This window comes from Alosa pseudoharengus, unplaced genomic scaffold (genome assembly GCF_046254945.1).
Source record: "Alosa pseudoharengus isolate Yale_2024_CS ecotype anadromous, Long Island Sound unplaced genomic scaffold, YU_APseudo_1.1 YU_APseudo_1.1_scf_1, whole genome shotgun sequence".
Classification (NCBI taxonomy): Eukaryota; Metazoa; Chordata; class Actinopteri; order Clupeiformes; family Clupeidae; genus Alosa; species Alosa pseudoharengus.
Window position 1 is genome coordinate 803,097 of NW_027468564.1, and position 72,089 is coordinate 875,185.

The 72,089-nt window shown below is 40.5% G+C and overlaps 1 protein-coding gene across 1 annotated transcript; it reads left to right on the forward strand.

Moving 5' to 3' along the window:
- The first annotated feature begins 5,936 nt into the window (after window positions 1-5,936).
- Window positions 5,937-58,394, forward strand: LOC143119711 (NACHT, LRR and PYD domains-containing protein 12-like). Its single transcript, XM_076281326.1, has 17 exons — window positions 5,937-6,127; window positions 15,556-15,824; window positions 16,900-17,013; window positions 19,045-19,158; window positions 21,176-21,289; window positions 23,316-23,429; window positions 25,293-25,321; window positions 25,995-27,774; window positions 30,642-30,815; window positions 32,290-32,460; window positions 34,856-35,026; window positions 38,379-38,549; window positions 39,011-39,181; window positions 51,013-51,183; window positions 52,069-52,236; window positions 55,358-55,401; window positions 56,775-58,394. Exons 2-17 carry the CDS (start codon window positions 15,565-15,567, stop codon window positions 57,302-57,304), a joined length of 4,296 nt encoding a protein of 1,431 aa, XP_076137441.1. The 5' UTR covers window positions 5,937-6,127; window positions 15,556-15,564; the 3' UTR covers window positions 57,305-58,394.
- The last annotated feature ends 13,695 nt before the right edge of the window (window positions 58,395-72,089 follow it).

Here is a 72,089-nt window from a genome sequence, read left to right on the forward strand (position 1 = left end):
CAGCAGCCCGTAAGAGATACAGCAGTGGTGTAATACAGTACACGTGTGGCCTGAAGCAGCGTGCGGACACGCTTAGCAGGCTCACACTGGCCTAGCTAGCTGCGGACAGCAGCGACGGGGTACACAACAGATACACAAAGAAGGCGGCCACCAGTGCGCGAACGCAGGCGCCGACGTACACCAGTGGACAACTGGAAAAAAGACACACAGCAGCCCGCACCTCGTGCAAGACTGCACCTAGCAGACACAAACAGCTAAACTTACCTTTTGCAAGTAGCCTAGCACACAACAACAAAGCTAACAAGAAGCACACAGTAACATTAGCGCCTAAGCGGCCGAGCACATACGCGCTGATCAGGCCCACACAGGTTCCGGCTGCCAGAGCAGTAAACAGAAATAATAACGGTGGCCCACGCCAGTGCGCGAACGCACCCAGCAGGCTCACACCAAGCCCAACTAGCCGCGAACAGCGAGATAAGGTACACAGTAGTTAACAAAAACAACCCGGAAACCTGGCACACACCAAAGGAAAAATAACACTGAAAAGGCGGCCCGCAGCAGTGCGCGAACGCAGGCAAGCAGGCTCACACTAGCCCCTCCGCCGTGCGGTATGGGGTGAACTCAGGAAAGGCGTCAACAAGTTAACAAAGTTAAACAAAGTTAAACGAAGTTTCCTGAAAAAAACACAGGTTACTGCACATGCAGACTAACAAACACAGTCAAGCAAGAAAGCAGTGAAAGTACGTACTCACGTATCACAGGTCTCAGATGAGGCGATCAAGGTGAGAGACTGAACCGGGAGCAATCTCCGCTATTTACAAGCTCGAGTCGTTCTGCTTCCGGAGGTCATGGACATGACTTTGTTGACATATGGTCTCGGTGATAGGCAGAACGAAGGTGATCATTCCTTTTTTAGACCGTAGTGACGGTCAGAGTGAGGTCGAAACAGATCTGCGCTGAGAACGTTGTAGGCGGATATTAGACCTACCTGCTGTTGGTCTAGACATATGTATGCCTTAAACTCGTATCCTGTCATTTAGAAACAATGCTGTGGGCTAGTCTAGTCATCAACAAAAAATGAACGGATTGCAAAAAAAAAAGAATGGATTTGGCGTGACATTTCTTGAGTGTGCGTGAGAGCGTGAGATTGGTGCTGAAAGCGTGAGTGTCACGCCAGATGCGTGAGAGTTGGCAACCCTGCTTTGCAGACCTACTGGCTTGGGCAACTGCTGTAGCAAGATAACACGGTAGGTAGCCATATCATCATGCCATGATCAGCCATGTTAACTTGCTACAATCATAATAACATATTGTAACAATCTGCAAGGTTGCCTCAAAATGGTCTTTAATGGTTACGCACCAAAAACACGAACGTCATTAAACAGGCAACACAAGGGAGGTCAATTAAACAAGCACGATACACAAACAGGGTAGTCACAATACACAGGGTAAACACATGAGGTACAACATAAAGAAAGACTATACCAGCTAACACATACATGACAAGGTAAACGCCATTACTCATCCTAACCCAACATCAACATTACACACACACACGCGCACAGCATTATGGGAGTACAGTGATAACAGCTAGGCTCAGATCATTACAATATATCAGTTGACTTCTTTTAATTGTATAAGTCAAGTAAATTTTACTGGAATTTGTATACATAGTATAAGTATTAGTGATCCCGTGAGGGAAATTTGGTCTTTGCATTAATCCGTGAATTAGTGAAACACACTCAGCACATAGTGAACACACACTAATCCCGACTCAGTGAGCTGCCTGCTACAGCGGCGCTCGGGGAGCAGTGAGGGGTTAGGTGCCTTGCTCAAGGGCACTTCAGTCGTGGATGTGGGCATGGGAGAGCAGTGCTCAAGCACTTCCCCCGCCTACTAGTCAGGGATCAAACCGGCAACCCTTCGGTTATAAGCCCGAAGCCCTAACCAGTAGGCCACGGCTGTCCCAAATTTGTCAGCTGGTTTGTGGTGCAAGTACGTAGTTGAATGGTTATCATGTAAGCCAGTGGTCCCCAAACTTTTTCTTCCGAGGGCCAGCTCACTATGCCTGGCTCTAAGAGAGGGCCAGAGACTCGAAGTATATCAGTAACCATAAATAGCTTAGTGCGGTGAACAACAACAGTCTACCTTAGTTGAATATTCCATTACATTTAATCATAGGCTACTGCAATTTAATACCATTGTTAGCTGTGTTTATATTGCCATCATGCCATGTAAAATGTAGCTCAAATGAGATAATACGAATAAAAAGACTTTAGCATTCCCAAAAGTATTAGCAGCGAGTCCCAAAAGTATATTTTATTACTCTGTATCTTTGCATACACAGCTAGGGTTGCCACATTTGATTTGTGAAAAATCAAATGTGGCAACCCTAGCTGTGTCATTTCCGACCCAACCCCCCCCCCCCCCCCCGCCCCCCCACAAAAAAAAAGGTATGATTTTGATTAATGTTAAATGTCTTTAATTATAGGCTACTAAGCCTATTACTGGTTTTAAATAATAATTTATTAACAAATGCTGCAAATGTTATACTGTTAACTATAAATGGTGCATTCATTGTCAACGGTTCTTATAATGCCAAAAAGGGATAAAGTTCCTGTGCATAGCCTTCCAGGTGCTGGTGAGGTGCAGTCGTCAATAGATTAAAAGGAAAGTGAAGGATCACAGCACACCGGTTCTTATAATGCCCCTTCACCAGCTCTTTTAAGATATAAGGCTAATCCATAAAACATTAACAATACTATGCATAATATTAAGTTGTTACCCACTCCGAAAAGTTACCCATTTTCACCCTGTCGGTGTTGTGTAGGCCTAATGTGTATCTCTTTTTCTTCGCCGCTGGCCCTGACTTTGATTGTAGGCCTATATCCTCCTCCGTCTCGCACCCCATTTTATCAAACCAAATTGAACCGAAATTTCTTTTTTTTTTTACTAGGCTATCCTCTCCAATCTGTTGCCTACCCGCACACACTCACTCTCTTGGACATGCTTGCTGCGCGCAGCCGGTAGTTGTTAGGTGATGCTGATGGTTAAGGTAAACTTTCGTTTCGCAGGTCTGCATTACAACCAATCAGATAAGCGCATGCCTGCCTCCGACAGCTGGATACAATCAAGATAACTTAAGAAAAATAGTAGGATTGCAGGAGCGGAACGTAGGTTTTATTGAAAGTGAAACTAGGGAATACTTAAAAAAAAATAGAAGTGCCTTTGCACCAAAAAAAACGGGACATTTGGTGTCCCGGGAAAGATTATCAATTTTTACACATTAAAAAAAGAGAACAATCCCAGGAAAACCAGAACGTGTGGTAAACCTATACACAGCTCAAGTTGTGAACAAGCAATATCCTACAAATAATTTAATAATCAAACTATGAGAGTTTTATGAAGTGCTGGCAAAAACATCTGAAATGACCACCATTCTAACTTTCACTCACCTGATGAGAACTTTGTGAATTGTGAATTTGGATGAACATTTGAACGAGTGAATAAAAAATGGAAATAATTATCCCAGGAAGTCCCAGAAATATGACTTGAATAGAAGTTAGTTAGTTATTAACAATTAATTGATAAACTTTTAGAATACTTTGAGCACTGATGCAGTCAGCATAGGCCTCTTACATTGTTTGCATGTAGGCCTACATTTCATTCCATTTTCGATTGGTTAACGCGAAACAGCACCAAAACAAACCACCAGTGGACAAAAAGAGTATTACACGTGTACTGTAAAGACTCGCCATACACAAATCCGGCGAAACACGGAAGTAAAGCAGCGCCGCCATTACTGCGTTGCCTTGCTGCTAAGGAAGTAGCAAAATAATGTGTTGGTCCCGTAGGCGGCTGTAGCAGACGTTAGCTGTAGATGCGAAATCTTCTTCTTTTTCTTAATTTTTATTTAGTACGTATGCTGTTCAGTGATGCCGGGAAAAGCGTGTTGTGTGGTCGGCTGTTTTAACAACAGTAGGAATATACAGACCTAGAATTAAACCGTTTGTGAAATTCACAAACCTTTGTTGCACATTGAGTGCCCATGTTTACAGGCTTACGGATTACACAGAGTTCCTTGTCGAGTGGAGGACCAAGATGAGCATTAAAAGTGGATGAAATACATACGATTAATAAAATTATCCTGAATACCTGTAAAAACATGTATTTTACTGCTACAAGTGGTCGTGGCTAATAGTTATTTGCAACTTCTGAAGCTTGTGAACATATTAGCAACACAGCTACTAATGATAGCATTCGGTTTATTGTTGTCATTAATTAATACACGTCTTAATACATTATGTTGTCAATAAATTACCTTAATCGGTAAGTTTTGGCCACTGCCTGACATCATCTACCCAATGTTCCCTTTCACCTAACATTTTTTCATGAGCAGGATCTCCTATTTGATATTCTCTGACAGGAGATTCATTGAAAAGCCATTAGCAAGTGTCACACCGTCACACTCCGCAGGCACGCAGTAATGGCGGCAGGCAAGATGGCAGCGCCCATAAAGTTTGCGGCGGATTGGTATATAGAGAATGAATGGGGGAAATTACGGAGGTTATAGTTTGACGATGTCGTACTCCCGTGCGGACCAGATGCTATATACCACAGACATGTTTTGGGGGGCCACCCAAAATGAGGTGGCGGGCCGTAGTTTGAGGACCACTGATGTAAGCAGTTTCATTTAGGAGATAGGATGATACCCACATGAAGTTATTCTTTGGTATTCATGTTCCAGTGCATGTAGCGTACTACAGACAATGTTGACATTTCAATATGTCATGCTTTTTTGTATTTGTTTGTCTCCAGTTTCCATCAAAAATTGACAAATCTGCAAGCGACCACATCTGTCGAAGAAACGTCATCACTCGTGAAAACGTCACCAACGCAGCCAGTTAACATGGGTGCCAGTTGCCATGTAACACCGGTTCCATAGTGAGAGCAGTGCGGTCAGAGACATTTTGGGTGCTGTGGCATATTAAATATTGTAGTGTTTTATGTAAGGAATGACGGCGTAGGCAGAGTATAACGGACGATACTTTACTCATGGCATCAGTAGAACATGGCAGCATGTCCGGAAGCATAACTACATCATTTGTAAACATCCTGTATACCTACTTCCTGTAGTTTTAATAGACCTCTGAAGTTCGCCTACAAAAAAGCTGCCATCTTTGACATCCGGTATCTGGCGATTTTTCCTATGGGAAAATAACATGGGGATTTTGAATAATCGCACCTGTTAAAGTCTCGTGGGGATGAAAAAGTCTGAAATGCAGACGTTTTCCTGAACACACTTTTGTCCTCTGCCTTCGAGTGGATACTGTGATCTCCGGTAAGTGAAGGCGGCACACTTAGATTTTTGCTACTCCAGAGCTAATTTGCAATGCAATTTGCCATAGGTAGTTAGCTTCAATTAACAACCGGATCTCCTTATATGGGCAAAGATGGCCGTTTTGGATCTTTTTTGTAGGCGAACTTCAGAGGTCTATTAAGCAGTGAACACAACAAATATATTATAAATAGTTTTTTCTGTGTGAGAAATACAATGTGTGGCGGGAGTGAGTGACAAAAGACCTAAATGAGTGACTATCATGCTCAATGCATGACACTTGAGAGCCCTGTAGAAGGTAACAAAGACGTGGCTGGAGGAGATTGCAGAGTTATCTGGTCCGGAGGTGGGTAAACTATGGCCCACGGGCCGAATCCAGATATATAGCAGTTCTGCTTTGTGCACCAAAATGGCCATCAGTGGCTGACTTTTGCTATACAAAAAAGACTTTTGCACGTTAAGTAAAGTAAAGTCTGAAAAACAAACGTTTGCATCACATTAATAAACAAATAATTAAATAATACGTCTTTCTTTCTTCATTTTTTCATTTTGGATTCTCAATTGAATTTCAAATAAACAAATTCTACATGAACGGATCCCCTTATCTGCGCTTCTGTCATCCTGACCACAGACGCCTACTAGGCTACTAACTGACAACTCAAATCGAAAGTGAAAGGTTGTAGCCCTACAGTTATCAACACTTTGTTGAGACGTGTAGCGGACAGACAGGCTTTGTTGGATGTAGACGTCTTGGAAACTTGATATTTCACTAGTGGAACCTATTTTGTGGTGAGTAGATCTATAGGTACAGTTTGTTTGTGCTGCTTCATAACATATTGCCTTATGTTAGGATACTAAGATAAAATACGACTACCGCACCAATATGGCTACGTTTTTTGCCTACCGGAAATGAAATAAATTAATGGTGAAAATGAAAGGGAACGGTGCGATCAAGTGCACAATGTCGGGATATCTTATCAGAGGTCTTTGTTTTTACAATCAGCTCATTCACGACGTAAATAGAGTCTGGGAAATCTCGACAGGGAAACGTTTGAGAGAGAGGATGAAGGGTTGATTAGGTTACTTTGTTTTTAAGTCCAGGCGTTCCCCATTTTTACATAGCCTTGCCTGTTTTAGACAAGGCTGCATTGACTGGATTGGATTGTGCCCTAAATTAGGCCAATATTGTATATTGTATTATCATATTGATGGAGTAGTCAATTTTATTGGCATATGGTAGAGTCTGTGAGAGCATCTGCAAATGTTCTTTCTTTTAAAAATGTCCTCGTGCAAATGTCTGTGGTTTTCATGTGGAGCTGAAAGATGTAGCCTACGTGACTATGTGCTTGTGCACATGTTTGTGGTTTTCCTGTGTAGGCTACCAGATGTAGTCTGTGACAAATGAGATGTAGCCTACATGGCAAATGATCATTTTGGGTGCTGTCATGCATGTCCTCCTATAGAGATTTGTGGACTCGTGGTGCCGAATTCTACAGAATTTCAACTATATTGCATAATTCACATTGATGGTATAGATGATGATGTTTTTGGGCATAGGCTAGCAAGAGTTTGTGAAGACGTCTGCAAAATCCTGTCTTTCTTATTCGACTCAGAGAAAAACTATGTGCTTGTGTAAATGTCTGGTTTTCCTGTGGAGCTGAAAGATGTAGCCATGTGACTATGTGCTCGTGCAAATGTCTGGGGTTTTCCTGTGGACGTGAAAGATGAAGCCTACTGTACGTGACAAATGAGATGTAGTCTATATGACGGAAGAACTTTGCGGAAAGAGAATTGTTAAGAACCTTGCAGCTGATGATTTGCCTAGCAACGTGTGATGCAATTGAAATGATTAGCTGTGTCTCTTTGAAGAGTAACAGCTCCATGCGTATGTCTCTAGACTCTACCCAGATAGCAAACTTACTCTGCAGCGAATCCGAAACGGGTCTGGAATGATGTCCACTTGCACACTGCGATGTATCTGATCAGACTCCGTGGCAGACTCCAACCATATCCACGTATAAAGCAGCAGGCTCGTCCTTTATCCAGCCCATATCCCTGACTTATTTATAGGGCCAAACTAGCTAGACTAGGTTACTACTACTAATCTATTTGGATAACATCTACATTGCACTTCAGAAAAACAGGTTTTTAATGTAAAATATTTTACCAAGCAGTATGACCAATATGATCGGATACTAGACTAACACATCCAGTTCAAGACATGATTAAGTCAAAATATCTCATGTAAAGCACCCTGTGATTTTGCAGCCAAATGCTTTCATTGTATATAGCCTGACGTCATACTTAACTCTAGTCAGAATTTGTGTCAGATAGGCTACTGCTCCATTGGGACATCTCCTCAATTGGATAGACCTAACCAATCAGAGCAACAAAATAGCTCACATTGAGCTGTAGGAAGAACACTCTCCACAAATGCCTTAACATTGTTTTCTGGTCTTTTTTTGAAGTCATTGCGCTGTCAATATCTTGTACAACACCAGATGTACACAATTTAAATGTGCAGTGTTGACAGTGTGAATATGAACTTTTTTTTACAACTATTACTCCACTTTCTACAGCTTTTATATACATAGTAAACATATATGGTCCAAGAATCCTCACCTTATATGGCAAACATCAACTCCATCCCAGGAGGAAGTACACAGACACATAATGCAAGTAAGCTTTGTGACACCTCCAAGTGGGCAGGTTAATGGTAATTTAGAAAGTAATCAATCTTGCACCCAGAAGGGAGGTACATGTATGTGTACCCTCTAAAATGCACCCAGAAGGGACTAGGGAGGTATGTGCACCCTTTAAAATGCCCCCAGAAGGGACTAGGGAGGTATGTGCACCCTTTAACGTATAAGTATAAGTATATATACTCTTTTGATCCCCTGAGGGAAATTTGGTCTCTGCATTTATCCCAATCCGTGAATTAGTGAAACACACACAGCACACAGTGTACACACAGTGAGGTGAAGCACACACTAATCCCGGCGCAGTGAGCTGCCTGCATCAACAGCGGCGCTCGGGGGAGCAGTGAGCGGTTAGGTGCCTTGCTCAAGGGCACTTCAGCCGTGCCTACTGGTCGGGGTCCGAACCGACAACCCTCCAGTTCCAAGCCCGAAGTGCTAACCAGTAGGCCACGGCTGTCCAGAAGGGACTAGGGAGGTATGTGCACCCTTTAAAATGCCCCCAGAAGGGACTAGGGAGGTATGTGCACCCTTTAAAATGTCCTTACTATTTCAAGAATGGTCTTCTCCTTAATGGAAATCCTGACAATACTCTGAAAATCATTTATCCATAATCTCTACAAGCAATTCACTATCATCACTCAACATGAGCATTGAAATACCACCTTTCGTTGGTGAAATGGTTCCATGCTTAAGAACCTATGTGGTTCCATATAGCACCCTTCAGAATATTCAGTTGTAGTCAGTTGCAATCCATGCAGGTTCATTTTTTGTGATGACAGCATCTTGTAAAACAAACTCCTTATTATTGAGTTATATAATTTGACTAATATTTTGGAATCGTGTGCTTTTGCATGTTGCCTCATTGTCTGGCTAAATGTAGGCTCTAGTTGTGTCCATCTAATAAAGTGGCAGGGAGGGTGAGCTGCTTGTCTCTATCGAGGACAGTTTTTCCATATCCCGTGCTCTGATGAGTGTGAATAATAATGGCAACACAAATAATTTTGTCACAAAATTATGTTGAGGTATTCTTGCCTACTATAAGTGGACATATTGAAAATATTATGATTTTTAGGTGCACTGTAAAACAACATTTGCCCTTGGTGTTATCTTAACCCTTAAAACTCAGCCGGTACAACAAATTATTTTTTCAAATATACACAGGAGAGATGTTAACTTCCTTGTGCTATAGGTAGCTGATTTCACACAGCGGCCCATCAGCCTAATCAGATTAAACCCATGTGGTTATATTACAGTAGGCCCCATGATGGGTTAAACATGGGTTACCCATGTGGTTATATTACTGTAGGCCCCATGATGGGTTAAACCTGCGTTACCCATGTGGGCCCTACATGACACCGGTGAAGTGCCCATCATCAGCACATAACCCATGTAGGGCCACCATGGAAACTGAGGACAAAATGAGCTGCTCCAGTAGTAACACTTTATTTGTCCCAGAAGGGCAGTTGGGGCCCACTTCTCAGCCCACAAACAGCCTTTACGGGCCCCAGATGGTTCGGCAAAACTTACCTGTCTCAAACTACAAGATCTTTTACGATTTTAAAATTGGGTGGCATCACACACATAAAGATAATCTCAACCGATGATCTTCTCTTTGATCGGAAACACGCACACACTACAAGATTTGAAAACAATGGAGGATCACACACACACAGGATTTTAATAAAGATAACCATCCCAGAGGTTTCAGAGGTTGAATGTGACTATAGCTCTGTTCGAAACTGTAAATCTGCTGCCTTTTAAATGCGTACTAAGCATCGTTACACGGTTTCTACGCTAAAACATTTTTTGTTACATACGTCCTGCTTCTTGCCGTTTTAAAAAAAGTAGGCCTTAAGTAGACGCTGGTTATAAATGTTCAACAATGGAGGTAGTATGTGTCGTGATAGGTAATAAGCTTTCCTTATCACAAAGGACATTTATATTTGGTAAACATTAGCACTTAACGTTACCTCACCTGTCACAGCTAATCCAGCTGTCCTGTCCAGCTCTTTTCCTTTGCTACCCGATTATGGTCTTGCTAGCTATATTATAGAGACATTCATATTGCCAGGAGTAGGTGTAATAAACAAGCCTTCTGATTTAATCCAGCAATAGGGGAATACTAAGCAGTTTTGGGGGTTTATTAGACAGCCACACACAAAACACTACCCAATCATATAAATTGTGCATAAATCGGGCCCAAAATCAGGCGGATTATCCTGTAGTGTTAGATAAGCATTAGGTTACCCGTGTGGGCCCTACATGAAGGCCATCAGCAGGCCCATCTGGGCTGACCCAAGTAGGGCCACCATGGAACCCGAGGACATAATTAGCTGGGCCCAGCTAGGTAGCCCAGATGGGGCCCATTTGTCAGCCCAAAACCAACCCACACGGGCCCCAGACGGGTGTGTTAGATTTGTGCTCTATAAATGAACTTACTGTTATGTTGTGTAGTGCATAAAAATAATACACTGGCACTGCTATAGGTGGACTTTGCTGCAAACTTCAGTGGAGTCACGTCTCAATAGGCCTTCATCTCCTCACGTGTACATTTATCATGCCTAGTGCATTCTGGGAAATGTGGTTCACTGAACCTGCACATAACAAAAAAACGTACCTGACTAGCCTTGCCTGGAACCGACGTGTTTATGAACACACTTCTGTCTTTAAGGAAACAACCTCAACACTGAAGCATGGGCTTTAGTGCTGTGTGTTATCTAAGCTGTAAAACAGCTTCTTGCAGGAACACAAAGTTCACTCTGAAACAGGTATCAGCCAGAACAGGTAGAATATATCTTCGGTGGTTAAAACAATCTCAAGGTGGGTGCCTTTAATTATTTTGTTGTGAAATGGAATTGGATATGGTTTAAGGGTGAAAATGAAAATAAAAGGTTTGTTAATCTTAATTTATGCATAGAAACATGCTCTAAACAAAAGCATATAAAGAATATTGTAAAGGTAGAGGTATGTACACAAAATCAGTGATGTGTCTGGTGTAGCTCAGCCCTTAGACTTAGACAACTTTATGAATGGTAGCCAGGGACAGAAAATAATGTTTTGCAGCTGTTTTGACTCAAGGGTTGAATATTGTCCTTGTGCTGATTTTCTGCCTATCCAATGTCATGTGACCCCGTACAACATGTTCCTAAGAGGGAAGCTTCACCGGGCACGTAACTGCAATTAGCTTCAAATGTAATCAATGGAACTAGATGTGATAGCGGTGCTTAAACATTTTTTTTCCCTTTTTTTTTCTAATGTTTACGCACCACTGTCACATCTAGTCTTTATGAAAGTTAAAACAAAACATGCCTTCAGGCACTGGCGTACATAAAACCATAGACAGTAAAAGATATGGACAGAGTCATCACATAGACGTCAGTCGAGGCGGGTGAAACAAATTTCAACCGTTTCCTGTTGGTCGACGAGGCTTTCTGCGCAGGCTCAGGGGACGTAGATGTAACATAGGCACGTAGTCTGACTTGTGTAACTCTTGTGATAGCTGCACCGAGAGATTGGGTATGTAGTAAACTCACGTATGTAACTGGTCTCCAGGTCATTAACCCTTTAGGTGAGAACAACATTTTAATTTTGTAGTGTCAAAACTTAGAATATGCACCTCCCACTAAATACATCCTAGAAGGGTAATAGTTAGGGATATAAAAAAAATATTCATTATAATTGATTGCTAGGAGACTACTCATCTATATCTTAAAATGAAGTTTGAAAATCTGAGGTGACTGATATTAGTAGGCTAACAGCATTTGTGCAAAAAAGTTTGACCTAATGTGGGCGGGGTAGGTTGGCACACTGATTTTGGGGTTGGTTGCACATACATTCACTATGGCTATTTTGTGACAAATCTATAAACTTTGTATTTTACACATAAAAACATCATCAATCTTTATTTTAGCATTGTTATTGTAATTACTGAACATAGTTTTACATTTGGAAGCATTTCAGACATTTTTAAACATTTGAAGTAAAAAAAAAAATCGGTAGGGACCAAATTGGTCTTGACGGTGGGCCCTACTGAAGAAAAACACACAGGAAAGACATCAGCAAAGCCCTACAGGCAGTGATATAGATGAGCACTTCAAACAAAAGCAAAAGGGGTACTGCAAAGGACTATAACATAGGTGTTCCAACCAACCCCGACTACATGTGCCAACCAACCCCGTGCATGGGGCAGGTTGGCACACGTGCACAACACCACTTTAATCATATATAATTCAAAACAAGGGATAATTTGTTGACATTGAATGTATACATTTTGTAGTTGAGATCCCAAGCTTTCAGTTAATCACAATTTGACAATTTCAACGCATTGTAAGACGGAGAAATATAGCCGAATGTGAAAAGTGTTCCAACCAGCCCCGATCTCCCCTACACTGTTTCTCCAAAGGAGGCCCCAAACACACCAATCTCAATAAATCTGCTTAATTACGGCGAAAATCACATAAACACTAAACTACATTTCTAACTCTGTTGCAGAGAGAGCATGGTGCCTCATGTAGTCTCTCATATCAGCATATTCTGCCAGTGAGATCTGTGCTCATGATAAGAGTCAGGGAGGAGATAAGGTGCCTGTAGACAACAGCATCATCCAACTGTAAATCAGTTACTAAGCTGCACTGGAACACTGGGCTCCATTTGAAAGCCATCAATAACAGGGTCTGGTGATTCCTACTCATGTATTTAGTTCACAAACCATACAGGTCTATCTAAATATTGGAGTATGTCAATAGACTAATATGTTTACTTAAGCAAAGTATGCTTCTGGTGACTTGACTAAATAACATCAACTTAATGTTTTATGTGTATAGAGAGCTTAAATGAATAAATTTTCAGCTGTGATTCAGTAGACGTAGAGAGCATGTTACACTTCAGGCTTAGTGGTTCTCTAGTGCTGATTTCCAGTAAGTTCCTTTACAGCTCCTGGACATGAGCCACCAGCCTTTTATTCAGCGTCAGCCATATTTGATTTACCAGCTAGCTGAGACACTACAGACAACTACAGACAATTTTATTTATACAACTAAATTATGTTGTCTGTATGACATAACACATTTTCTACTAGCTTTATAGGCAGCTCTTTATCATTCCCAACTGATATTTGTAATTGAAAATCTGACTTGTTAATGTTTGGGGGCCTTGCAGACAAGCTAGGGACACATATGATGGCGGTACCTCCACATATAGTGAGTACTAAACTACGACATGACTTACTTCTGTGGTTGGATTCAGAGAAGATAGTTTACTTCATTGAACTTACAGTTCCTTGGGAAGACAGAGCGGAAGAGGCCAATGAGCTGAATAGAGCGAAATACACTGAAAATGCAGAGGAGGCAGCCAAGCGAGGTTTGAGTGCACGATTAAGGCCTATTGAAATCGGCACACGAGTGTTTGTGGCTAGGTCTGCTATTGGCTTGCTGTCTGAATTAGGCATTTGTGGACGAAGTCCAGACATGGGCAGTATTTTAATTATATGTATTTAAAATACATATTTAATTACTTTAGCGTATTTTGTAATTTGTATTTTGCAGGATTGGAAAAACTTAAATGTAGTTTGTAACAAAATACTTTGAGGGATTGTATCTGAGTATTTCAACTACTTAAATACTTCTCAAATAAGCCAAAATGTCATCACTCAATTAAATATACTACCCGCTATAACCATGACAATAGGCAATGCTTATCATAAAGCCAAAGGCCAGAATCTTGGTGAATCTGGTTTTAAGAATAGGCTGGGTGCCTGGAGATATCCCTTGGGCAATTCCCTATATTCAACTGTAAAGTTGACCTAAACATTTCATTATCTTTTTGGAAGAAAAGCATGAAATGTTTACCCATTTTCCATTTTTCTTGCTGTGGTATGCCACATTGTGACCAACTTAAAAGTGTTAGATCCAACTTTCTTCTATTACGATCCCCTCTGAACATTTGTAAAGTTGAAAAAAAATGAAAAGAAAAGTCAATTTAGGGAGCCAAAATGGTCAATTTTATCACCCTTCTGTAAGGACAACACGGGTGTAAACTCAATTTGTTTGTTTTTTGTCACCCTGTAGACAACTTAAAACCCCTTAGAATATGTCAGGAAGTTGAAAGAAATTAAAAAGTAACTAGGAGCTTGATTTGTCAGGTGTGTTAAGTGCTACAAGACTAAAAATTTAAAACGATACAGATAATATACTGAGGGAGAATTAGGACCACGGTCTTTGAACCCATGACCTTGAGTACCTAATAGCTGATGTTCATTCTCACTACAGATCAGTATTAAAACAGTACAGGACTGTATTAAAATTGGATTTGACATGAGGATTTATGTAAGGAGTAACATCCGCTGAGGTGTCCTGATATGCAGAAATAATGGAGGAGACAAAGACCTCCCGAGAGTGGAATTCTCTCCCAAGTGAATTAATTCCGTATATTGGGACACCTTATAGGTTGTTATTCTGTTCATCCCCCATGTTGCCAGTAGGCATGCATTTATAGCACAACAAGGGAAATGTAGTTCAGTTTAAAAAGAGGCCAACCTGTTCAATTTGTTGTACTACTTTCATTGGTTACGGAAAATGATGGTGGGTAGTTTGCTTTGTTACAGTTGATTCCACTGTTGCGAAGCATGCTTGTGAGTTCAATCATTGTTTACATTGATATGAGATGGTGTTTACATTTTTTACCAGATCTACTTCATAGGTGCCCCAATGTACAGAATTAATAGCCCCTGCCAGCCAATCAAAAATAGTATTTCTTGTCTTTTGGGGATACATTTTCAATAATATGCCTTGTTAGTATACCATGATTATTGCGTGGGTATTTTTGTATTTCCAAATTACTAATTACTTGTATTTTAATTAAATGCATTTTTCACATCAGTATTTTGTATTTTATTTTGTTACATTTCATGAGCCAGTATTTGTAATTTGTAGCAAAATAGTTTTTGATGTATTTGTGCCCACCTCTGACGAAATCTATAAGGCAGGTGGTTAGTAACATGTCCTTGGCAGCAGAACGAGCAAGCAAATGGTTGTGGGTAAGGAGAAGTTACCCTTCCTGGTGGGCAAGCTAACTGGCTCATTTGTTTTGTGTTTGTGACGGACTGTGCCTAGGTTGATGGTGGTTGGCTAGGGTTTTTATGGTTATGGTTCAGTCCACATCAACGGGACGGACCAAGCTAGACCATGCCTAGGTTAAGAGTAATTTGGGTATTGGATATTTCAATGTGGTAATATGGTGACAGCATGGAGGGGAGTGTCTCCAGGACGCTGGATTCACTGTTAAGCCTTCATGAGGTGTCGTGGGCCTAACTTAACGAAACATCGGCGAATGAGGGTGCCCACTTGATAACCCCAATGACATGCCGCATAGTATATACTGCTGTTGGATGGGCCATTTGTCTTGTGTTTGTGACCAAACTGTTATATTCTTTGATACAAATAATCTATAAATATAGAGATATGAGATCAGTATTGATCTGATCCCTCAGAGACCAACTATCTGTATGTGTCTGTATGTCAGGTGAGCGTCATGGCTGTGAACTCTCTGGACCTGCTCTTCAGAACTCTGGATGAGTTGAAGGCTGAAGACCTGAAGCGGTTCAGGATGTACCTGTCTGAAAGGACGGTGGAGGGGTGTGAGCCCATCCCCAAAGGAAAGCTGGAGGACAAGGGTGCTACTGATGTTGCCTCTGAGATGAAGGAGGCCTATGGGGGGGAGCGCTCAGTGAAAATGACTCTGACCATCCTGAGGAAGATGAACCTCAACGACCTTGCAGACAAACTAGAGAGGTAAAGATATACACAACTCGTGTAGACACACACACACACACACACACACACACACACACCACACACACACACACACACACCATACACACACACTCACACACACACACACCATACACACACACACGCACACACACACACACACACCATACACACTCACACACACACCATACACACTCACACACACACACACACACCGTAAACAGCGGCATTTCTTCAGTACTCTTATGAATATACACACACACACAGAGCCAGAGTTAATACACTTAATTTTACTAGGAAATTACAAGGTCCAGCGGCCCTTTCGGGGTGGGTGGGGGGGGGGGGGGGTGCATCTTGCTCACTGAAACTGAATGTTAGATCTTCCATGTAAGGAGGACCCAACACACATTGTAATGATATTTTATTTTCGAGGGCTTTTGAGATCTGGGGTTACTACCTTACAGTAAAATTAATTATTATTAGGCCGACTACACGTCTCCCCTGTACACATAAGAGTTCGTCAGGGCTGTGCCACTCATGCCACTGGAGGAGGGGCCGCTCATTTACTCCCCTAAATTATTGCAAATATAGACTTGGTTGCAACTTCTGAACAGTTTTAGCGAGTGCTACTTTGATAATATTTGGGAAACAGCCATTGAGGGGCTGCAACTGCACAGGCCAGGCTGAAGTGCCGCGAGGGCGGAGCTAAAGAACTTACTGTAAGAAACAATAGGCTACACTTAAGTTCACGATATTCAGACCGGCCCAAAATGTTAACGGCCCACAAGGAATCCTCCCGAAGATCCCAAATAGCCAATCTGGGCGCGCGCACTCACACACACACACACACACAGACAAACACACACACACACACACACACACACACACACACACACACACACACACACACTATATACACGACAGTATTTCCCCAGTACTCTTATGAATATTCTGTTGTATGTATTTAAGTGAATCATTTAAATGCATTTATAATGAATTTGCATTGTCTTGTTTAAGAGGGGGTGTTTGTAACATTAACTGGGTACACAATCAACTATTCATGTTGATTTGATGCATTGTGTCTTTGTGTTTGCAGACCACAGACACAGAGACCTCCATCTCCAGTGCCCAGTGGTGTGTCCATGAAGAGTGATGCGTCCATGCCTGAACCTCTTACCTTCAGTAGTGGACCAGTCCCATCAGGACTAAAGTGAGTTCAGACATGTAAACACACACACACACACACACACACACACACACACACACACACACACACACATACACACACACACACACACACACACACACACACACACACACACACACACACACACACACACACACTGCTGGAGCTTGTGGCTTCCGATCCCATAACAAAAGCAACAGTGAGCTGAGTGGGACATTCACAAATTTCCATTTTACCAGGAAATTACAAGTTCAAGTGGCACTTGGGGGAAGGGGGGGGGGGAGGGGTTATTACCTTACAGTAAAAATAATTATTATTAGATAAGATAAGATAAGATAAAATAAGATAAGATAAAATAAGATAGTCCTTTAATCTCCATCTCACGCTAAACTGTTGTGTTTTAAAAGCTAAACTGATGCCACAACCGGTCTGGGTTTTCTGAAGTACTGTAGTCTAGGCTACAGGCTGCATTTACAACAGAAAATCAAGTGACATAGCAAGTAGGCCTAGCACTGTGCCTATTTAGAGACAGGAGCATTTAAGGTCGACAGGACATAGCCACGAACACTGTTAGTGTCAGCAGAGTTACTGCCTTGGTGTGTTGACCAGATTGCTTTATCAAATGAAATGCGTTTGTTAATATAGGACAATTGAAAAATAGGGAAATTAAACAGCGTGCCTATATATTTTCAACCCGTATAGCCTACACACAAACAATCTTAAATCGACATGAAAGAAAACAAAATGCCCCAGCTTATAAGCACAATATAAAGTGCTTTACACACACACATACATATATAGTGAACTATTACTGTAGGATCCCCTGTAAAAAATAGTGGTCAGTAAAATACCTCTAAAGTGCCTTGAGCTCTATTGGGGTGGTGCTTATTGGACAGTCTAACAGCAGTAGGTAGGAAGGGCCGGCGATGTCTCTCTTTTATCCACACAGGGCGTAGCAGCCTGTCACTGAAACAGCTGCTCAGTGTTGTCAGAGTGACATGCATTGGGTGGCGCTCATTACCCAGCATAGATGTCAGTTTAGCCACCATCCTGCTCTCTCCAACTATCTCTATTGGGTCCAGCTTGCATCCCAGAACAGCACTAGTCCTCTTAATAAGTTTGTTCAGTTTCATCCTGTCGGCGGCCGAGATGCCGCTCCCCCTGATGCCACCACTGAGTGGTAAAATGTTCTCAAAACCCAAAAGATCTGAGTTGCCTCAGCAGATGCAGCCTGCTCATGCCCTTTTAGTAGAGTGCAGCCGTGTTGTTAGACCAGTCCGGCTTATTGTTCAGGTGAACACACAGGTACTTATAAAATGTCACCCTCTCAATCTCATTTCCCTGAATGCTCACTGGTGCTGATGGGGGATGACCTTTCCTACGGAAATCCACCACCAGTTCTTTGGTCTTGCCCGCATTGAGTTGGAGATGGTTCCACAGGCACCAGTCCGTAAAATCCTGTATGTGATCTCTGTAGTCAGTCTCATCATCGTCCTAGAACTACTACACGTCTCCCCTGCCCACACAAGAGTTCGTCAGGGCTGTGCCACTCGTGCAGGGGCTGCTCATTTACTCCCCTAAATGATTGCAAATATAGACTTGGTTGCGACTTCCGAACAGCTTGTGCTACTTTGCTAATATTTGGGAAACTGCGAGTGAGGGGCTATGACTTCAGAAACAATAGGCTACATTAAAGCATTAAAGTTCACGAGATTCAGACCGGCCCAAAACGATAATGGCCCACCAGGAATCCTCCCGAAGATCCCGAATAGCCAATCTGGGCGCGCGCACACACACACACACACACACACACAGACAAACACACACACACACACACACACACACATACACACACACACACACACACACTATATACACAACAGTATTTCCCCTTTACTCTTATGAATATTCTGTTGTATGTATTTAAGTGAATCATTTAAATGCATTTATAATGAATTTGCATTGTCTTGTTTAAGAGGGGGTGTTTGTAACATTAACTGGGTACACATTCAACTATTAATGTTGATTTGATGCATTGTGTCTTTGTGTTTGCAGACCACAGACACAGAGACCTCCATCTCCAGTGCCCAGCGGTGTGTCCATGAAGAGTGATAGGTCCATGCCTGAACCTCTTACCTTCAGCAGTGGACCAGTCCCATCAGGACTAAAGTGAGTTCAGACATGTAAACACACACACACACACACACACACACACACACACACACACACACACACACACACACAAACACACACACACACACACACACACACTGCTGGAGCTTGTGGCTTCCGATCCCATAACAAAAGCAACAGTGAGCTGAGTGGGACATTCACAAATTTCCATTTTACCAGGAAATTACAAGTTCAAGTGGCCCTTGGGGGAAGGGGGGGGGGGAGGGGTTATTACCTTACAGTAAAAATAATTATTATTAGATAAGATAAGATAAGATAAGATAAGATAAGATAAGATAAAATAAGATAGTCCTTTAATCTCCATCTCACGCTAAACTGTTGTGTTTTAAAAGCTAAACTGATGCCACAACCGGTCTGGGTTTTCTGAAGTACTGTAGTCTAGGCTACAAGGCTGCATTTACAACAGAAAATCAAGTGACATAGCAAGTAGGCCTAGCACTGTGCCTATTTAGAGACAGGAGCATTTAAGGTCGACAGGACATAGCCACGAACACTGTTAGTGTCAGCAGAGTTACTGCCTTGGTGTGTTGACCAGATTGCTTTATCAAATGAAATGCGTTTGTTAATATAGGACAATTGAAAAATAGGGAAATTAAACAGCGTGCCTATATATTTTCAACCCGTATAGCCTACACACAAACAATCTTAAATCGACATGAAAGAAAACAAAATGCCCCAGCTTATAAGCACAATATAAAGTGCTTTACACACACACATACATATATAGTGAACTATTACTGTAGGATCCCCTGTAAAAAATAGTGGTCAGTAAAATACCTCTAAAGTGCCTTGAGCTCTATTGGGGTGGTGCTTATTGGACAGTCTAACAGCAGTAGGTAGGAAGGGCCGGCGATGTCTCTCTTTTATCCACACAGGGCGTAGCAGCCTGTCACTGAAACAGCTGCTCAGTGTTGTCAGAGTGACATGCATTGGGTGGCGCTCATTACCCAGCATAGATGTCAGTTTAGCCACCATCCTGCTCTCTCCAACTATCTCTATTGGGTCCAGCTTGCATCCCAGAACAGCACTAGTCCTCTTAATAAGTTTGTTCAGTTTCATCCTGTCGGCGGCCGAGATGCCGCTCCCCCTGATGCCACCACTGAGTGGTAAAATGTTCTCAAAACCCAAAAGATCTGAGTTGCCTCAGCAGATGCAGCCTGCTCATGCCCTTTTAGTAGAGTGCAGCCGTGTTGTTAGACCAGTCCGGCTTATTGTTCAGGTGAACACACAGGTACTTATAAAATGTCACCCTCTCAATCTCATTTCCCTGAATGCTCACTGGTGCTGATGGGGGATGACCTTTCCTACGGAAATCCACCACCAGTTCTTTGGTCTTGCCCGCATTGAGTTGGAGATGGTTCCACAGGCACCAGTCCGTAAAATCCTGTATGTGATCTCTGTAGTCAGTCTCATCATCGTCCTAGAACTACTACACGTCTCCCCTGCCCACACAAGAGTTCGTCAGGGCTGTGCCACTCGTGCAGGGGCTGCTCATTTACTCCCCTAAATGATTGCAAATATAGACTTGGTTGCGACTTCCGAACAGCTTGTGCTACTTTGCTAATATTTGGGAAACTGCGAGTGAGGGGCTATGACTTCAGAAACAATAGGCTACATTAAAGCATTAAAGTTCACGAGATTCAGACCGGCCCAAAACGATAATGGCCCACCAGGAATCCTCCCGAAGATCCCGAATAGCCAATCTGGGCGCGCGCACACACACACACACACACACACACACACACACACACACAGACAAACACACACACACACACACACACACACATACACACACACACACACACACTATATACACAACAGTATTTCCCCTGTACTCTTATGAATATTCTGTTGTATGTATTTAAGTGAATCATTTAAATGCATTTATAATGAATTTGCATTGTCTTGTTTAAGAGGGGGTGTTTGTAACATTAACTGGGTACACATTCAACTATTAATGTTGATTTGATGCATTGTGTCTTTGTGTTTGCAGACCACAGACACAGAGACCTCCATCTCCGGTGCCCAGCGGTGTGTCCATGAAGAGTGATGCGTCCATGCCTGAACCTCTTACCTTCAGCAGTGGACCAGTCCCATCAGGACTAAAGTGAGTTCAGACATGTAAACACACACACACACACACACACACACACACACACACACACACACACACACACACACACACACACACACACACACACACACACACACACTGCTGGAGCTTGTGGCTTCCGATCCCATAACAAAAGCAACAGTGAGCTGAGTGGGACATTCACAAATTTCCATTTTACCAGGAAATTACAAGTTCAAGTGGCCCTTGGGGGAAGGGGGGGGGGGAGGGGTTATTACCTTACAGTAAAAATAATTATTATTAGATAAGATAAGATAAGATAAGATAAGATAAGATAAAATAAGATAGTCCTTTAATCTCCATCTCACGCTAAACTGTTGTGTTTTAAAAGCTAAACTGATGCCACAACCGGTCTGGGTTTTCTGAAGTACTGTAGTCTAGGCTACAAGGCTGCATTTACAACAGAAAATCAAGTGACATAGCAAGTAGGCCTAGCACTGTGCCTATTTAGAGACAGGAGCATTTAAGGTCGACAGGACATAGCCACGAACACTGTTAGTGTCAGCAGAGTTACTGCCTTGGTGTGTTGACCAGATTGCTTTATCAAATGAAATGCGTTTGTTAATATAGGACAATTGAAAAATAGGGAAATTAAACAGCGTGCCTATATATTTTCAACCCGTATAGCCTACACACAAACAATCTTAAATCGACATGAAAGAAAACAAAATGCCCCAGCTTATAAGCACAATATAAAGTGCTTTACACACACACATACATATATAGTGAACTATTACTGTAGGATCCCCTGTAAAAAATAGTGGTCAGTAAAATACCTCTAAAGTGCCTTGAGCTCTATTGGGGTGGTGCTTATTGGACAGTCTAACAGCAGTAGGTAGGAAGGGCCGGCGATGTCTCTCTTTTATCCACACAGGGCGTAGCAGCCTGTCACTGAAACAGCTGCTCAGTGTTGTCAGAGTGACATGCATTGGGTGGCGCTCATTACCCAGCATAGATGTCAGTTTAGCCACCATCCTGCTCTCTCCAACTATCTCTATTGGGTCCAGCTTGCATCCCAGAACAGCACTAGTCCTCTTAATAAGTTTGTTCAGTTTCATCCTGTCGGCGGCCGAGATGCCGCTCCCCCTGATGCCACCACTGAGTGGTAAAATGTTCTCAAAACCCAAAAGATCTGAGTTGCCTCAGCAGATGCAGCCTGCTCATGCCCTTTTAGTAGAGTGCAGCCGTGTTGTTAGACCAGTCCGGCTTATTGTTCAGGTGAACACACAGGTACTTATAAAATGTCACCCTCTCAATCTCATTTCCCTGAATGCTCACTGGTGCTGATGGGGGATGACCTTTCCTACGGAAATCCACCACCAGTTCTTTGGTCTTGCCCGCATTGAGTTGGAGATGGTTCCACAGGCACCAGTCCGTAAAATCCTGTATGTGATCTCTGTAGTCAGTCTCATCATCGTCCTAGAACTACTACACGTCTCCCCTGCCCACACAAGAGTTCGTCAGGGCTGTGCCACTCGTGCAGGGGCTGCTCATTTACTCCCCTAAATGATTGCAAATATAGACTTGGTTGCGACTTCCGAACAGCTTGTGCTACTTTGCTAATATTTGGGAAACTGCGAGTGAGGGGCTATGACTTCAGAAACAATAGGCTACATTAAAGCATTAAAGTTCACGAGATTCAGACCGGCCCAAAACGATAATGGCCCACCAGGAATCCTCCCGAAGATCCCGAATAGCCAATCTGGGCGCGCGCACACACACACACACACACACACACACACACACACACACACACACACACAGACAAACACACACACACACACACACACACACATACACACACACACACACACACTATATACACAACAGTATTTCCCCTGTACTCTTATGAATATTCTGTTGTATGTATTTAAGTGAATCATTTAAATGCATTTATAATGAATTTGCATTGTCTTGTTTAAGAGGGGGTGTTTGTAACATTAACTGGGTACACATTCAACTATTAATGTTGATTTGATGCATTGTGTCTTTGTGTTTGCAGACCACAGACACAGAGACCTCCATCTCCGGTGCCCAGCGGTGTGTCCATGAAGAGTGATGCGTCCATGCCTGAACCTCTTACCTTCAGCAGTGGACCAGTCCCATCAGGACTAAAGTGAGTTCAGACATGTAAACACACACACACACACACACACACACACACACACAAACACACACACACACACACACACACACACTGCTGGAGCTTGTGGCTTCCGATCCCATAACAAAAGCAACAGTGAGCTGAGTGGGACATTCACAAATTTCCATTTTACCAGGAAATTACAAGTTCAAGTGGCCCTTGGGGGAAGGGGGGGGGGGGGGGGTTATTACCTTACAGTAAAAATAATTATTATTAGATAAGATAAGATAAGATAAGATAAGATAAGATAAGATAAGATAAAATAAGATAGTCCTTTAATCTCCATCTCACGCTAAACTGTTGTGTTTTAAAAGCTAAACTGATGCCACAACCGGTCTGGGTTTTCTGAAGTACTGTAGTCTAGGCTACAGGCTGCATTTACAACAGAAAATCAAGTGACATAGCAAGTAGGCCTAGCACTGTGCCTATTTAGAGACAGGAGCATTTAAGGTCGACAGGACATAGCCACGAACACTGTTAGTGTCAGCAGAGTTACTGCCTTGGTGTGTTGACCAGATTGCTTTATCAAATGAAATGCGTTTGTTAATATAGGACAATTGAAAAATAGGGAAATTAAACAGCGTGCCTATATATTTTCAACCCGTATAGCCTACACACAAACAATCTTAAATCGACATGAAAGAAAACAAAATGCCCCAGCTTATAAGCACAATATAAAGTGCTTTACACACACACATACATATATAGTGAACTATTACTGTAGGATCCCCTGTAAAAAATAGTGGTCAGTAAAATACCTCTAAAGTGCCTTGAGCTCTATTGGGGCGGTGCTTATTAGACAGTCTAACAGCAGTAGTTAGGAAGGACCGGCGATGTCTCTCTTTTATACACACAGGGCGTAGCAGCCTGTCACTGAAACAGCTGCTCAGTGTTGTCAGAGTGACATGCATTGGGTGGCGCTCATTACCCAGCATAGATGTCAGTTTAGCCACCATCCTGCTCTCTCCAACTATCTCTATTGGGTCCAGCTTGCATCCCAGAACAGCACTAGTCCTCTTAATAAGTTTGTTCAGTTTCATCCTGTCGGCGGCCGAGATGCCGCTCCCCCTGATGCCACCACTGAGTGGTAAAATGTTCTCAAAACCCAAAAGATCTGAGTTGCCTCAGCAGATGCAGCCTGCTCATGCCCTTTTAGTAGAGTGCAGCCGTGTTGTTAGACCAGTCCGGCTTATTGTTCAGGTGAACACACAGGTACTTATAAAATGTCACCCTCTCAATCTCATTTCCCTGAATGCTCACTGGTGCTGATGGGGGATGACCTTTCCTACGGAAATCCACCACAAGTTCTTTGGTCTTGCCCGCATTGAGTTGGAGATGGTTCCACAGGCACCAGTCCATAAAATCCTGTATGTGATCTCTGTAGTCATTCTCATCTTTGGCCTAGAACTACTACACGTCTCCCCTGCCCACATAAGAGTTCGTCAGGGCTGTGCCACTCGTGCAGGGGCTGCTCATTTACTCCCCTAAATGATTGCAAATATAGACTTGGTTGCAAATATAGCTGGTGCTACTTTGCTAATATTTGGGAAACTGCGAGTGAGGGGCTATGACTTCAGAAACAATAGGCTACATTAAAGCATTAAAGTTCACGATATTCAGACCGGCCCAAAACGATAATGGCCCACCAGGAATCCTCCCGAAGCTCCCGATTAGCCACTCTGGGCCTGCACACTCACGCATGCATGCACGCACGCGGACACACACACAAACACACACACATCAGTATTTTTCCAGTCCTCTTATGAATATTCTGCTGTGAATAATTGAAAGGCATTTATAATGAACTTGCATTGTCTTCATGTCATGTTTCTCCAGGGATGTTGCAGAGTCAGGAGAGAGAGATGGTGAGACATTCTACACCTACCTGTACCTCATGTCTGAATACTATAACACATTCTACACCTACCTGTACCTCATGTCTGAATACTTTAACACATTCTACACCTACCTGTACCTCATGTCTGAGTACTTTAACACATTCTACACCTACCTGTACCTCACGTCTGAATACTTTAACACATTCTACACCTACCTGTACCTCATGTCTGAGTACTTTAACACATTCTACACCTACCTGTACCTCACGTCTGAATACTTTAACTCATTCTACACCTACCTGTCCCTCACGTCTGAATACTCTAACACATTCTACACCTACCTGTACCTCATGTCTGATTATGAAACTTTTTCTTTTTACTTTTTGTTTGAGAGGGAGCAATTGTTCAAGACTACTCAAATAAGAAAGATGGTTAAACTTTTATAATGACACACTTATAAAATATGTACAGCATAATTATGATGCACTAGTTATGTATAACTAAAATATAATAATTAATCATAATTATGACCATTATGGACATAGATTAAATTTTTTCATGAAACATCACTCATCATAAATTAAAATATACACAGTTTGAAGGTAAGTGCATACAGTAAATGTATATGTCATGCAAAAATGTATGTATGAATAAGCTGAGTACAGTGGATTGATTTCTTGTTATGCTTCTTTTTTTCCAGTATATGCAATTCTGCAGGAAGTCAAAGCAAAACACAAAAAGTGGATGATAGAGAAGTTTGGTGAGATTCATGAGTGTGATGAGGATGGGAAGAACAAAACACTCCTGAGTAAGATCTACACAGAGCTCTACATCACAAAGGGAGAAAGTGAAGGGGTGAATAAGGAACATGAGGTTTGCAGGACACAATCAAAATCCCAAAGGGCAAATGAAGACAAAATCAACTGTAATGACATCTTTAAGTGTTTACTGGAAGATAAGAAAATCCGAACTGTAATGACCACAGGCATTGCTGGTATAGGAAAATCTGTATGTGTGCAGAAGTTCATTCTGGACTGGGCAGAAGGAGGGACACATCAGGATGTTGATTTCATATTTGCACTTCCATTCCGCCAGTTAAACTTGATGAATGATTCATACACTCTCCACCAACTCCTCCTTGACTTTCATCTGGAACTGGATGAAAAGGTCATGAATCCACAAATGTTCAGAAAGTCGAAGATCATATTGATCTTTGATGGTCTGGATGAGAGCAAACTCTCCCTGAATGTAGAACAGAGCAAATACATACATGATCCCTTGAAGACTGCATCAGTGGATGTTTTGATATCCAATCTCATCAAAGGCAATCTACTGCCTAATGCGCTTATTTGGATAACCTCCCGACCAGCTGCTGTCAAAATGATCCCTCCTAAATACATAGACAGGTGGACAGAAGTACAAGGATTCAATGACCAACAGAAGGATGAATACTTCAAGAAGAAGATTGAGAATCCAGCAAAAGCGGACACAGCCATCGCTCACATTAAAAGGTCAAAGAGCCTCTACATCATGTGCCACATCCCTGTCTTCTGCTGGATCTTAGCATCTGTGCTTCTGAAAATGATCAGTCAAACCAACACAAGTGACTTGCCTCAAACACTGACTGAGGTCTATATTTGTTTCCTGCTCACTGAGACAAACAGGAAGGGCCAAAAATATGGCAAAGGTTTTGAACGAGATGATAAAAAACGTCTGAAGTCCAACAAAGATGCTATTTTGAAATTATCTGAACTAGCATATGAAGAACTGCTGAAGGGTAATATCTTGTTTTATGAAGACAGTTTGAATGAGTGTGGCATCAATGAAGAAGACATTACATTGTACTCTGGCATGTGCTCTGAGTTCTTCATGAGTGAGTGTGCTGTTGACCAACGTAAAGTCTACTGCTTTGTGCATCTGAGCATTCAGGAGTTTCTGGCTGCGTTGTTTGTGTTTCACTCCTTTGTGACTAAGAACACAGAAGCCCTGAGACAATTTATCTCACAAGAATCTCTTTCCAACCTTGCCATGGCTGAGTTTTTAAGAACTGCAATAGATAAATCCATGCAGAAGGAAGATGGACAGCTGGACCTTTTCCTCCGCTTCCTCTTGGGCATCTCACTTGAGTCCAACCAGAAACTCCTACAAGGCCTTCTGACACATACAGAGAGCAGTTCAGACAGTCTCAAGGAAACAGCCGGAAATATCAAAAGAATTCTGGGTAAAGACACAAAAGTCCCTGAAAGATGCATGAATCTGTTACTCTGTTTATTGGAGATGAAGGACAACTCCCTTCATCAGGAGATTCAGCAGTACATAGACTCTGGAGAAGAGCTCTCACCTGCCCAATGTTCAAGACTGGCCTACATGCTTCTGGTGTCAGAGGAAACACTGGATGAGCTTGACCTGGCTAAGTACAAGTCATCAAATGAGGGTCGTCAGAGACTGCTTATAGTGGTGAAGGCTTGTAGGAAAGCACGGTGAGTAAGAATAGCGGCTCTGTCATGCATTTGTATCTGAATTATAATATACTACAGAGCAACAAAATAGCTACTTAATACTGGTGTATTGAGGTATAGTGGTGATGTAGACTGGGTGAACCCAGCCTGATCTGCAGGCATTTTTTTGGTCTGGTGATCGCGAGACTAGTGGTGATGCAATATCTCGTTAAATTTAGATCATTAGCAATAACCAATCTGCTACATGTGTTATGTTACTGCAGATTGGTTGGTTGTGGTCTCACAGAGGAATCCTGTGAGGTCCTAACATCTGCTCTTCAGTCCGAAAACTTCCTGTTGAAAGAACTGGACCTGAGCTCTAATCCTCTGAAGGATTCTGTGAGGTTGCTGTCTGTTGGGCTGAAGCATGCTAACTGCAGGCTGGAAACACTGAGGTTAGTGATGTGGTTACAATACAGTATGATGAGGTCAATAAAATAGTTGTGGTCAAAATTAATCCAAGACAACTGGTGTGAGACTGCAGCTTTATTCTCAATACCGGGAGCATGTTACCCACAGCAAATGTCAAGTAACAATCCCACACATCTGTGGGTGAAGCCAGTTCTTATACCCTTAACACACACACATGGAAATCACAAGAGACCCCCCTCACAATGATCCATCCATCCATCCATCCAGTTAGTATTAACAGAGATAAGGATGTTACAAGATCCTTTAGCCTTCTAATGGCCTAGGTATGTTTGTGTCCTTGGGGTGAAGAGAATCAGACACCCTAAAACAGTCTTCTCACTCTCTGGAAATTGCCACAGAGGGAGACGGATGAAGGGAACCATTTCCTCATAGCACATGTGCATGGTTAAACTAAATATTTCAGTAAATGAGAAACCTATATAAATTTGTTTACTATATCACACCATTATACCACATAGTAACTGCAAGCTACTTAATAGTGTTGTATTGGTGATGTAATATCTCATTAACCCTTTCATGCGCAATGTCCACATCTGTGGACAGTAACTTTAACTCTGATTTCTATTTGTTTATCATGTTGATATACTCCAATCCACTTGAGGGCAGTTTTAATAGATCCATTGCAATATATTAACAATATGTATCATCTTATATTTGGAATATTGACTGCTTGATGACATCATCAATTCAACATGGCTGATAGTAATGGCCATGTGCTGAATGCTCCAGGCATATCTGTAAAAAGTTTCTACTCAAGAAGGCAAAACCAGGTAAAAAAAAATATTATGGTGTACAGGAGAGTGTGTTGAACAACTCTATGAGGTTAGAAATGAAATTTGATGTAAAATATAGTTTGTAGACGCTAAAAAACAACTGTCCACGTATGTGGACGTCGCGCAACAGAGGAGTTAAATGACCAAAAATCTGATTTTGTAACTAGGAAGTTTTTTTATTTGTATTGTTCAAATATGAATTTAACTACTTTAAATTACAAAGAAACAAACATTTGGTAAACATAAATAATGACCTAACTACATATTATACATTATGTGAACTGCCTATTTATGACAACATTACAGAAATATATAGAGACCAATGAATGGTGTGCATGTTTTGCAAAGAGTAATATATTAAGACATTAGGTGGTGACTAAGTGGTGTACACACACACACATACAATACACACACACACATACAATACACACACACACACACACACACTCATTACACACACACACATACGGTACACACACACACACACACACATACACTCAGTACACACACACACACACACACACACACACACATACAGTACACACAGTACACACACACACTCAGTACACACATACAGTACACACACACACACACACACACACACACACAAACACACACACACATACAGTAAACACACACATACAGTACACACACACACACACACACACACACACACATACACACACACACACACACACACATACAGTAAACACACACATACAGTACACACACACACACACATACAGTAAACACACACATACAGTAAACACACACATACAGTACACACACACACACACATACAGTACACACACACACACACATAGTACACACACACACACATACAGTACACACACGCATACAGTACACACACACACACACACACACATACTGTACACACACACACACACACAAATCTGTTTAAAAATATGTTACATGCTAAAAAAGTAATATGCTGTTCATAACATTACAGACATGATTGTAAAATTAATCAGTTGTTGAAACTTCAAACATTTATTAATTATTTTGAGATGTTTGTAAATATTATCTTCTAAATGACATAGTAAAAAAAAATTTTTAGCAGTTAACAACATAACCATCATGATATGATTGCAAAATCTACTTTTTTTTAACTGGACAAATATTTTTTTAATAATTTATATGTTATCTGTTTAAAAAAATTTCAAAAATTGATCAAATACTGTTATAAATAACTCTTTTTTAAAAAAATTAACTCTTTGTAATGTTGCATAACATCTTCAGAATATCCTTCTGTGTCATTAAAATCATTACTGTTATGATGTACTTGAAAAAACTGTTGGTTTTTTGCATTAAAGTCACATAATGGTCCATATTTTCTGTCATTACTCTTTATTATTTTTTACTCCATTGTTGCGCACTGTCCACATACGTACCAGTAAAATAACTTCTATATATATTCATCTTCTATATCTACTATCTATATTCATCTTCTATATTAATCATATTTTTTAAAAATTCAAAATGATTTTCAGTTTTAGGCTCATATAGAGTAATAAAATCAATATTAAAAAAATCTAGACAATTTTTTTCATAATGTGTGCATGAAAGGGCTAAATGTAGATCATTAGCAATAACCAATCTCCTACATGTGTTATGTTACTGTAGATTGGTTGGTTGTGGTCTCACAGAGGAATCCTGTGAGGTCCTAACATCTGCTCTTCAGTCAGAACACTCCCTGTTGAAAGAGCTGGATATGAGTTCTAATTCTCTGATGGATTCTGGAGTGAGGTTGCTGTCTGTTGGGCTGAAGCATACTAACTGCAAGCTGGAAACACTGAGGTTAGTGATGTGGTTACAATATGATGAGGTCAACAAAACAGCTATAACTGTAGGCTACTTAATATTGGGATTGTATTGGAGGGTATAGTGATGATGTAATATCTAGTTACCGTGACTGTTGTGTGAGTCACTCACTGCATGTAGTTGTGAAATAACACTGACTGCACAGAACATTCCATTTTTTCAGACTTGATACCCTTGTGACACAAAAAGGCGTGGTTATGCTACAGGACAGAAATACAATATACCCACCATTGTAATCAGAGACATAGCCCTTTGAAATGACACATACCATATACTAATATATGTAATCTCTTCAAAATTCAACCCCCCAAAACACAGAAATATCAATTTGCCAAGACCCCCCCCCCCACACACACATTTCTGTTGAAAATGGACAAAAACCTAGAGTGTATGACAGATTCACAATTGTATCCTCTACAGAACAGCAGAAAAACAGAATCAATTTGTCACCTTTTGTTCAAAAGTTATGATACATTTATTAGCCCTTTGCAGACGGCACAAAACATTCCGTTTTCCTTACTTGATGCCCTTGTGACACAAAAAGGCTTATTGTGTGGCCATGCTACATGGCAGAGATAAAATATACACATCATTGCAATGGTGGACTGGCAATGTGTGCGTTTGGGAAAAGTCCAGAACGGCTGTCCACCCGACGGCCGTCGACTGCCTGGCTCAGTTGCTCATCGCCACGTAGGGCTACTGTCTTTCCACATAAATATGTGTCATTCAGGCTTAATTACAGCTATCAGTATGTCTATGCTACCAGTTGTCATTGTCCTCCAAAAAAGTAAACATTTGCAGCATCGCGTTTACAGTGACACTGTAATTTACAGACCATTACTGTGAGTTTTTATACATTAATTTATGAAGACATGCTGTTTTACTTAAATGGTGCATTGTCACTTTAAGAGCATTGAGTCTTTACGTTCTCATAATGCCCTTTTGCCAGATCTTGTTTGTTTGAGCTACATTGATGCTCCAGATTCCGCTATGTAGCCAAGATGGCGTCTGTTGAGGGCGAAAAGTGTCCACCGTTCTACACTCAGCCGTTATGAGTGCCCTCCGGGGACTAGCAGGGCACTTCGTGTCGTCGGAATTTTCAGTGTGAATGCACTCATGCACTCAAATTAGGTATTGGAAGTGCAGAAGTATGCCATCTGAGACAAAGCCTTATTTGCTGTTGTTAAATTACTTTAGGGTCATCACACCAACTCCTACAGATGGAGGTACTGTATCAGCACCTGATTTTTTTTTGTGAACTTGAAAGGACGTGTAACGTTTTGTAAAATTATACAACGTGTCACATTCTGGAGTTCAGCTTCTGTCTATCAGACTATAATTGCCACTGCATACTGCAGAGCTAAAAATTGGTAAAACCCTTTTTTTACATCTAGTATACAAACACCTTGCATAGTATTTTGTCATATAATATTGTCAAACTCTTTTGCAGACTTGCTGATTGTAAGATCACACATAATTCCTGTGAGATTGTGGTGTCCGTTCTGCAGTCAACAAACGCCCTCATAAAGCTGGACTTGGGTGAAAATTACCTGGGGGATTCTGGAGTTAAGCTTCTCTCTAAGGGACTATCTAGTCCCGACTGCAAACTGCAGACATTAAGGTTGGTGCAGACCATGCATTTCCTGATATAATTTTGTATTTGTTTGTGTACTTAATCTTTCTTGTTAATAATATGTGTGATATCATGACAGGGTTTTTTCTTTGAAGCAGGTGGGATGTATAGCAGAGAACTGCCAAAACGTGAAGCCGAGCAAACAGAAGTTTTATTTCAGAGCAGTCTTTAAGTAGTCCAATGCAAATCATTCAATCCAACTCAAAAGATGTCTGGGTAGCAAACAAAATATACCTTCACAAACTCCAGAAAATAGGTGTTACAATATCGGACTTCCTCTACAAACATCCACGTTCCTCTGTGCTCTTCCATGTGCCATGTTCATCCGGCTCTTCCAATCGCCTGAGTTGGGAGAATTCCCAGTGAGCTTAGAAACAGGCATGATATTGTTGTTTATAGGCTATCAGTTCAGTTCTGTGTGATCTCAGCCCCACACTCTCACTCCCAGCGGCCCCTCCCCACAGACCTGGTAGCCTTCTAACGAAGCAACAGCTGTGATGAACGGTCATGAAGGTTCACCTGAGAGTGGCCTACAGAGCCTTACTGAAAGTTTTAGATGGATGGTGGCGACATCCATTTAGTTGCCGGGGACTACGCTCCTAATAGGAATAGTCCCAATAAATACCTTGAAGCCATCCTTAATCAATCAGAGTCGCTGGAACACAGCTGCCAAGAATTCCTGCGTACTTGTGGCCCGACTTCATAGAATAAAAGCCTACACTGCTAGAGCAAACTTGAAATAAAAAATGTTTCATAGGCTATGTTTATTTGAGTTGTCATGATAACATATTGTAAATGTTGTGCAATACAAGCATATTTAATGTTATTTAATTAATTAATTAATTAATGTATCACATCTTCCACTGGATATTATATTTTTTTTCTGCCAAACACCTACATGTCAATCTGACCAATTTCCGGCTGTAACTGGCTAAACTCTGCTGCCATCTTATTATCATAGCATGTACAGATAAGCCAGTACCAGAGACAACAAGGCAAATGTGTGTGTCATGGTGTGCATGTGAATGATCTCTGCACTGTTGGTTAAGGGTCTCTTGATTTTTTTTTGCTATTTATCAGGGCACATGGGAATACTATGACACCGTCAAACTATAACCTTTGTAATTTCCCCCATTCATCCTCTATAAAGAGGCTTAACAGTACACTTGTAATACCTTTTTGTCCACTGGTGGTTGTTTTGGTGCTTTTTTGAGTTGAATGGAATGTAGTCCTACCTGCAAACAATGTAAGATATAGATTAGTAAGATAATAGGCCTATGCTGACTGCATCAGTACTCAAAGTATTCTAAAATTTGTTTTAATAGTCCTAACTATATTGAAGTCATATTTCTGGGACTATTTTCTTTCACTCATTCAAATTAATACAAAGACAGCAGAACTCACAGGGAAATTCTATGGAAAACTATGTTTTATGTGACATCCATAATGCCAATAAAATGTGATGGTGGTATGATGTGAATGATTACATGAAATTTGAGCATTTGTTATTTTTGGCTGAAGAATGTACATGAGAAAAAATGCACAAAAAATGAATGTTATCATTCACATCATACAAATTCCAAGGCATTTCACTGGCGTTGTGGATGTGACAAAAAGTCCATTTTCCGTGGAATTGCCCCACACAGTTCTCCAGTTTTTCCAACACTTCATAAAACTCTCATAGTTTGAGAACTTTCAATTATTTGTAGGATATTGCTTGTTCACAACTTGTTAGCTGTGTATGCAAAGACAGTTCAAAATTTTAAATAAAACATATTTTTGGGAATGCTTTAAAGTAACACCAAAGCATGTTGGTGTTACTTTAAAGCATCAGTTGCATGATTTTATGAAAGTATGATGTATTGCGACATCAGAATCTGATGAAAGTCAAATTTGTAGTTTCTTATGTCTCATTCCATCGAACTACAGATCCGCTACCCGATCTTGCATAGTGCGGTTATAGCCGATAGAGCGTTGCGAAGCCAATGCAGAAGTGGCGTTCACCCTGTTACTAGTTGATGTACCACTGAAACGATTTTGGAAACATTATCTTAAGGTACAAAAAACTCTTTGGTGTTGCTTTAAAGACTTTTTGTTAGTATTATTTAATTTAAGCTATTTCCATGTTGAAATACATTTTATCGTTATGTCATGATGGCAATATAAAATAAACACTGCTTACAATGGTGTTAGATTGCAATAGCCTATGACTAAATGTAATGGATTAATATTGAAGGCTATTACAGTTGCTGACATACTCCGATTCTCTGGCCCTCTCTTATAGCCAGGCATAGTGAGCTGGCCCTCTGAAGAAAAAGTTTGGGGACCACTGGTGTAGACAGTATATCTTCCATTTGTTATCTTTTGTTGTGTTCTTATGCAGGCTTGCTGACTGTAAACTCACAGAGAAATCTTATGAGATGGTGGCTTCAGTTCTACAGTCACCAAACTCCCTACAGCAGCTGGACTTGAGTGACAATTACCTGGGGGATTCTGGAGTTCAGCTCCTCTCTAAGGGACTGTCCAGTTCCAACTGCAAAATACACACATTAAGGTGGGTGCAGACATTTCTTTGTAGTCTTAGGTCATGTCCACACAAAGACAGTTTTTGTTAAAACTGTAAAGTTTTTTATAGTTTTAGCCTTGTTTCCACACGACCACGGGAATTTTAGGTGACCAAAAATTATACTTTTTGAAAAGAGTTCCAGTTTTTTTTTAAATTCCGGTTTGCACTTGCTGTGTGGACAGCAATCAACATTGGCGATGAAGACATAGCCCCATTACCTCTGACCCTTAAACCCAGCTGCACTCGACCTGGCACTCATTACAGTATTGCCTGGTAATACTAGTTTTCATACATGACATTAGCCTACCTAGGATTACACTCAGTAAACACCACAATCGACTGCTGTGCTGTGCCAATATCTTATCATGACTTGGTGAACAGTGTTTTCCCTAGGCTATGTGTTTTCCCGATACATTCTACTGTCAGTGACTGATGTGAGAGAACTAGTCAAAGGTTATTAGGGCAGTGCCATTTTAGTTTAAATTAATTTGTGCGTAGTGCTGGTGTCTTTCATTTCTTTCACATGTCTCACAACATACTGTAAATAAATGCATTCATAGTCTAGTGAAGTCAGAAATTAACCTGTCTACGTCTCTTAGAAACCATGTTAGCCTACATTAGATGTACACTCAATGTGGATGCACGATTTGATACATGCCAAAAACTATTGACTTTTAGCAAAGGTAAATGGCATCATAGAAATGTATTATAAATGTGGTAAATGAACTTAGTTGAACAGTTAAATTGAAAACTCAGGTTGAATTTCTCACGGAACTGCTTCGGAGAACGCATAAGCTGTATAAAATAGGGAGAATGTTTTTGTGTGAAGCTCTGCACCGCCAGGTACCACATAGGCTACAGGCCTGGCATAGGCCTGGCATATGCACTACAGTGTTTTCGCTCGTTTTCACCTCTTCGTGCAGACGCAAGACTTTTTTTTACCAGTGTCGATAAAGGTGTGAAAGCGGCAAGACATGTGTAGACATAGCCTTAGGCTAAGTCCACTCTTCTGAATCTATTTTGATACAGATTTTCGGAATAATGATAATGTACTTAGGTTTTTTTTATTCAGTTATCCGAACATTATTGGAGGAAATGCTTTTTTCAGGCTATGTTTTCGATGGTAACCCTTTGTCAGTCAATCGTGAAAGTAATTAACTGTGTGTATAACTGTTTTGTCGTTGACCATTGGCACCGCCAGCTGTAATCCTGTACTCACTGTGCGTACATTTTTTTCATCGCTTTATCATTCATTCATTCATTCACTATTAGGCCTACAACAATAAAAACATCTTGAGTAATGTGTTGATTGAAACATGCTTCGCGAATAAACGATAGCCTGTTTGGGGCTAAAAGAGTGGACTTCTCAGCATAAGGATACATTTAGAAGATGATGATTGGTGTAAACCTTGTCAAGACATGATGAGCAATTCTGGTGCTTAAAAACGTGACGTTCCATTCGCCTTATTCACCCGGAGGCCAGAACGAGGCTACATGGTACACTTGACATTACACCTCAGTCCAGCAGATGGTGGTGGTAACGCACTCCGTTTGCAAACTGCCAAAAGAAAAAGCTCACCGACAAAGAAGGGTTCGCTGGCCTGTTCTTCTTCAGTAAGTTTTTTTGGCTGGTGCCTGGCCACACGATATCTTCATGAAAATTTACCACATAACCAAGATACATTATTCCCCCTATAATGAAAGTGCAAGGTGTAGCAGTGTTTCCTCTAGGATTTTTTTAAGCAGTGGGGGCAGGCCTGTCCGAACCACCCCCCCCCCCCCCCCCCCCCCCGCCCCGGCTCACGGAACTGACAACTGACACTTCGCTGCCACTTATATGTATTCACCTCTATTCACACACAATGAGACATTATTTTATGATTGAGCAGTTGTGATTGAGCTGTATATTTGGAGAATCTACAACAGGTCTGCACAATGAATTTTGAAAGGCAACTGCGACTACCAAGTCAACATAGAGGAAACATTGTGTAGTGATAGATGTTGATTTTTACTTGATGCTGCATTTAGATTTCCTGACACATTAACGATTCATATACCAGTAGGCAAGTAGTCCTCTTTAATTTATGCAGTTTGTTATGCTTTTATGTTAAAAAGAATGCATGCCAAATATTAACCTTCCAGATGATAGAGCAGACATAACATTCTAAATGAGTAATTTTATATCATGGGTTTCCCCTAGAAATTTGTCCAGCAGCAGTGCTGTTATGTGCAGGAAGCTGTAACCAAGCCACACTACAGGGATCCGGGGACAAGGCCCCTCAAAAGAAATTTAGAATATTTTAACATTTAAATGCATCAATCTGGTGCACTTAAATTCAGAGGTAGATGGAAATATTTCTGTGTCCGCCTCCTTGTTGTCCCTGTCAGGGTTGCCATGGTGTGGACACCTCAAGGCAAGGCAAGATACAATATACCATTGAAGAGTGGGTATGGAATAGTGCAATATCAGTATAGACTTTTAAGATTTAAATATACATATAGTACAAGGCGTTCAGTGCAATGATATTGTGTATTTTGTAATTGTAAAATTGAATTATACATGAGGTAGATGAGCAGAACAGTGTTGATTGACTTTGTTCAGTGTAATGGAAGCTGTCTTTGTGTCGGCTGGTTTTGGCGAGCAGTGCCCTGTATCACCTACCAGGAGGTTGAATAGGATGTGAGGGGTCTGCAGAGATTTTTGCTGCCCTTTTCCTGACCCTGGACCAGTTAAGAAATAGTAAAAAATAGTTTAGGTTATATTTCAGCAGTCCATGAAATTATGCAGAAGCGGTCACCTGCAGCTAGTTAAGTATAAGTATATATACTTTTTTGATCCCGTGAGGGAAATTTGGTCTCTGCATTTAACCCAATCGGTGAATTAGTGAAACACAAACAGCACACAGTGAACACACAGTGAGGTGAAGCACACACTAATCCCGGCGCAGTGAGCTGCCTGCTTCAACGGCAGCACTCGGGGAGCAGTGAGGGGTTATGTGCCAAGGGCACTTCAGCCGTGGCCCACTGGTCAGGGCTCGAACCGGCAACCCTCCGGTTACAAGTCCAGAGTGCTAACCAGTTGGCCACGGTTGAACTAACTGTAATACAACGACCACATACTATATTCTTTTTCAAGACTATCTGGACCACCCATATCTGGGAAAGGCTATGTGATTTGCATATGTCTTAGGTCACGCTTTTTATCAAGAAATCATTTGCGTCTCATTATTTTTTTTTTCATATTTTTCCAGTAATGTCACTCGGAAGCAGGGCCATGCAGCCGAACATTAAACAAAAGGGATAATCATAATATTTGATCTTTTTGCATGTTGTTATGCAGACTTACTGACTGCAAACTCTCAGCGAGATCCTGTGGAATTGTGGCTTCTGTTCTACAGTCACCAAACTCCCTGATAGAGCTGGACCTAAGTCACAATGTCCTGAGAGATTCTGGAGTTTATCTTCTCTCTAAGGGATTGTCTAGTTCCCACTGCAAACTGCAGACATTAAGGTTGGTGTAAGGCCATGCATTTCCTGATATTTTGTATTTGTTTGTTTCCTTAATTGTTATTATTAGTAATATGCTATGGTGACAGTGAAACAATAATATATGCAAGTTGTTCAGCTGAAGAATTTATACGACATTACAGCCATCATTTACAGATAAGCCGGTACCAGTCAACAAGGGCAATATTGGCTGGTGGCGAAGTTAGGCCAATATATTGTTCAATGCACCCCTACAATTTAGCTACATCATACCTAGCACTACATCGTAGTAAAATCTATCAGGTGTGTGTGCATGTGTGCTTGTGTGCGTACGTGCCTGCATGTGTGCATGTGTGTGTGTTTGTGGTGTTTGACCAGTGTACACAAGAAAGATTTCTGCACTGTTGGTGAAATGTCTCTTGATTGTGACTGTGTAAACACTATATCGTCCATTTATTCATGTTATCTTTTGTTGCTCTTATGGAGGCTTGCTGACTGTAAGCTCACAGATAAATTGGGTGAGATTGTGGCATCAGTTCTACAGTCACCAAACTCCCTGCTACAGCTGAACTTCAGTAACAATGACCCGGGGGATTCTGGAGTGCAGCTTCTCTCTAAAGGACTGTCAAGTTCCAACAGCATACTGCAGATATTAAGGTTGGAATAAGGCCATGCACTCATTTCCTGATATTTGTTTTATTTGTTTGTTTGTTTAATTAGGCAAATATTGGCAGACACCGTTGTTAGGACAATATGCCATTCATTAGATCCCTACAAGTTATCCACATTACATCTTATTAAAACCTTTTAGATTTGTGTTTGTGTGTGTGTGTGTGTGTGTGTGTGTGTGTGTGTGTGTGTGTTCTATGTCATTACAGAAGAATAATGTCTCCTGATTATGTTGACTATTGTTACGGCCGGCTCAGAGGCCGCAACATAAAATGGAGACGGAAATCAGAGTTTATCAAAAAAAGAATCCATAGTGTGTACGTTCCATCACAGCTGTGGCATGGTTGTGTGTGTGTGTGTGTCCATCTACGCCTAGCAGACAATGGGGTGTAAATGCTATTGGAGTTGGTGTCTCTGTCTATGTCTGTGTAAGAATAAGCAAATTGAGACGCGTTGATGCTCTACCTGACTTGGAACCTGATAAGAAATGGTAAACCAAACTCAAAATAAAGAAATTGATTGATGAGAAAAGTAGAATTTTAATTACAAATGTAAATAAACTATAATATAATCCCCGTCATTATTGTTATAAGCAACACTGTCGTCACAACCACAAATGTAGCCTACATGCGCACAGTTGGGAGATTACTCTCCTCCTCTAGCACATCCTTGTCTTCCTCTTCATCCAGAACCTACCTATCCTACATGTCCATGTGGTCCTTGAGGTCATGTTTGCCAATTATCTGGAGCTCATCAGCAGTTGGCTGCTTCCAACCCAGTTGTGTGTACTTCTCTCCCTCCATCTAAAATAACGCGAGTACAAAACACAAGCCTGATAAAGGTTGTTTAGTTTTATTATAGCCCAGGGCCCAGTTCCCCGAAAGCATCTTAAGCCTAAGAGCGTTGTAAAGTCCCTCTTACGATCGTCTTAAGATTTTCCGACTGTTTCTCGAAACCATCGTAGCTTAAGAGCGTCGTGAAAACACTCATAGATCTACGAGTGCTCCAGAGTTGTCATTACCGGCTAAGAGCGTCTTAACAGTTCTCACTGAGGTCACCAACAGGACATACAGAGGAATTACAACTTAGAATACATAATCCAATTTACGTTCCCATTCTTTATTGTGTTTACCTGTGATGAATTAGATTTTAGCGTGCAAAACAGCATAGCCTACATTTAATGGTCATAATAATGTGATGAAAAGCGGACACAAATGCAATCAAGTTATGAAACGAGACGTTGCCAGAATAGTCTGCCATTATCTTTGCTAAGTGAGGGCTATATTTTATTAGGCCTATAAAGGTACAAGCAGAGAAAGGAACATGTGGTTTAGTCTGTAGGCCTACTGCATCAAAATCTAAGCCTACACATTTCCTCACTTTACTCGACTTTCTTATCTTCAAACGTGTTCTTAAGTGACACAGCGAAAAAGCCTATTGCATGGTGCAACAATCTAATCTTAAATAATTACAATTATTTATGTCTGTGTGTGGTATATAACCTACTTGGGATGCTTACATGCAGATGTCAAAGTGTTTCTATTTTCGTATTGATGTGAATTAATGTGTAGATCCGAAGCTTAAACGGTAGGCCTATAGCTGTGACGTGCAGTCACCTGACATCACTATCAAATCAGAGAATATTTCAGAACTATTAACGTGGACAGCTCCCCTTAAGATCTTCAAACGTGTTCTTAAGTGACACAGCGAAAAAGCCTATTGCATGGTGCAACAATCTAATCTTAAATAATTACAATTATTTATGTCTGTGTGTGGTATATAACCTACTTGGGATGCTTACATGCAGATGTCAAAGTGTTTCTATTTTCGTATTGATGTGAATTAATGTGTAGATCCGAAGCTTAAACGGTAGGCCTATAGCTGTGACGTGCAGTCACCTGACATCACTATCAAATCAGAGAATATTTCAGAACTATTAACGTGGACAGCTCCCCTTAAGAGCGTCTTAAAGCAACACCAAAGAGTTTTTTCTACCTTAAAATAATGTTTCCAAAATCGTTTCAGTGGTTCATCAACTCGTAACAGGGTGAACGGCACTTCTGCATTCGCTTCGCGGCCCTCTATCGGCTATAACCGCACTATGTAAGTTTGCCAGATCGGGTAGCGGATCTGTAGTTCGATGGAATGACACATAAGAAACTACAAATGTGACTTGCATCTGATGCAACATATTCTACCTTGTCTGTGGACATTGTTATTTCCAAAGCCAGTGCTGGATAAACAAATAGTGCGTGCGACAGAGGAAAAGTTCTTTGGTGTTGCTTTAAGAGCAGTGCACGCGCGTTCACGCTACGAGCATGTTCGGGAAACAGTCGGAAAAACCAAACGAACGATCGTAAGATGAATCGTAGAAAACCCTCTTCAGAGCGTGTCTTCGTCGTTATCGGGAAACTGGGCCCAGGCCTATCACTTCCACATAGGCCTAATCTTAATCACCACCAACCATAACTCTTTTCACTAAGGTATACTCACTGGAGTTCTCACAGATTGCTTGGAGAGGTAACTTAGTGTCAGAGCTCACTACTAGTGCAGGGCCGGAGTGGGGCCACTTTTCAGCCCGGGAGTTTCAGGCCCAAGACCAGCCCACGTTTTCCATAGTGGCGGAAATTGGATAAATTAAACAACATTTCAGCTCTTACTATCCTGTAGTTTTTATTAGTACCATGGTTCAACAATGTGTAAAGGTTATATAATAATTCACTTAAATTGAGAGTTAACAAAAAATATTCCACTATAGACCTACCACAAGTTAAGAAAGAAAGAAAAAAAGAAAGAAAGCCTTTGAAATGTAGTCTATCGCTTCCACAAAGAGGCATATTGAACTAATGTTTAGGCTACATGTTTTTTGCATGGATAGGCTATATTGTTGTTTGGTGATTTAGCCTACTCCTTTACTACACCCTCTTCTGAACAAACAAGGTTCATCATGTAGAATAATAGCTCTTTCTTACAATAAATAACTTTAATTTATCCTCTCTAGGCTACTTGTCCCTCATGGCCTCCTCTTCACTAATTTCGGGCTCATCATTTTCAGTGGTCGACTGGTTGATCTGCTGCTCGGCTACAATTTTTACCGCATAGGCCTACACAGATCAAGCTTCAGTTTTGTTATCAATATTTGCATACTGCAAAGTCTATGAAATGGATACAAAAGGCTAATATTTTAAGTAGCCTTATTGAATATGTTGCTTGCGAATAGCTTGACAACGCTACAAACGTCTAATATTAGCCCAATAATTACACTGCTAATAATCATTGCCTATAGGCAATCTCTCTTTATCAGTTGCCACTTTTGTCTGTAATCTGGAAGCTTGGCACATTTAGCAGCATTGATACAAAAGGTTTTTTTATGGATTCTGGTACTGTTGGACATGCTAAATAACATACTAAAAATCTAGTAAAATCTGACCTTGGGAAAGGGGTCATTTTCAAAATGGCTGCCGAAATGGCTGTCAACAGGTTAGAATGGCTATATCTCAATTACTATTCAGCCTACAGGGGTGAAATTGATATTAAATGATGGTCAAATTAAACAAGAATAGGATTTTAAATGTTAAAATTGAAAAGGTTTCAATGCTCTTCCTTTTTCAGCCATACATTGAAATCAATGTGTTTTAATACAGAGCAAATGAAATACAGGATTATTAACCATCTCCATGGCATGGAGGAAGATAAGACATGTCTTAACTGGTGTTATAGCTCATCTAGAGGTTATATGCTTTTAGAAAATATATGGTTTGGGGTGTTTAATCTGTTTTGCCTGGACAATATAGGCTAAAATGTATCCCCTTTACACTAGATTCGCCTATACAGAATAGAGGGCAATGCATTGTTCATGGCATGAAGGAAGATGGGACATGTCTTAACTGGTGTTATATCTCATCTGCAGGTTATATGCTTTCAGAAAATATGTAGTTTAGGATGTTTGATTTGTTTTCCCTGGACTGTACATGCCAAAATGTATCTGCTTTACACTAGATTCACCAATACAGAATAGAGGGCAATGTATTGTTCATGGCATGGAGGAAGATGGGACATGTCTTAACTGGTGTTATATCTCATCTGCAGGTTAAATGCTTTCAGAAAATATATAGCTTAGGATGTTTAATCTGTTTTCCCTGGACAAAAGAGGCCAACATGTGTCCGCTTTACACTAGATTCGCCTATACAGAATAGAGGGCAATGTATTGTGCATTCATGGAGGAAGATGGGACATGTTTTAAATGGTGTTATATCTTATCTACAGATTATATGCTTTCAGAAAATATATATTTTAGGGTGTTTAATTTGTTTTCCCCGGACTTAACATGCCAACATATATCCCCTTTACACTAGATTTGCCTATACAGAATAGAGGGCATTGTATTGTGCATTCATGGAGGAAGATGGGACATGTTTTAAATGGTGCTATATATTATCTACAGATTATATGCTTTCAGAAAATATATATTTTAGTGTGTTTAATTTCTTTTTCCTGGACTGTACATGCCAACATATATCCCCTTTACACTAGATTCGCCTATACATTATAGAGGGCATTGTATTGTGCATGCATGGAGGAATATAAGACATGTCTTAACTGGTGTTATATCTCATCTAGAGGTTATATGCTTTTAGAAAATATATGGTTTTGGGTGTTTAATCTGTTTTGCCTGGACAATATAGGCTAAAATGTATCCCCTTTACACTAGATTCGCCTATACAGAATAGAGGGCAATGCATCGTCCATGGCATGGAGGAAGATGGGACATGTTTTAAATGATGCTATATCTTATCTACAGATTATATGCTTTCAGAAAATATATATTTTAGGGTGTTTCATTTGTTTTCCCTGGACTGTATATGCCAAAATGTATCGGCTTTACACTATATTTGCCTATACAGAATAGAGTATGTATTATGCTTGGTGTGGAGGAAGATGGAAATGTTATTTTGTTGATTAATGTTATATTTCATGTACAGGGTATATGCTTTTACAATATGTAGAGTAGAGTTTGCGAGTAAATGGCTGTTTTATGACTTTAATGAACCATGACCCATGTACTGTTTAGGCATGCATTGTATATTTGTGTAGATCAATAATTGTTGGCATCTATCATTAGGGGGGAGCTAATTAAACTGAATCTTAAACTATATGCATAAGTAGATCAGAAATAATTATTATATCATTATTCATCATCCTCTGAAAGGAACTTGTGTGGATTGTCACATTGTTCATTTTGACACGTTCCACAGGCAGTGCAAGGTAATCCATATCTTCTACAGGAACAGCGGAGTGTCTTGCAGAAATGCACACAATTAAGAACAGTTGACTGTCTCTGTACTTGGATCTAACATGAAAGAGTATTTGATTGAGGTTGATTCCATTCCATTCGGTAATCAGTATCTGAAAGCTAAACTGAGGGAGCGGTATGGGAATGACATATGTTTCACAGAAGGGAAAGATTTTGAAGGCATGGTGACACTGAGAGAGAAAACATCATGCATCCTCAGGTCCTACTATAAGAACACTAAAAAAGGTAGAGATGAAGAGTCATCAGTGACCTCTTAATCTGATAAAACATGAAAAACACTTTCCTAGGCTGAATAATGCTTCAGATATAGCCAAAATTAGCTTCCGGTGGCCATCTTGGACGCCATCTTGAAAATTCTAAGTCTTTGAAAATGATAATCTGATACTTTAGTGTGACATATATGACTCAGTGACCGCTAAATCTGATTAAACATGAAAAACACTTTACTAAGCTGAATAATGCTTCATAGCCAAAATTAGCTTCTGGTGGCCATCTTGGACGCCATCTTGAAAATGACCCCTTTAGTGGGGTCAGATTTTACTAGATTTTTAATATGTTATTAAGTACATCTAAAGGTATCATAATCAGTTGAAAAACCTTTTGTATCAATTTTTTTGAACTTAGCTGTTTTTTTTCATATATTGACCCGCCTACTGGCCGTTTCAGTCCCTCCTGGCCTCTTTCTACCATCCATCCTTCATGACGCTTATGGCTACTGTGTAGGCCGGCCCGGCTATCCGTATCTGAGAAAACTTTTTGGAAAAGACGGGCTATATGGACCCGCAACCAACTCTTTTGGGGAGGGGAGAGCTCGCTCACATGGAGCCCATGCAACGGTGTCATGCACAGAATGCGGAACGTGTAGGCGATAGTCTACTTAGAAGATATACTAACGTGAAAAATGTCAATATTTTTTTTCCTCGACAGGTGTTATACGGTAACTGGCTTTCATGTTAACTGGCTGGCCTGTTCACTTTGCCTCTGGAGTTAACGTAACCGCCCCCTTCTTTTGCAGATGTGTTCAGCTGATGATTTAGCCTCCGATACCTGGCCGCAGATTCGTCTGTTTAACTGAAGTTCAAATAGACATGTTTGTGATGCTCCACTTTGTTGTTTAATAAAGCTTTAACACGATGTGTCGGCGTTGGAAGTGTCAGGTTGTCTGTAGTAGGCTAGTCTACATGCGCTGGACCATGAATATGCCACCAAATAAATAAAACTAAATAAACTCCACGTGGGTCTTGAACCACCACTAAATTAAACTGCTTGCGTGATAACCTAACACCAACCTGCTTGCGCCACTAATCAGTTGACACTTCCTAGTGAAATTGATATGTACTAGGCCTAGTAAATGAGGTCAACTAGTATGTTATTGTGTTTAGCAGGTTAACACAGCGGATTATGGTGACTGGCTACTGTGTTATCTTGCAATGTATCGGTTAAGTTTACAAACGTTTCACTGATTGCTGCCAGGCTGTGGCCGGCTCTAGGCCTACGTGAAGTGTCTTATTATGAACGCCAGCAAATAAATAAAAAAGATTCGAACTCGAATGACAAAACTAGAACTATAATCTGCATATTAACCTGATGCATATCACAACGAACGTGAAACATGCATTGAAACCTATTACTGAAACGCACAATGTGCAGGAGAAGTCTAATGTGTCTTCATTTTACACAAAATCTTATATCACAAAAGAGATGTAGCCTAATATCAAATATCACAAGATACACGTATAGGCCTAGGTTATTTACGTTCGTGTTTTGACATGTTAACATATGTTTGAGGTGTAGGCTATTGGATTTATATACTTTATTTTAATAGTTTATTTCTCACCAAGTGATAAGATGTATGTGGCGCAACAGGTTGATGCGTTGATAAGGCTCTTTTTAGTCTAGCCTACGGGTTCAATCCTCGCCATTCACAGTTTTTTAAATTTATACATTTTTAGACAAGCAATGCTTCCTCAATTTAGGCTGAAGATAGACTAGGTGACCGCGGGCAGCCTGACCAGCAGTCAGTGAAACGTAAAAACCATTAAGCCTATAGGCTATACTTTGAAGGTCTAAATGGCTTGGGCAATGCAGCAAGATAACACAGTAGCCAGTTACCATGATCCACTGTGTTAACCTGCTACAAACACAATAACATACTAAGTGACCTCTTTTACTTGTAGGCCTAGTAAATAAGTATGGCCAATTTCGCTGAGAAGTGTCATCCTGGTGCAAGCAGGTTAATGTCAGATTATCATGCAAGTAGTTTAATTTAGTAGTGGTTCGAGACCCACGTGGAGTTTATTTAGTTTTATTTATTTGGTGGCATATTCATGGTCCAGTGCATGTAGACTAGCCTACTACAGACAACCTGACACTTCCAACGCCAACACATCGTGTTGTAAAGCTTTATTAAACAACAAAGTGCAGCATCACAAACATGTCTATTTGAACTTCAGTTAAACAGACGAATCTGCGGCCAGGTATCGGAGGCTAAATCATCAGCTGAACACACCTGCAAGAGAAGGGGGCGGTTACGTTAACTCCAGAGGCAAAGTAAACAGTCGGCCAGTTAACATGAAAGCCAGTTACCGTATAACACCGGGCCAAAAGTGAAGCGGCCCACCGGGAATTCTCCCGATTACCCACCCGGTCCTGACGTAAGTGTCATTCCTTTGGCTAAACCATACATAGCATAGGCTACCAGCTAATTTACAAGCTAACATTGATTCATTAAGGAGATGACATAGCCTAATCTAGACAGTGTTTGCACATAACCCACCCAATATTTACGTCAGTCATTTGCAATGTATTATAATTGTGGTTGCTAGGTGTATGTTATACACCTAGTTATGTACCAACCTATGTAATTATATTATATTTTATTATACAAGATTAGGCTACTGTTTCTATCCATTTTTCTCCTATCCTTTCCTCTTTCTTATCTCGCACGAGAGATACAGTCAGTTCGTCATGCTTACGTCACTGTTGGGATATATACTGCAGCGCAGCCGTTGAAGTTATTTCTGAAATATTTCAACAAGTGAACCATAGCGAGTACTGTATCTCTGCTGTGCCTCGTTTTGCTGTTGAGACTTTAAGACAATTCCTGAATCTTCTCGCCAGGTAGGCATCTGAACTCGTATTCCTTTCCTTTCAGTACTTTTTAACCGTTATACTAGAATGAGTTATTTAGGAAAACTGGAGAAAGGACGTTGGCGCTGCTACAGTTGACAGCTCAACTTTTCTGGTAACGTTAAGTTAACGTTAACGATATTGTTATTAAGCTAGCCGACAGTCTAGCTAACCACGGTGTTGTTAACTTTAGACTGGTGAGAAATGTCTTCAATAAGTTAACGTTACCTTTGTAATAAATGTATGTCCACTCCTAAATAAGTTTAAGAGTATTTTTTTTTATCATTTGCTTGACGTTTTTGTTTTTAATGGCAGTGTAAGTTACGGTTCACCTCTGCATGGTGTCCAATGTTAGTGATTCACATTCTAGTAGAAGCTAGGCATAGAAGCTAGTTCAACAAGAGTAAATCACACAGAGTAACTGTAGGATCTGATGTCTGATGTGCCTCGTTATTTACTCTTCTCGCCAGGCTTTGAGTAGTTAGCTGGAGGGCAGCTGCTAGATCCGCTGATTTTAAGTCTGGTGCCCAACAGTGTTGCCAGATGCCAGCAAGGTTTTCCAGCCCAAAACCTCGTCAAAAACCGCGAGAAAGCACAAAAAACCGCCCAAATTTGCTTTTGCTTGTTTCTCATTTGAACACATTGAAATCATTAACCAGCTTTAAAATTACCCATTTTTCGACTTAGCCTATCCAATTTCAGAAACAATATTCAATCAAATGAACGCAAAAGTAGGCTACACGGACGTCAGACTATTCTTCTATAAGCTTATGTTACGGAAAATAATGCAATAGGCTAAACGTAGACTATCAATGAGTCTGTTTGTGTCAATAGACGCTTGAAACAAAAGCATTCAGTAGGCTATATGAACATACAAAATAGCCTAACGCACAACATTTCAATTGCTATTTATAATAGCAACATGACACATGCATATTCATGTATAACATTAGATGAAAATCGCATTGATTATAGAACAGGGGTGTCGACTCTTTGCAGAGGCAGTGCGTTCATAACTGGTGGGCCAACTCTAGGCTACACAAAAAATATTTTCATAGGCCTACCCCAAATGTAGGCTAAAGGCTTGAGTTAAACTTGAGTCTGACACCTGTGATTTAGAACAATTAATTAATACCTAGGCGCTATCTATTCCCTGAGACAGGCAGTTAGGCCTAGAGTTTTCATGAAAATCGCGCTGAATAGGCTATTTAGGACAGTGTCAGTGCGCTCTTTGCAGAAGCAGTGCGTTCATGCATGGCAACTCTATACACGCAAAACATATTTTCATACGCCAGATATAGGCTAAAGGCAAACTTGAGTTTGACACCTGTAATTTAGAACAATTAGTAGGCCTACCTGACAGGCAGTTAAACCTAGAGTTTTCATGAAAGTCGCGTTGAACGAACAGGGGTGTCAGTGCGCTCTTTGCAGAAGCAGAACGTTCATGCATGGCGGGCCATCTCCACAAAAAGGCCTATGGCCCTAGGCCCTTCGTGAAAATCGCTTTGAGCAATTGTTATTAGGCCTAAAAATAATTAAAAAGTTCTAGTAGGCTTTGTCAAACTTCCTCAACAACTGTCGGGCTGGACGGAACGTACGGCCGTAGTCCTATGTCAAGCATTCGCGCAAGACCTGCGCACATCCATCAACCCTGAAAGAAGGGGTAAGTCCATCCTGTCTCGTAGGTAATCTTTCAGCAGTGTGCACACTCATGAAGAGATTGACTGTAATGAGAAAATGCTCTTTGCCCACTTTGGCATATTGACATTGTCAGTCAGCTAGCTAAGTTTGAAAACCCCGCGAGCTGTGTGTTTGAAGGGCGGTCTGCGCCGGAGTAGGGGAGAACTGGACTCAAACACCTTTTAATTAAACGTAATTTACAAAGACATCGTAAAACACTGAAAGCTAATATTTTGTCACAAGCAACCTACATCTGTCCTCTGTCAAATATCGTTGCATTTTCAGCTCTGAACAAAACCATTCAGGAGTTTTTAAGGAGAAATCGAACGTGCGTTTTGTTTGATTCGTCCCTCCTGGCCGGGATAAATGAAACGACATGGGGGACGAAAGAAACAGCTTAAACTTCCCACAACTTCAATATTTGACAACATCATGAATGGTACTTGAAATATGTGTTAATTTGGATAAATTACTGCTGGGCTTTACTGTCTGCTGTGAATATCTAACAACTAATTGCCGTCATTGTGAAGCGCATATCTATGGAAATACCATGCATGCCATTTATATAGCTAGAATGCATAAGGTGACGTGAGCTGAGAGTGTCGTGAGTTTAGGGGGCACGTCAGCCAGAGGGTGTGTGAGTGACTGAGTGAGAGACTGCTGCCTGCTGACCAGAAACGGTCGCTGGAAGAAGGGTCTGAAGTGCCTCTTTTAAGGCTACAAAAACCCGCCGAACTGATCCGAAACCAGCCCAATTTGTATACACCCGCCCAAACCCATTTTTGCCCGCAAAATAGATGGCAAAACCGCCCAATTGGGCGGGAAACCGCCCAATCTGGCAACCCTGGTGCCCAACGACCCTCCTGCTTTGCTCGAGTCTGTGGGGATCCAACGGCTGCTTTCGCCAACGGCTTGTGTGTCTGCCGCTCGAGCCCCGACTCTATTTGAACGATTTGGTGTTAACATTCCATTGTAACGGTAATTGCTTTGTTACCTTCGTCAAGCCCACGTACAACTCCACTGTACACTTTGCGAGTATTTGCAAACGTTTGCCAAAAACGTATTTCCAAGTGTTCGCCTGCGAATTTCAACCAACGCACCTCTCGGTTCTCAATACAGACAGTGTATAATGTTAGCGGCTACAGAGAGGGAGGGGTTTACAGGGGTTTGCAACAGGATATTGCATTAATCCAATTTAATTAATCCTAACCAAATAACATGGACGATATATTCCGTTTCAATGTGTAAGAATTAAGAAAAATATAAAATGTATTAAGAAAAGAGAGAGAGATAGGGTATGATATTAAAATACCATTTCATTGAACAAGTGTTCCCTAAATCCTAAAATGTATAGGCCTTCATAAGCTCATATCACACAGCACCTGAGCAACTAACCTCTTTGAGTTAGATAAAGAAAATAGATTAATAAGAATAAATAAAACAATCAATAAATATGCCAATTAAAATGAATAAATGAATCATTATGAAACAAAATAGATAGCTTCAGCGACAACATCAATACTAAATCAGTGTGAGTGAATTATTTGACCAGCTGAACAGCCGCCGACCCGAGTATGGCGACAGTAGCCATCTGATCTGATGTTGTGTTCTTGATTTTTATTTATGTATCAGGGCACTGTGTAAACACTATATCTTCCATTTATTCATGTTATCTTTTGTTGTGTTCTTATGCAGGCTTGCCGATTGTAAACTCACATATAAATCTTGTGAGATGGTGGCTTCAGTTCTACAGTCACCAAACTCCCTACAAGAGCTGGACTTGAGTGACAATGACCTGGGGGATTCTGGAGCTCAGCTGCTCTCTAAGGGACTGTCCAGTTCCTACTGCAAAATACACACATTAAGGTGGGTGAAGACATATCTTTGTCTTAAAATTCCTCATTAGTTAGAAGAACCATGACGATATAAAAATAAACATTAACTGGTCAACCAAATGAAAAAGCAGCAATTAATATCCCACCTTGTTTATATCATTGTGCAGGTGTCATTCTACTTTTGAGCTTATTTGTGAGTCTTAAAATGTCTGTGAACTGATCAAATCTGTGTCATATTAGTTTATAATGAAGCAATATCGCACAAGTGAGAGTGGGGTTGGTAGCACATATCACCATAGGTTTTATTGGGCCTTGTGCTGCAGGTAATCACAGCCATGGAAATATCTGCTACCAATGGCACTCTGACTTGTACCATATTGCTTTCATACATCAACAGTTCTACTACCAACTAATCATGTTGGAAGACACCAAATTGCTTCTTATGTCCTTTATTTAGATTTTTTCCCCCCCATTCATCCTCCACCCTAAAGTAGTTCCAAATCGTCCAATTTGCAGAGCCTACTCGCTTGTCTATATGTCATTTGCTAAATTGAACATTCACCCTACTCTACTTACTCCATTTTCCCACTCAATAGCTGTCAAATGTGATGTTATGAAATCGCTACTATCTCGCTTTGAATGAATGGAATGTTCACATTGGACAATTCAGAGCAAAAAGCGTGTTTGAGTGGGGATGTCCTGAGATATCGCCACTCTAGGAATGTCTCTTGTCCAACCAATTAATAAATAGTTTATCCAGACATATCTGTTGTAAAATAAACAAATAACTTCAGATTTAAACAGTCACCAGTTGTATGCAGGTAAGAATGAAAAGGACCATCTCTCTCTTTCTCTCTCCCTCCCTCCCTCTCTCTCTTTCCCTCTCCCTCCCTCTCTCTCTCTCTCTCTTTCTCAGGCTCTCTGATTGTCTCATCTCAGAGAAGGGTTGTGGTGTTCTGGCCGCAGCTCTGACTTCAAACCATCTAAAAGCGCTGGACTTGAGGCACAACACTCTTGGAGAATCAGGACTGAAGCTGTTATCTGCTAGACTGGAGGATCCTGTCTGTAAACTGGCGATACTTGAGTATGTTTGGACCGTGTGTAGTGGTCTATTTTCAAATATGTATTGTAATAGCTGCTTTACACTGACGTGTATTTGTTATCTCTTTGATGCAGCATCCAATAATGCAAATATTTAGAGGTGTGTTCAAATTCACAATCGTAGCTGAATGTGTAGGAACTTTTACAAACAGTTTTCTGTTTTGTCTTGAGTTCTCCGTGAACTTTTTTGAACACTCAGGGTGGGTTTCACCAACAAGGATTAAAATAATCTTTGGTGTAGGCCTAATCAAGGATTTGTAGATCCAGGTTTAAATTGAATTTGTTGCACCACTTAATTTTAAGCATGGTTTAACAAATCCACGATTAAAACCTTAAAGTGGAAATGAAGCAGTCAAATAAAACAGATGTCTATAGCACTAGTTAAATATTTAAATATACCTTAAATACAAATAAAGTCAGAAATATGACCCGTTATTCAGAATAAAGCACAAACAAGTTGCATTAATTTCAGCTGTGCGCCGCCATCTTTGTTTTCAGAAAATGATGACATCACAAGAATGGTTGGTACAACATTCTATGCTGTTTACATAGCGGCTTTTACTGTCTACGAGCGGCTGTCATAGCCTCACAGTTAGCTTACTGCCTCAACAAAATGGATATGGACGAATGGGATAGACCCACCAATGAGGACAGGCATCCAATTGCCTATGCTTTTGAGCCAGTAAGTGCAGTGGGAGTTTTAGTGCCCCCAGAGCCTGACTATGGAGGAGAAATAGATGATCGAGAGAGAGAGGTGTATCTGAGCGCACAGAAAACAATCGGTGGTGCTTATGTGGGGGTTGTGTCCCTATGTTCACTGACATGTCACACATGGAGAGTGTCTGCTGCCAGAAAATGAACCTGGGACATCTCATCCAAAATAACAGATATATCACGTCCAATCCTACGTGCCAAATGCTGTCATTAAAGCGAGACGTTGGAGGTTGCAATGCGGTCGCTGAGGGACATCCGAGCCGAAACACTGAAACGCCCAATAAACAGCAGTTAACCAACTAACACACTCTTGATAGGTTGTGCAGAGGGGGTAGGCTAGGGGACTACACTGATCACCTGAGACTACACTATTTTTTACACCCATACTCAGTTGTTCTGCAATGTAATATCATGGTAGAAGCTGCGATACAGTACTAGCATAGCATAACATAACAAGCACATACTGTAACTAGCATAGCATGAACCCTAACATCTATGGTTGCTACAAACGGCACATCTGTGCATTTATTTACTTAAATTGAACAGCATGTTATTTTATGTTAGCTTACATAAACAAATAAAACTCAGACGCCTTACAGTCCATAGACAACGTCTACCCACAAAACCATGCCTGTATCACAGACCTAGGCTACTGAGTAGCCTACACAAGTCAGGCGTAGGCTAGCGTACCCACAACAGGTTCTCACCAGGTTCGCAAGTCTCTGCAAATAGTTTCCACTACTACTTGAGTGAAACAAATGCAATCATTGATACCAATCAATCACAAAAAGAAACCTCTTACTCACACATAAGAAGTTCGCTCCCCCAAGTTTATTCACCAATTCATCAACGATGCAACTGCATTTTCAGGTCGCGGTAATCCACAAGTTGTGCGAGAACATCCAAACACATTATTGCGACTGAAGTTAAATCTAATTAAGTACTGTCTCTGATAGGCCTACAGGCTCCATTGCAGCAGCCATTGTTCTTGTACAAACACAAAAACAAACATAAACAGAATTTGCGTAGGCATATTGAAATAAAGTGAACGTCCGCTAATGGATAAAACATCCACGAACAAACGCTAACCATTCTGATGACGTAGCGCCTGCATTTTTAAAACATGGCCGCGCCCTAGTGGCGAAAGTCGTTATTGACATGTCTTTTTCCAGTGAAACTACTTGAATTTCAGATTTAATGAAAATCCATGTATCTTCAAAAATGAAATAGCAACCAAAAAATGGTCACAGTTCTCACTGCTTCATTTCCACTTTAACCTGTGATTAAAACCTCGACTGGTGGGTTGTACCAACAAGGATTACGTTTTAACCTGGATTAAATCAAGGTTTGTCCATTAAACCTAGTTTAAAGATAATCAGGTTGCTGCCATGTTAATTGTGCACTTGCAGTTTAAATGTAATCTTATTACAAATTCCTAGTTGAATCTGTACCTCCTTGAAAATTCCTCATCATAAAACTCCATAGGGTTGAGACGGTCTCTTATTTTCCTTTGTGGACTCGATTTTCGTCAATCCATCAAATATATGCAGCCATTTCAGACATTTAAAGCAAGTTTAAAATGAATCCCTAACTGAAATTTAAATCTGAGTTTAAAGCAGTTTAGCAACAGGATTAAAATGAAACCAGGTTTATGTTAACATTTAAACCAAAATTAGGATTTGGTTTAAATGTTTCAAGGATGGTTTAAACGTAAACCTAATTACCTTTAAACTAGGTGTAAAGTTTGGTGCAACCCGATTAATGGATAAAACGTAATCCTTGTTGGCGCAACTCACCCACAGTGGAGCTGGACGAAGAGTTACTGTTAATGTTATGGACCCTCAACACCATTTTTTCTTGTTTTACTCACAAACATTCATCACTATTTGACAAATGTAAAATTTGAACGCCTCTCAGATTCCATGCTGCGAGATTAACAGAAAAACAGGGAGCTGTTTATCTCCATGTTACAAGAAATACTAAAAAAAATACTTTTTTTCTTGTTGTCTGTCAGAGAGGCCATTAATTCTGTATATTGGGACCCCTATGAAGTAGATCAAATCTAACAAAGTTAAATGTCTATAAGGCCTATTATCACTGTGAGTAACCAGTAATGCAACAAACAATCATTCATTTAGGGTTCTCAACATGTGGTCTGTGACTCACAGGTGGGTTGTGAAGGTCTTGCTGGTGGTCCCTGACATATACATTAATGGAGTTTCACTGTTGGAAATTGCATTTGTTATTCAGAGGTAGCCCTCATGTTGCTCACTAACTAATCTAAGTGCAGGACAGACAGTGTTGGGGCTTTTTACATCATGATTGTCTCCTTCTGAGAACTAGTTGGACCTTGTATGGTACATGTGTGTGACATTTTGTTTTTCTTACAGAACTGGGGCTTCTGTAAGCAGAGCACGGCCACATTTGCTGAGATGTAAGTTTTTTTTGTTTTGTTTATTCAGTATTTGTATATATATAGTATTTATATAGTATTATCATTCACATGCTTGAATGTGTGTGTGGGTATCTAATAGCAGTGTGTGTGACTGTGTTGCTAGGGTGAATAGGAGTGTGTGTGTGTGAGTGTGTCATGTTTTTATGCTTGAATGTGTGAATGGGTGTCTAATAGCAATTTGTGTATTTGTCTTGACATGATGTTTGGTTGTGTTGACATGGTGTGTGTGTGTGTGTTGGTAGGTTCAGTAGGGGTGTGTGTGTGTGTGTATGTGTGTGTGTGTGTGTGTTCTCATGTCCTCTTCTCTTGTCTTTGACATGTTTTAAGCATTAGATGTGTATGAGTGTCTAATAGCAATGTTGGTAAGGTGTGTAGGGGAGTGTGTATTTTGTTTGTGTTGACATTGTGTGTGTGTGTGTGTGGGGGTACTAGGGTGTGTGGGAGTGTGTATGTGTTGACACGGTGTGTGTGTGTGTTTGTGTTGACATGGTGTGTGTGTGTGTGTGTGTAGGTAGGGTGTGTAGGAGTGTGTTTGTGTTGACGTGGTGTGTGTGTGTATGTGTGTGTTTACTGTGTGTGTTGGTAGGAGTGTGTGTCTTTTATTTGTGTTGAAATGGTGTCCGTGTGTGTGTTGGTAGGGTGTTTAGGAGTGTGTGTGTTTGTGTTGACATGGTGGGTGTGTGTGTGGGTACTAGGGTGCAAAGGAGTGTGTATGTGTTGACATGTGTGTGTATGTGTGTGTTGGTAGGGTGTGTAGGAGTGAGGGTGTTTTGTTATGTTGAGTGTGTGTGTGTGTGTGTTTGTGTTGACATGGTGTGTAGGAGTGTGTGTGTGTGTTCTCATGTCTGTCTGTCACATGTTTTAGCATTAGGTGTGTATGGGTGTCTAATAGCAATGTTGGTAGGATGTGTAGGAGTGTGTGTGTTTTGTTTGTGTTGACATGGTGTGTGTGTTGGTAGGGTGTGTAGGAGTGTGTGTATTTTTGTTTGTGTTGACATGGTGTGTGTGTGTATGTGTATGTGTTGGTAGGGTGTGTAGGAGCGTTTGTGTTGACATGGTGTGTGTGTGTTGGTAGAGTGTGTAGGAGTGTGTGTGTGTTTTTTGCTTGTGTTGACATGGTGTGTGTGTGTGTGTGTTTGAGTGTGTTAGTAGGGTGAGTAGGAGTGTGTGTATATGTATGTGTTGACAGGGTGTGTAGGAGTGTGTGTGTGTGTTTGTGTTGACATGGTGTGTGTGTGTAGGTAGGTAGGGTGTGTAGAAGTGTGTTTGTGTTGACATGGTGTGTGTGTAGGAGTGTGTTTGTGTTGACGTGTGTGTGTGTGTGTTCTCATGTTCTCTCCTCTTGTCTGCAGATGCCTGTGATCTCACACTGGACCCAAACACAGCACACAGACGTCTCTCTCTCTCTGAGGGGAACAGAAAGGTGAGTGAGCTGCAGCCGTATCCTGAACACCCAGAGAGATTTGACTCCAGGTGTCCTCAGGTGTTGTGTAGAGAGGGTCTGACTGGACGCTGCTACTGGGAGGCTGAGTGGAGTGGAGATGGTGGAGCTCATATATCTGTGGCCTATAAAAGCATCGAGAGGAAAGGGGGCAGTGATGACGTCACAATGGGACACAATGCCAAGTCCTGGAGTCTGCGCTGCTACTCTGATCACAGTTACTCTGTCTGGCACAATAATAAACGCACTGACATACCTGCCCCCTCCTCCCGCTCCAGAACAGTAGGAGTTTACCTGGACTGGCCGGCCGGCACTCTGTCCTTCTACAGCGTCTCCACTAACACACTCACCCACCTGCACACATTCCACTCCACATTCACTGAGCCCCTCTATCCAGGGTTTATGGTTTATGGTGAGGTGTCCCTGCGCAAGATCACATGAGCTCGTCCTCCAACCGGTACGTCCACATGTCACCCTTTCTCTCTACTCCCCCTCTCTTCTCTTCCCCTCCCTTCTCTTCTTCTCTTCATCCCTCTCTCTCTCTTATCCCTTACTCTCTACCTCTCTCTTTCTGACCCTTCATTTTCTCTGTCTCCTCCCTTTTCCCTCTTCCACTCATTCTCTCTCCCTCACCCCCCTCCTCCCTTTCTCTTCTTATCTCTCTCTTTTTCATCCATCACCTGTTTGCTGCTGTTCCATTTTTAGATTTGCGTGTGTGTGTAAGAGAGAAACTGTTGTCTATTTTGCACACTTCTTCATCACCCTCTTTCTACACTTTTCTCTTTCTCTCTTCCCCCTCTTCTCTTCCTTCTCTCTTTCTGTATAAATGAGGCCATTTCACCAACTGCAAAATTAAAACACAAATTCATCAACACAAAACACTCTGTAACATTCCGCAGTAGCCACGTAACCGTAGCTACATCCAACTTAAATTGCAACATTCCGCAGTAGCCATGTAACCGTAGCAACGTTCATTCTCTGTGGCCCTGGCAGTTGAGCATGCTGCAGGAACACCAGAGTCACACACTCCTGTTCATACACAAGTGTAATGCTATTGAGATTATATTATAGTATTTATTTATATTCATTAGGCTATTGATTGAATTGACATTGTTGTTTATTATTGTCATTCTCCTTATTGTGGTCTTATCAACTTTTTAAATTGTAAACTGTTAAATTGAATGATTGTATTGTTGTTATGTGTGTCTGCCAAATACCATAGCCATATTGATATCTATAGGCTACTGTTTGGGTGATACTATACAAATGCTGATGTTTTCTTCATATTCTGCGCTTTTCCTAAAATGAATGTCTGGATTATAAGAATGTTTCAGCAACAACATGATGCATTCTGTTCTCTCTAAAGTTATTTGCGGAATTTCTTTGAAAATTATTTACCGGTCTGGGGGTGTCAGTGTTTCTATATTTGTTCACACAGAACTATAAAAAAATGCTTGTTTTTCTAACTTGAAATATGTAAATAAAAATGTGTTTCTGAATTTAAAATGTCTAAATAAAAATTCTGAAAGGACTCGTGATGAACCTGTGGTCATTTCTTTGTTTTCTGTTTTGTTTCATTGTTTTCTATGCCATAACAAAATATTATGAGTATGTGATCTTTTTTCTGTAGTTGGTCATGACATGCATTAACCACCAAGGCCATATCTCCATTCAGTGCAACACTGTACCAGATGAGTACATTGCAGTAGTATGATAACTAAGGTTCCTGTTTACATACTGTAACCTGCGAGTACAGTAGATGCACACAGCCATTTTTTTATCTTAATATAAGATATATATATATATATATATCTAAGATTAAAACAGTAAGATATCACTTTTTGCAGATACTGTATCCTGCAGGTAGATGAGTGAGGGCAGCTGTGAGTTGGTGGCCTAGGTTCTCTTCACACTGCTTACCGTACACATACGGTTCTGATGGGGAACAGTGTTACCTCATGCAGCAACCAGGGGCATTGGGGAGGTGATAAGGTTGCGCTGAGTCGGGTGTAGGGTAGTGGCACTATACTGGATGGTATATCGGTCAGAATATAGGACAAAGAAGAGATGGGTCTTAACTCTGTATTGTTCCAGCATTGATATTCAGAATTGCCAATATAGTATAGGCTAAACACACCGTCTGAAATTATAAAAACAAAATACGACTTAGATTCTAATTACTTACAGTAATATTTCTGCAGCTCATTATACATAAATGCATCACTATTATGCTCATCAAGCTGAAATCGTAGGCTTGAAACACATACAACACTAATTCCCTTCCAGTTTAGAAGTACTTTTGTTTGTGACTACAATTATTCCATGGTCAATGTTGCCATCTAGCGGCGTAAAACGGTACTGCGTAATCACGTTAACAGCACATGTAGCACAACAGCACATCTCTCCTCCATTAGGAGATGCTACGTTCTTACAACAGTAGAAACGTCAGGTGGTAAATTCCTGCGCTAAACATATTAAAATTACAATCTCATAGAACAATTACATTATATTACTTCAAGTAAACTATAGCAAAAGCAAGTTTAACTATGTTAGAAAACCTCTTGCATACCAGTGTGGATTAACACGATTTAAACATCATATGAACTTACTTTTCGTCAATGACTCGGCACTCTGAATGGTAAATACTGGATTTGATTAACAGGTAAGTAACTTTATTTATTTATTTTTTTAATCAAACTCATCAAGAGGTACAGTATGCAGTATATACACAACATCAACTGTTATCAAAAGTTACATCATATATAACATACCAGGGGACAAGTAGTTAAAATAATACAATGGTGAACAGACAAAAAAACATAAGGACATGGAATGAAAAAAAAACATTAATAAATAATGAGAACAAAATAAAAACAATGAAATAATAAAATAAGATAAAATAATAATAATTACTATTAGTGCATTAATCAACAAGATTGAAAGAGCCTAGAGGAGGTTGTTTTAATGGTCTAATGGCGTTGAACACTGAAGACTGTAATGTATATTTTTAGATCGTTTGTAAATAAAGGGAGGAGTGGTTTATTGTTTGTATATCTACATTTATTAATAAAAAAGGTTAATAATATAAAAAATATTTCTTTTTTTCAATAGTAAAGTCATAGAAGCCAAATAAAACATGTTTAAAAGGAAACTCAAAATTATAATTAAGTTTGGTGCACAAGATTGCGAGTAGATCTGCCCAGAATTTCTCAGTGTGGGGACAAGACCAAAATAAATGTATGGATTTTTCTGGTGATTTTTTACAAAACTAGCATGTGTCATCTAGGTCTTTCTTCATTCTGATGATAAAGCTTTTGGAGGGATAGTATCTATGGATAAGCCTAAGTCACTTCACATACTTTGTTTATTAGTATTTCAGGGGTAAAGTCCACACTTTCTTCCATGGAATGTCATCACATAATCCTGACCAGTATGGAACTACCAAGGGAATGGTTACAATATCCCTCTGGAACAACGCTCTGATGTTTTTATTATTCTTTCGTATTTTAGGTGAGAAGCAAACCTGCCCTACCGCTGTGGTGTAAGGATTTAATTCAGCCACCTGAGGCAGAGCAGCAAATGAATGCTGACTTTTTAATAACGTCAAGGCACCAGGCGGCACTCCTCCTATAACCATGGCAACATCTTTTGGCTTGACTGGCAGATGAAACTTAGATAGAAATTCTGAGTAGTTGAGGAGAAGACCATTTGGATTTACAAGTTCAGAGATCAAGAGGATACAATGTTTTACCCAGTTGTCTAGATAAAGAGATTTGTTTTTATATAAGATATTTTGGTTGTTCCAGATGAGATATTTATGTGGGGAGAAGTTATGTTTGTAAATTAAGGACCAGGCTAAAAGTACTTGTTTGTGAAAATTGGCTAATTTAATTTGGATTTTGTTTATGTTGTAATTGCACATTAGAAGAAAGTTCAGCCCACCCACTTTGGAGAATATGTATTGAGGGATAAAATTCCATATAGAAGACGAGTTATTACGCATTTGTATTCATCAAGACAGAATTTGTAATATAATGTGTTCTATTTCTCCATAAGAAATCAGTCAACATTTTATCTATTTTTTTGGCAAGAGGGCTATCGACATGGAGAGCCAAGGCAAGATATGTCAATCTTGAGATTTCTTCGGCTTTTGTCAATAGAGTTCTTCCCCTTAACGAAAGATATATCTGTAGCCAGCAGTTTAATCTGGATTGTGTTTTTTTTAAATAACAGGTTCAAAGTTAGCATTAGAACTTACAGAATTCTCATTCCTATGAATTGATACCCCTAAGTATTTGACTTCATCTTTGACTGGTACACCACAAATGTTGGAAGCTTTCTTATTTCTTAGAAATAGTAGCTCACATTTATTAATATTAAGGCATAATCCTGATGATGATTACTGTAATATTAAGGCATAATCCTGATGTGCTCTGGAAAAGTTTCTGATAAGAGAGATGGCTTGAGACACCTGAGAGTTCTCTTTGAGGAAAAGCGTAGTATCATCAGCTAATTGACTAATGAGAATTTGACGGCCTGCTATAGAGATCCCCTGCAAGTTACTCTGTTGTAAACTAGATGTACCGCAGAGCGTACATCCGTTCGGCGAAAAAAAATCACACTTCAATTTGTCTCCATATTTTACTCCATCCCCCACTCTTGAAACTTTTGTGTATGCTTGTTTGGCATGCCTGAGTGTGTGTGTGCGGCTGCACAGAAAGTGCAATTCTACGAAACAAAATTTTTCCGTAAAAGTCTAGTGGGGCTACATACCCACCAAATTTCATGTGCCCCAGTGGTTCGGTGTCCTGGGTATCGTTGACCAAAAATTCAGGAAGTAGATGACGGGGAAAAAAAAAAAAAAAACCTTTGACAATCCCTATATGACCGCTTCGCTAGCTTCGCTTAGCTTAACAAGCCCTGGTAAGCAGCTGAGAGGCCAGGAGACATAAATAAGGCGAGACTGGGCACCCTTGTTTTACTCCACGTGCTACACAAAAGCAGCTACTCGTACCATGTTTCAGTTTAACACAGCTGTTGCCATTTTTATACAATGTCTTAACAATACTAGAGAAATAATCACCAAACCCAAACATAGGCCTATCTAATGCTTTGAAAATGAATGGGTGTTCTACAGAATCAAAGGCTTTATAAAAATCAAGAAATAGAATTAAGCTATTATCATCAGCAAGTTCATTGTAGTCTATTACTGTAGATCCAGACGTATGTTATTGGTGATTTTTTGACGGTTTTGCATAAAGCCTGATTGCCAGAGGCGGACAGAGTACACAGCTTCATTACTTGAGTAAAAGTACAGATACCCTTTGCTAAATTTTACTCAAGTACAAGTAAAAGTACAACAGTCAGATGTCTACTTGAGTAAAAGTACCGAAGTACTTGTTTTTAAAAGTACTTGAGTATCAAGAGTACAAGAGTAGCCTACATTTTCTAAATATTGCATTACTACTGCCACAGTGCTTACATTTATATGTACAGAAACGTCCTACATGGAGTTATGAAAAATGTTAACGTTAATACCTTGGAGAATGTAAAAGGAATTGGAAGTAAAATCATTTCAGTCATTTTCAGTAAAATCATTTCAGTCATTTTCATCTTTTTACCATGTTGCCAGGGATGGGCAGTATTTCTAATACATGTATTTAAAATACGTATTTCAAATACATGTATTTAAAATACGTATTTCAAATACAAAATACTATTTTGTAATTGAAAACTATCATTAACTTGTTCAGAAATTTTAAATAGTCTGGCGAGGTGGGGCCACAGGTTGGCACATTCCCGGGATGGACCTGCTAGGGTTTCGTCTCTGATCGATCTAAATCTGACCATGGAGTTGACTTTGGCGGAAAGCTGAAGGTGATTGCTGATAGGCTGTCCCAATCAGTGGCGCCTGCCGCCTGCACAATCCAATCACGTTTGAGAGGGAAACAACAAATTGAGGGTTTCTGAGATTTTTCTTTTTTCCTTTTAGGTAGTAACGGGTACTCACGGTTATGGATAGAAATGTAGTGGAGTAAAGAGTACAATATTTGCCTCTCAAATGTACTTGAGTAAAGTCATGAGTAGGCTACTCCCCAAAAATGATACTCGAGTAAAGTACAGATCCCTCAAAATTGTACTCAAGTACTATACTCAAGTAAATGTACTCCGTTACTGTCCGGCTCTGCTGATTGAGTTTCATCAATTATGGTCTCTAGGACGTTCTTCAACCTGTTAGCAAGTACAGAGGCAAGTATTTTGTAATCATTATTTAATAGGCTAATAGGATGGCAATTATCAAGTGAATCCAGGTCTTTATTGGGCTTAGGATTATAGAGTAATAATGCTCTGTGTCACAGCAGAGAAAAGTGGTGTGTACCAACCCAGTCTCACGTCTGAACGTGTCACTGTCACGTTAATTAATCTATTGGGACGTGTTGTGTAACACGTTTCCTTGTTAAAAAACGTGTTGAGCAGGACGTAATTATCGTGTTACTATCACGTTGTATTTCGCTTTCAACGAGCCAACAGAACCACGTCATCTGTCAAAAAAGCCTGACCTCACAAAATGGCGAGAATGTTATTTGATGCTTTTGACGTGCAGTTTCACACTCTTAAGCCTGCTTTGAGTTGTGGGTTAGAAGGAGCCACCTTCTGGCTAGCAGTTTTAGAAGGCTGAACCCCAGAATCCAGAAACAAGAACAAAGCAGGGACGGAGAAAAAAGAAGAATCCAAATGGGAAATGAGGTGAGCCTTGCTACTGCCGCTAGCATGATCATTTTGCTAGCAATTGAGCAAAACATTTTAAAGTTGATTTAACATGAAATAGTAGCTATGCATAGGCAATACTGTGAATTCAGAGTAGGCTTGCACAACTTATAATTTAGCTAACGTGCATGATGTAATGTTACATTAATCTGTAAAACAGCTGTTGTCTGTGTAAATTAACATTGTAGCCTAATATTGTTAGTGTGGGCTACAGCTAACAGCTGGGAGGTAGCCTATCAGCCAGGCATGTATAATCGATAATCATGATGAACTTGAATAGATTTCGTTGCGAAAACGCGCATTGTTTTAGGCCACATATCAGGTATAAAACAATTGTATTCTGATACAGCAGTTCTCCAGATGTTAGATATTCACTTATATTATAATATAATATTGTATTTCTTTAACCTGATTAAGAGAGGGGTTTAATTCAATAGATAATTGCAATGTGTGTAGCCCATACTATTAGATATTAGATTAGGCTAGATTTAGATTAGATTCAACTTTATTGTAATTTAAAAGAGTAGTACAGGTACAGAGCCAATGAAATGCAGTTGACATCCAACTAGAAGTGCAGTTAGATAAATAGGCAAGTTTTCAAGTTTTCTGTTTCCTATTGTTCCATGCCACTCTCCTACTGTCTCAATATCTTAGCAATATCTTAGTTCAATTCAATGTCTTATAATGGTAAAATATGTGGACAAATACATGATATGATATACAAATAAATCGTTGTTCACGACATGTTATGGTTAAATTATCGGAATGAGTGCGATGGTGATGCAATCCTGCTTTTCAATTAGTTGAGATGGTGTTTGACATTAAATTATAAGCAGGTCAGTTTCACATAATAAGCTATTTGTTTCTTTGGGTCTGGGTAATTCATGTGACAAAAAATTCTGTTATAGGCTTCTACCGTTTTTCTGAAAAACAAAGCAGTACAACAACATTTCTATCTCCAAAATAATGCATTGTACGCATGTGTGTACTACGTACATGTAGTGCATGCAGCTTTTAATGTCCAAAGTAGCCTATACGGATTTTCCTGCATAAAAACTACAAATACTCCTCCAAAACTACAGTGTTGACACTTGAAGTTGTGGAGTTATATTTTAGTAGCCTATTCTATAATAGAATAAATACCCACATCAGTTTTACCCTTGTCTCACCTGTATACAACATATGTCTATGAATTGCAGTAGTGATCAAATGAAAAAGGAAAGAAAGGTGTCCTGATGTGTTGTTTAGAGATGGTCCTGCAATGTTTTCTCGACATATCTTTATGTCTTTTTTTTCTCCCCTCTACTTATGTTTTCACAGATCCTTGCTCCTGATATCCTGATGTATGGGTTGCACTTCATTATATGACTCCAACAGAACACTCACAGAAAGGAGAGTGGTGTCAAACTACAAGACAGCCAGCATGTAAGCAAGGCCTTGTTTGTCCTTGTTTGGCTACTCATTTGTCTACTTCCTGAAGAGGCTGGAGCATGATGGCCTTCACACCTCAGTCCTCACTCCATAACAGCTGTGTTATGGAGTGCATCCTCACATCATGGTCTACTGCAGCGGTGGATACAAAGGACAATTGGCAGGTATTTCACGTCACTTTTGCATTACTTTTACTGTGATTTTGCTAGATATGGTTGTCGCTGTGCTAAATATAGGCCCATAAATATAGGTGGTCAATTCAGCTGTCCCTTAATAGTATAGCCCAAGATGTATCCGCTGTACAAAGCGTTTCTCGATCTACAATATGGGCCTATGTACGCCTTATGATGCACCAAAGTCAGTAGGAAGGTGGGGCATGTCTTAATGTATATTAATTGACATCTAGAGGCTATAGGCTTTCAGAAAATATATTGTTTAGGTGGTCAATTCAGCTGTCCCTTAATAGTATAGCCCAAGATGTATCCGCTGTACAATGCGTTTCTCGATCTACAATATGGGCCTATGTACGCCTTATGATGCACCATAGTCAGTAGGAAGGTGGGGCATGTCTTAATGTATATTAATTGACATCTAGAGGCTATAGGCTTTCAGAAAAGATATGGTTTAGGTGGTCAATTCAGCTGTCCCTTAATAGTATAGCCCGAGATGTATCCGCTGTACAATGCGTTTCTCCATCTACAATATGGGCCTATGTACGCCTTATGATGCACCAAAGTCAGTAGGAAGGTGGGGCATGTCTTAATGTATATTAATTGACATCTAGAGGCTATAGGCTTTCAGAAAATATATGGTTTAGGTGGTCAATTCAGCTGTCCCTTAATAGTATAACCCGAGATGTATCCGCTGTACAATGCGTTTCTCCATCTACAATATGGGCCTATGTACGCCTTATGATGCACCATAGTCAGTAGGAAGGTGGGGCATGTCTTAATGTATATTAATTGACATCTAGAGGCTATAGGCTTTCAGAAAATATATGGTTTAGGTGGTCAATTCAGCTGTCCGTTAATAGTATAACCCGAGATGTATCCGCTGTACAATGCGTTTCTCCATCTACAATATGGGCCTATGTACGCCTTATGATGCACCATAGTCAGTAGGAAGGTGGGGCATGTCTTAATGTATATTAATTGACATCTAGAGGCTATAGGCTTTCAGAAAAGATATGGTTTAGGTGGTCAATTCAGCTGTCCCTTAATAGTATAGCCCAAGATGTATCCGCTGTACAAAGCGTTTCTCGATCTACAATATGGGCCTATGTACGCCTTATGATGCACCAAAGTCAGTAGGAAGGTGGGGCATGTCTCAATGTATATTAATTGACATCTAGAGGCTATAGGCTTTCAGAAAATATATTGTTTAGGTGGTCAATTCAGCTGTCCCTTAATAGTATAGCCCAAGATGTATCCGCTGTACAATGCGTTTCTCCATCTACAATATGGGCCTATGTACGCCTTATGATGCACCAAAGTCAGTAGGAAGGTGGGGCATGTCTCAATGTATATTAATTGACATCTAGAGGCTATAGGCTTTCAGAAAATATATGGTTTAGGTGGTCAATTCAGCTGTCCCTTAATAGTATAGCCCAAGATGTATCCGCTGTACAATGCGTTTCTCGATCTACAATATGGGCCTATGTACGCCTTATGATGCACCAAAGTCAGTAGGATGGTGGGGCATGTCTTAATGTATATTAATTGACATCTAGAGGCTATACGCTTTCAGAAAATATATGGTTTAGGTGGTCAATTCAGCTGTCCCTAAATAGTATAGCCCAAGATGTATCCGCTGTACAATGCGTTTCTCGATCTACAATATGGGCCTATATTTAGCACAGCGACAACCATATCTAGCAAAATCACAGTAAAAGTAATGCAAAAGTGACGTAAAATACCTGCCAATTGTCCTTTGTATCCACCGCTGCAGTAGACCATGATGTGAGGATGCACTCCATAACACAGCTGTTAATGGAAGCAAGGACTGAGGTGTGAAGGCCATCATGCTCCAGCCTCTTCAGGAAGTAGACAAATGAGTAGCCAAACAAGGACAAACAAGGCCTTGCTTACATGCTGGCTGTCTTGTAGTTTGACACCACTCTCCTTTCTGTGAGTGTTCTGTTGGAGTCATATAATGAAGTGCAACCCATACATCAGGATATCAGGAGCAAGGATCTGTGAAAACATAAGTAGAGGGGAGAAAAAAAAGACATAAAGATATGTCGAGAAAACATTGCAGGACCATCCCTAAACAACACATCAGGACACCTTTCTTTCCTTTTTCATTTGATCACTACTGCAATTCATAGACATATGTTGTATACAGGTGAGACAAGGGTAAAACTGATGTGGGTATTTATTATGACCGCCGCGCAGCGAATCCCGGGACACTGAAAGACCGGGGTACACGAAACTTGGTGGGCATGTAACCCCACATGGATAGCATGGAACCATCGTTTTTCGTTTTGATCTGTAGCCCCCCCGCTGGACTGGACCCCCGAAAGGAGGGTAGGGCAGACACAGTTTTCTGTGAATATCTCGAGAACCGTAGGGTTTAGGAGGACCATTTTTTTTGTATGTTGATCTCAAGGTGCCATGTCAACCCATTCCATAACCACTCATTTCATGTATAGCGCCACCTAGTTAAACACAAAAAAGTAAAAATGAGGTGTTGTAATCGCAGGTATCTGTGACCTAACATAGTCAAAACTACACGAAATTGGAAGTGTAGGATCATTATGACACCCTCTGTGTGCACGCCAAGTTTCGTGGAATTCCGTTCATGGGGGGCCACACAATAAATTAATTTATGTTACTATACACCAACTGGCCTGTAGGTGGCCGGAGACAGTTTTCTGTGAATATCTCGAGAACCGTAGGGCCTAGGAGGTCCACCTTTTTTATGTATGTTGGTCTTAAGGGGGCATGTCAACCCATCCCATTACCACTTATTTCATGTATAGCGCCACCTAGTTAAAAATTAAAAAGCAAAAAATTAGGTGTTTTCATCACAATATCTCTGGCTGACAAGGTCAAAACTGCACGAAATTAAAAGTGTAGGATCATAATGACACCCTCCGTATGCATGCCAAGTTTTGTGTACTTTCGTTCATGGGGGGCCTTACAATAAAATAATGTATGTGTACATTTAGTGACGTACACCAACAAGGATTCCCGGGACACTGAAAGACCGGGGTACACAAAACTTGGTGGGCATGTAACCCCACATGGATAGCATGGAACCGTCGTTTTTCGTTTTGCTCTGTAGCCCCCCCCGCTGGACTGGACCCCCGAAAGGAGGGTAGGGCAGACACAGTTTTCTGTGAATATCTCGAGAACCGTAGGGTTTAGGAGGACCACCTTTTTTAAGTATGTTGGTCTTAAGGGGGCATGTCAACCCATCCCATTACCACTTATTTCATGTATAGCGCCACCTAGTTAAAAATTAAAAAGCAAAAAATTAGGTGTTTTCATCACAATATCTCTGGCTGACAAGGTCAAAACTGCACGAAATTAAAAGTGTAGGATCATAATGACACCCTCCGTATGCATGCCAAGTTTTGTGTACTTTCGTTCATGGGGGGCCTTACAATAAAATAATGTATGTGTACATTTAGTGACGTACACCAACAAGGATTCCCGGGACACTGAAAGACCGGGGTACACAAAACTTGGTGGGCATGTAACCCCACATGGATAGCGTGGAACCGTCGTTTTTCGTTTTGATCTGTAGCCCCCCCGCTGGACTGGACCCCCGAAAGGAGGGTAGGGCAGACACAGTTCTCTGTGAATATCTTGAGAACTGTAGGGACTAGGATGACCATTTTTTTCCGTATGTTTGCCTCCAGGGGTCATGTTAACCCATTTCATGTACACACATGTGCACAAACAGATACACACACACACACATACATTCACAGTAATCATACGTATGACACATACTCACACAGTAGACATATGTACGCTTGCACAGGCACATACACAGGCACACACACAAGCACGCACGCACGCACACACACACACACACACACACACACACACATAACATAAACATGAACATGCACACATGCACACAATTCAAGAATTTCTCAGAATTATGAACAGGCAAGATGGAGGTGGGGTTGTATAAAATTAATTTTACATGTGAAATCTATGAACTAATCATGTTTTGGTACTTGTTGTCTAGCAGATATCAGTGAGAATTGAGTGTGGATAATGCAATTTAGTGAGACAGTTAGAATCATATAGGCCTTTCAGCGTGATTTATTTTTGTGGAAAAAATGTGCTGGACTGGGCGGCGGTCATATTTTGTACCGCTCTGCGGTACATCTAGTTCTATTATAGAATAGGCTACTAAAATATAACTCCACAACTTCAAGTGTCAACACTGTAGTTTTGGAGGAGTATTTGTAGTTTTTATGCAGGAAAATCAGTATAGGCTACTTTGGACATTAAAAGCTGCATGCACTACATGTACGTAGTACACACATGCGTACAATGCATTATTTTGGAGATAGAAATGTTGTTGTACTGCTTTGTTTTTCAGAAAAACGGTAGAAGCCTATAACAGAATTTTTTGTCACATGAATTACCCAGACCCAAAGAAACAAATAGCTTATTATGTGAAACTGACCTGCTTATAATTTAATGTTGAAAGTAATTGTAGGTGAATAATTACTTAATATTGATCTTAGACTGGCGAACTTCAGGAAAAACTCAGGAATCAGGTTTATTCTGTTACAAGCAGAGAGAGTACAAAAAAAAGGTCTAGCCCAGGCCATGGCACAAGGCCATGGCCTCTGTAGGATCACCCTCTCTCTCTCAGTTCTCCATGCTCTAATCTGATCTGACAAACATTGCAGTTTAGTTACTTTTAAATGTTTTAAACAAAGAACAAAATGGCGCCAAGAACAATCCCACTTGGTTGGTTCTTCACTTGGTATCAGACACACCTACTCACACCCACTTCACACCTATGTAAATAGCATGAGGAGAGATATCTTATATATCAGAAATATCACTTATAGAATGTTCCAAACATTCTCACAATCACATCATTACAATCCTTGTAATGAGACTATCAAAATGATACCAGACATGAATACATTTACATTTCATGATACATGGATACATTATATCAAGGTAGCATCCTTTGTCTTGTGTAAGTGATAGGCCTTAAACCAGCACATTAGCATTCCATTGGGGGAGGGGATAGTGTCTTTGTTTAAAACCAAGATGGGTTACATGGCTAACTAAAAGTAGTCTTGAAGTTAAATTATTATCCATTTTAACCATACATTTTATTGCTATCAATTCCCCCTTTTCAAGTCTGAATGACTTGAAGTTTAAAATAAGATTCCATAACATGAGCCTTCTTGAACAATTTTACAAATTTTTTTTTTTTTTTTTTTTTTATAAAGTCCATAATCAGTCCATAATCAATGTAAGTGTGTGCGTGAGCAAGGAAAGCAGCGTTCAGCATACATCCCTTCTTGCGTTTCTCTTCCGTTGAAGAAGGGTCCTCTTATGAAACTTGAATGTGTCTGCATTGTTTCAGTGTAAGTGTATGCGAGTGCAAAGGGTGTGCATGCAGGCCGCGTTCGGCGTGCACCCTTGTGTCAGTCCAAACAGTCCATGAACAATGGGCCATGAGTGTCTTTGATGATGCGGAGTGCGAGGCTGCTTTCGGCACCCCCTTTCGTTGCTTTCAGTCAGTCCAGTTTTGTTGCTTCCAGAGTCATGGCAGTTGCTTCTGCCACAGGTTCCGTTGGACCTGTGGTTCCTGAGTCTCGTCCAGTCTCGTCTCATGACTGGCCTGGCCCCCACCGCTGCTGCTGGCTGTACCTGAGCCCAGGGCAGAGTTGTCTGGTTAGTGGAGCCATCCGCCATCTTGAAAGGATCTTCTTGAGATGTTTGCGTAGTGGTGGTCGAAGACAAAGGCATGTCACACCTCCCTTTGTCCCTTCTGGCATGAAAGAGATTCTTGAGAGTGGATTCACAACAACTTTGAGAGACATTAGCATGAGTGTAAACAGAGTCAAACAGTGTCTCGTGAATGCAGATTCACAAGTCAACAACAGTATGCTAATGTATTCAGTTTCTCAATTGGAGACAGTCACACCTACAGCATGGGTCTTCTAACATAGCAGGGCTATTTATCTCCAAACAGAGACTACACATTTGCATCTATTGGCAAAAGGCCAATATAAAGAAAATAAATAAACTTTGGTTAAGTTTAGATGTTTAAAAGAAAAATAATCCACAGACTCACGTGGGTAGGGTACCCCTGCATGTCTTTTAAAGAGATTTTGCATTAGAAGTGAGGGTCAGTAAAACAAAACAGTAGGCATTTAAAAAAATGACCATTTGAGCAATAAAACCAGTAAACTTAGATGGTATTTCAAGTCAATACCATCTATCTCCCCCTTTTTATAGTTTCTTAACTATAACAGATTGTGATCCCAATATGAATGAAGAAAAGAAAATACACCACTAAAAAAAACAAAAAACAAATAAAAAGTAATTTCAAACATAAAGAAACTCAAGTTGTGGGTATGAATCCATTCAATTGAACATTTGCCCACATCAAACAAGGCGTAAACATGTAGCAAACATTTCCCATTGGCATACAAGCAAAAATAAAAATCTGTCTTAACATGTTAACCCCAAAATGTGTCCCTTAAAAGATAAATTAAATGAAAGAAAGAAAATGGTTGAAATCAACAATGGTTTCCCATTATCACTCCTCTTAGGTTCATATCTCCCCAGTGAAGTTCCTTTTGTGTCCATGGGGGAGAAGCTGGGGGGTTGGTTATAGAATACAGTGATGCTAGGAACAAAGGCAGTGAGATAAGATAGCAAAAGGTGTGAAAACTTTTGACCCAAGAAAACAAAGAAGGACTTGAAACAAAAAATGGAAACAAACACATATAACGAAATAAACAAATTTCACACACACAGGGCCGGCCCACACGCGCATTCATTCATACTGGACACACAGACACACACAG

Excerpts from the sequence above, each read along its gene's own strand:
- LOC143119711 (XM_076281326.1), top strand. The coding sequence starts at position 15,565 with ATGGCTGTGAACTCTCTGGACCTGCTCTTCAGAACTCTGGATGAGTTG. Across the intron at positions 25,322-25,994 it reads AGAGTCAGGAGAGAGAGATG|TATATGCAATTCTGCAGGAA; the intron begins GTGAGACATTCT and ends CTTTTTTTCCAG. Across the intron at positions 51,184-52,068 it reads TGCAAAATACACACATTAAG|GCTCTCTGATTGTCTCATCT; the intron begins GTGGGTGAAGAC and ends TCTCTTTCTCAG.